The following is a 72,089-nucleotide window of genomic DNA, read 5'->3' as shown; positions in this document are numbered from 1 at the left end:
TTCAAAAATAAATTCCAGATATTTAACACAGAATAATATTACTTTTAGGTGTAGAATTTAGTGATTTATCACTTACATAGAATACTCAGTGCTCAACAAAACTAGTAACTTCCTGATACCTATCACCTATTTAATGCATCTCCTTGAATAACTTCCTTCCAGTATTCTGAAGTTTGATCTCTGTAGTTGAGTCTGTTTCCTGGTTTACCTCTCTCTTTCCACTTCCCTATATTTATCCATTTTTCTTCTTAAATACCATACAAGTGATTCGTTATGATTCCATACCATATACGTGAAATCATATGGTATTTGTCTTTCTCTGGCTGACTTTTTTAGTATAATAGACCCTCAATCCACCCATGTTGTTGCACATGTAGTAAAAAGATCAGACACTTGCATTCCAATGTTCATAGCAGCAATGTCAACAATATCCCAGCTTTGGAGGGAGCCAAGATGTCTTTCATCAGATGAATGGATAAAGAAGATGGGGTTCATATATATAATGGAATATTACTCAGCCTTCAGAAATGATAAGTACATACCATTTTTATCAACACAGATGGAACTGGAAGGGATTATGTGAAATGCAGTAAGTCAAGCATAGAAAGACAATATAATGTCGTGTAACTCATATATGTAATCTAAGAAATACCACAGAATACCATAAAGAATAGAGGGTACACTGAAGAGGGACAAATCAGAGAAGAAGAAAACCCATGAAGAGACTCTGGACTCCAGGAAACTTGTTGAAGGTTATAGAAGGGAGAAGGTGGAGGGATGAGGTAACCATGAGATAAGTATTAAAAAAGCGAAAATAAACTTCTGGGACTCCATCAAAATCAAAACCTTCTGCACAGCAAAGGAAACAGTCAAAAAGACAAAGAGGCAACACAAGGAATTGGAGAAGATATTTGCAAATGACAGTACAGACAAAAGGTTGATATCCAGTATCTATAATGAACTCCTCAAACTCAACCCACACGAAACAGGCAAACACATCAAAAAATGGGCAGAAGATATGAACAGACACTTCTCCAATCAAGACATACAAATGGCTATCAGACACATGAAAAAATGCTCATCATCATTAGCCCTCAGGGAGATTCAAATTAAAACCACATTGAGATATCACCTTACACCAGTTAGAATGGCCAAAATTAACAAAACAGGAAACAACATGTGTTGGAGAGGATGTGGAGAAAGGGGAACCCTCTTCCACTGTTGGTGAGAATGCAAGTTGGTGCAGGCTCTTTGGAGAACAGTGTGGAGATTCCTCATGAAATTAAATATAGAACTTCACTATGACCCTGCAATTGCACTCCTGGGTATTTACCCCAAAGACACAGATGTCGTGAAAAGAAGGGCCATCTGTACCCCAATGTTTATAGCAGCAATGGCCACAGTCGCCAAACTATGGAAAGAACCAAGATGCCCTTCAACGGATGAATGGATAAGGAAGATGTGGTCCATATACACTATGAAGTATTATGCCTCCATCAGAAAGGATGAATACCCAACTTTTCTAGCAACATGGACGGGACTGGAAGAGATTATGCTGAGTGAAATAAGTCAAGCAGAGAGAGTCAATTATCATATGGTTTCACTTATTTGTGGAGCATAACAAATAGCATGGAGGACAAGGGGCGTTAGAGAGGAGAAGGGAATTTGGGTAAATTGGAAGGGGAGGTGATCCATGAGAGACTATGGACTCTGAAAAACAGTTTGAGGGGTTTGAAGTGGCGGGGGGGTGGGAGGTTGGGGTACCAGGTGGTGGGTATTATAGAGGGCACGGCTTGCATGGAGCACTGGGTGTGGTGAAAAAATAATGAATAATGTTTTTCTGAAAATAAATAAATTGAAAAAAAAAGAAAAAGCAAAAAAAAGGGTATGTTGTGATGAACACTGCGTGTTACAAGCAAGTAATGAATTGTTAAACACTACATCAAAAACTACCTACTGTATGTTGGCTAATTGAACATAATAAAAATCCATTAATTAATTAAAGGTAAGAAACCAGTCAAATATAAATAAAAAGGATCTGAAATAATATTTGAAAAAATTTAATATGAAAAAATATAAAACACCTTTTTAATTTTATGGTTTAATTTGTAAAACTTTTAATTTTAAGTTTTTTTTAATTTTAAGGTTTTAATTTATAACATAGTGTTATATTAATTTTAGTTATAAAATAAGTAATGAACTACTTCTACACTTCATCCTGTGCTAATTACCTTAAGTGCAGTACTTAAACTCCATCACCTATGTAACCCATCCCCCCCACCCTACCCCAGTAATCATCATTTTGCTCTCTATAATTAGAAGTCTGTTTCATGATTTTTCTTTCTCTCTCTGGTTTTCTTTGCTTCAAAACAAGAATACTAAAATAGCATATAAACATAAAAAAGGGTTTCACAATCAATTGACATTCATCAAATAAATATATATTGCAATTTTTATGAGGTCCTATCATTTGTTAATGTAATAAAAAATAAAAAGCAAAAAAATCACATTATATATTTATTTGCTATGTTGTAAATGTACATGATTCATCAGCTTGATAAGAAAATAAGTAAAATGAAAAATAATCATTTCCTTGGACCTGTTATTTTCCTTCTGAAATTATATCAATAAAAACATTTCATAGAAATGGGGAACCCTACACATAAAAACATGTATATAGGTATAAATAAATAAATAATCAAACATATATATTTATATATATATATTTATATATTTTATTGGAGACTTGTATAACAGTTAAGATGTATATTTTTTAACAGAACTAAAACTTAATATAGCGTTTATTTTTTATCATGGTACTCAAGTACAGAATTTGAACTTCAAATATGTCTAAAAGGGTTATAGTAAAAATAACAATAATTTTGCTCCAAACTATCCTTTCACCGTCTTGCTGCACAAGTCCAATTACTTAAAATTCTTTTAGATATTTTGTCTGTATTGATGACACATGTCTAAATTAATGCTAGTGCTGTTATTTCTTGTTTTCCCAACTTAGATATTATCATTTGAGATTATCAACCAGTCAGTCTCCTAAATGAGGCCGCCACTCATAAGATATTAGTCTGCATCTCATATTGTTAAATCACTTCTTCAGGGAATTTCATAACATATTGATGTTTTTGGTTCACATATCTGTAAAATATTTTCACTTTATATTTGATTTCTAGTTTGTCTTGGAGGAGAATTCAAAGTTAATAACCAGTTTCCTTCTGATTTCGAAAAGCATTTCTTCTTTGCCTTCTCACATTTACCATGTTTTGAAACATCAGATGCCCTTCAGATAGTAGCTCTTCTTCTTTTCCTTTCTGAAAGATTCTATTATCATTATTTATTATTATTAATTATGTTCTGTTAGTAAACCATACGGTGTATCATTAGTTTTTAATGTAGTGTTCCAAGATTTATTGTTTATGTATAATTAAATGATAATTAAAAGTATTTTATTTGAGAACTACATAATGGAGTATATATGTAGGTATAACATCCAATGTGTATTTTTGCATTTATGTATAACATCCAGTGTGTATTTTTGAATATGTGTGATTCCATACATTAATATCATATTTCCTGAAACTTTTTCAATCAGAAGTATATATGTATCATTGTCATTTTGTACATTTATGTGGTGAATACATATATTTCATTAATGTTTCCCTGAAAATTCTAATTCCAAAATGATACACATTTTTTTCTGCATATGGAAAAAGAAGAAGAGATATCTAATATTTTTAGAAGTTAAACTTGATCTGGAATGATGCATTTGGGTAAGATTGGTTACTGGGTGAAATAGGTCACAGGATAAGGTTAGTTAGAATTAGGTCACAAGGTGAGATTAATTTGATTTAGTGTTTATTTTAGCATGAGACAAAGATTTTTCTAATGTAAATTTTTGTAAAATATCAAGCTAGTGTTAGTATTTATTGATAATTTTCTATGTGCCAGACAGAGTTCTAGGTGCTTTACTTATATATTAAATCCTATAATGTCCCTATAAGTAAGGCATTGTTCATAATACTGCTTCAGTGTCTGTGCTCATACCAATGTTTTATAGCCATGTAACTTTAATATTACTGAAGGTTTAGTATTTTTAATTCTAACTATACAAACAATAAATTGTTAAAATCTTAAGGTATTAAGAATCAACATTTTATAGGGATTTTAGCACATTCTTAATTCATTACAATCATATAATTAAAAAGTAGCTGAAAATCAAAAACAGTCCATCTTCTATTTACAACTGAGATCATTGTACAAGAGTTACTGAATTAGTCAAGATGGCAGAGGAATAGAGAACCCTATTTCAACTAGTTCCCTGAATTTAGTTGCATATCTACCAACAATTCTGAACAGCAAAATCTGTGGAGGTCTTGAGGCCTGAAGAGCATAGTGATGATTTTGTGGGCTTATATCAGAAGACAAACAGAAGGGGGAAGGAATTGCTAAAAGATGGCACTGAAAAAGTGATATAACACTGGAGTGCAAAAACATCCACACTGGAGACTGGGGACAAACTCATAGAGCAGTAGCAGAAGGGAAAAGTCTTCAGAGAAGCTCTCAGACAGAATCCAGGAACTTTAGGTGTGCACATGTGAACACAGCACAGCTTTCACTTTAAGAAGGACAAAGGGCAGAGCATGCCCCAGCCCTGGGATAGAAATCTGGGAGAGTTTCTGTGGGAAAGTACCACAAAAGGTGGCTGCAGTCATTGGCAGTGCACACAAAAATGGAGACTGTGTGTCCTGGAAGTCTCAGTGAAGATAGACTACAATTTCTCTGGCCCAAGACAGGGGTTTGTGTGTGTCCATTTTTGTTCTGACTTTTGGAAGAGACAAATAAAACTGCCAGAGAACAAAAGCTCAAGAAATGGGTTTCCACAGAGCCAACCCCACCGGCAGGGGACAGGGCAACTAAGCCCAAGAAACATTGCATAAATAAAGTGCAGAAGACACCTAACCCAGAAGACAGACAGGAAGAACAAGAGGAAAACAACTCTGAGGTCCCCATAAAATGGGTGCATCATGCTTGTGTAGTGGTTAGTACTTTAGAATCTGTACATTCCTTCAACTAGTCCTCAACCAAAGAACTAAGAGGAGTAAACCCCAACAACAACAAAAAAAAGAACCAGGGAACTTATGCCACTAACCTAAGTGATATGGATATAAGCAAGATGTCAGAGATAGTATTCAGGACAGTCAATGGCTAGATTTGAGAAAAACATTAACTACAATATAGATTCTCTAAGGACAGAAGTGATATCTAATCAGGCTGAAATTAAAATGTTGTGAATGAGATACATTCTAAACAGGGTATCCTGAGAGCCAGGATAAATGAGACAGAAGAATGAATTAGTGAGCTAGAAGATAAGATGAAAGAAAGGAAGGTTGCTAAGGACTACTGGGATAAACTGCTAAAAGCCCATGAGATCAGGCTTAGAGAGATCAGGGATAATCATAAAATGTTTCAATGTCAGAGTAATTGGGATCCCTGAGCAGGTGGAGACAGAGAGAAAAAGAGGGTTAGAAGGAATATTTGAGAAAATTGTAGCCTAGAACTTACCTAATTTGGGGAAGGAAATAATCATTCGTCTCTGAGAAACAGAGGGGACTCCTCACAAAAATCATCATGAACAGAACAATGGCCCCACCAATAGTAGTAAAACTTGCAAATCTTAGAACCAAGAAAGCTATCCTGAGGGCACTAAGGGGAAGAGATTTCTTACATGTGGGTGGAAGAACGTAAGAATAAAGCCAGACCTGTCCACAGAAACTTGGCAAGCCAGAAAGCCTGGCAAGACATATTCAGTGTATTAAGTGAGAATAAAATACAGCCAAGGATACTTTATCCAGGAAGGATGTAATTCTGAATGGAAAAAGATATGAGGAGCTTCCAGACTGGAAGAAATTGAAACCAAATGTGACTACCAGGATGGCCCTGCAAGATATATTAAGGGGACCTGTATAAAAGAAGAGAGACCCTGGAGTCATGTAGATAAGAAATTTACAGATACAATCTATATAGACAGGGACTTCACAGGAAATATGATGGCACAGAATATATATCTTTCAAAAGTCACTCACAATGTGAATGACCTAAATACTCTCATGAAACAGCACAGAGTTGCAGATTGGATAAAAAGAAAGGGTCCATCCATATGCTGTCTACAAGAGATTAAATTTTTGTAACTAAAGATACCTCCAGATTGAAAGTGAGGGGATGGAGAACCATCTTTCATGCCAATATACTTCAAAAGAATTCTTGTAGCAATTCTCATATCAGACAAATTAGATTCTAATTTAAAGACTGTAGCAAGATATACAGAGTGACACTGTATCATACTAAGAGGTCTATCCAACAAGAAAATCTAACAATTGTAAATATATATGCCCCCGACATGGAAGCAGCCAACTACATAAGCCAACTGATAACAAAAATAATCATATTGATAGTACTGCATTAATAGAAGACCTTCACACTCCCTCCAAAGTAATGGACAGATCATCTAAGTAGAAGTTTAACAAATAAGAGCTTTGAATGACACATTGGAAGAAATGGACTTTATAGATATATACAGAACACTCCATCCTAAAACAACAGAATACACATTTCCAAAGGCACATGGAACTTTCTTCAGAATAGACCACATACTGGGTCACAAATGGGGTCTAAACAGATACCCAAATATTGAGATTACTCCCTACATATTTTTAGAATACAAAGCCTTGAAACTAGAACTCAATGACAAGAAAAAAAAAGGAATAAATTCAAACATTTGGAAGTTATAGAGCATTCTGCTAAAGAATGATTGGGTCAACATGGAATTTAAAAAAATTAAACAATTCATGGAAATTAATGATAATGAAAACATATTTTTCCAAAACATATAGGATACTATAAAGAAAGTCAAAGAGGAAATAGATGAGATGTCCAGTACATCAAATTCCATAATAACCTTCTAACCTGAACTTTTTGATACATACACCTGTGTTTTCCTTTTGCATTTCTACTTTTTAAATTTCTTTTATTTTAAATTTTAGTTTAGTTTAGTCTGGTTTATTCCTTTTTTAATTTTTACTTTCTAATATTCATATAGAGTTAAAATTCAAGGTAATCCCCTTTCCCCAATCAATGCCACCCCTAGAGGTAAACCAATTCCTAATCCCACTTTATCTTAGGAAAGTTCAGTCTTTAACAAAGATATCAAGATACATCCAGGAAGAATCAAAAGAACCTTCTTCACCCTCACTGAGAATTTACAACCACTCTCCCAACTTTTTCTTTCACCAGTATTTCTGTGTTTTTGTGTTTGTTTTGATTGTATATAAATCTTATACTCAGGGTACCTTTGGAAGAGTTTCTTCCTTTATTTGCATATATATGGAAATATATATGTATATATACATATATTATTGTTTTTCTGTTCTCACATACTTTTTTTTTCAATTTATTTATTTTCAGAAAAACATTATTCATTATTTTTTCACCACACCCAGTGCTCCATGCAAGCCGTGCCCTCTATAATACCCACCACCTGGTACCCCAACCTCCCACCCCCCCGCCACTTCAAACCCCTCAGATTGTTTTTCAGAGTCCATAGTCTCTCATGGTTCACTTCCCCTTCCAATTTACCCAAATTCCCTACTCCTCTCTAACGCCCCTTGTCCTCCATGCTATTGGTTATGCTCCACAAATGAGTGAAACCATATGATAATTGACTCTCTCTGCTTGACTTATTTCACTCAGCATAATATCTTCCAGTCCCGTCCATGTTGCTACAAACTTTTATCAGTCTTTTTGTTTGTCTGTTTTTGCTTGTTCACATCATAAATCTTACCTTGGGACCAATTTGGACTGAACCTTCTCCTTTATCTCAACTTTCCTTCCTTTCTCTCTCCCTCTCTCTTTTTTTCTTTTCCTTTTCTTTTTCCTCTCATTTGGATGGGGAACCTTGATTGCTCAGAATCCAGGGTGCACCTTGACTGCACCACACTCAATACATCCAGCTACACCCGCTCAGCCATCTCTCACCAAAATGACTAGGAGGAGGAATTCCCAACAAAAGAAAAATATAGAGGATGGACCTTCTGCAACAGAGCTAATGGCTATCAACATAGACAATATGTCGGAAAGAGAATTCAGGTTAGCAATTATCCAAGCAATAGCTAGGTTGGAGAAAGCCATGGGTGACCAATAGGAATTGATTAGGGCTGAACTGAAAAATACCAGAGATCATGTTTTCAATAAGGGAAGAGCGGAAAGCTACCAGGGATGAGCTTCACAATGCTCTCAATGAGTTCCAATCTAACCTAAATTCTCTCAACAATAGAGTAACTGAGACAGAAGATAGAATCAGTGATCTGGAGGACAAACAGATAGAGAGAAAGGATCAGGAGGAAGCCTGGAAAAGAAAATCTTAGAAACCACGAAAACAGAATCAGGGAAATAAATGATGCCACGAAACCTCCCAACGTCACAATTATTGGAATTCCTGAAGGGGAGGAGTAAGAAAGAGGTCTACAAGATGTAGTGAAACAAGATCTTCATGAAAATTTTCCGAATCTTGTGAATTGGAACCAGCGATCATGTACTAGAGGCCGAAAGTTTTCCCCCCATGATTACAGATTCTTGAAAGTCCCCGAGACACCTAATAGTAAGAATTAAGAATTATAATTGTAGGAAGAACCTCTTGAAAGCCGCTAGGACAAGGAAGATCCTTACTTACAGGGGAAAGCCCAACAGAATAACGTCAGACCTGTCCACAGAGACCTGGCAAGCCACAAAGGGCTGGCAAGATATATTCAGGGCACTGAATGAGAAGAACATGGATCCAAGAATACTTTATCCAGCAAGACTGACATTCAAAATGGATGGAGAGATAAAGAGTTTCCAGGACCGGCAAGGCTTAAGACTATGCAACCACCAAGCTGGTACTGCAGGAAATATTAAGGGGGCTTCTTTAAAGGAGGAAAAAGCCCAAGAATAGCATTGAACAGAAATATAGAGACAATCTAAAGAAAGAAAGACTTCAAAGGTAGCATGATGTCAATAAAAACGTATCTATCAATAATCACCCTCAATGTGAATGGCCTAAATATGCCCATTAAATGGCACAGGGTTGCAGACTGGGTAAAATGATAGGACCCATGCATATTTTGTCTACAATAGACCCATTTTGAACCTAAATATACACCCAGACTGAAAGTGAAGGGATGGAGAAGCATCTTTCATGCCAGTGGGCCTCAATAGAAGGCAGGGGTAGCGATTCTCATATCAGACAAATTATATTTTAATCTAAAGACTGTAGTCAGAGATAATGAAGGACACTACATCATCCTTACAGGGACTATCCACAAAGATAATCTAACAATTGTAAATATCTAGGCCCCCAATATGGGAGCAGTCAATACATAAGAAAACTGTTAATCAAGATAAAGAGTCATACTGATATGAATTCACTAATTGTTGGAGATCTTAACATGCCTCTCTAAGAAATAGACAGATCATCGTGCAGAAAATAAATAAAGAAACAAGAGCATTGAATTACACATTGGAACAGATGACCTCAGGGAAATATACAGAAGATTCCACCCTAAAACATCAGAATACTCATTATTCTCAAGTGAACATAGATCATTTTCCAGAATAGACCACATACTGAATCACAAAACAGGACTCAACCGATACCAAAAGACTGAGATGATTCCCTGCACATTCTCAGAACACAATTCTTTGAAACTGGAGCTCAAATCCCAAGGAAAAGTTCAGAGGGAACTCAAACACCTGGAAGCTAAAGACCAACTAGCTTAACAATGCTTGGATCAACCAGGAGATCAAAGAAGAACTGAAACAATTCATGAAAACTAATGAAAATGAAGATACTTAGGTCCAAAACCTATGGGATACAGCAAAGGTGGTCTTAAGGGGGAAATACATAGCCGTCCAAGCCTCCCTCAAAAAAAAATTTGAAAAATCCAGAACACAGCAGCTGTCTCTACCCCTTAAAGAACTGGAGAATCAACAACAAATCAAACCAACTCCACACATAAGAAGGGAAATAATCAAGATTAGAGCTGAGATCGATGAGGTAGAAAGCTGAGATACAGTAGAATGTATCAATGACCAGAAGCTGGTTTTTTGAAAGAATCAATAAGATCAATAAACATTGCCCACACTAATCCAAAAGAGAAGAGGGAAAGCCCAAATTCATAAAATTATGAATGAAAAGGGAGAGATCACAACGAACACCAAGGAAGTAGAAACAATAATCAGAAGTTATTATCAACAGTATTTGTCAATAAGCTAAGCAACTTAGATGAAATTGATGCAATCCTGGAAAATTTTAATTCCTAAAATTGAACCAGGAAGAAATTGACAACCTGAATGGACCAATACCTAGGAACAAGATTGAAGCGGTGTTCAAAAACCTCCCAAAAAGCAAAATCCCAGGACCTGACAGATTCCCTGGGGAAGTCTACAAACTTTCAAAGAAGAAATAACACCTATTCTCCTGGAGCTGTTTCAAAAAACTGAAGCAGAAGGAAAACTCCCTGACTCTTTCTATGAAGCCAGCATTACCCTTATCCCCAAATCAGGCAAAGGCCCTACCAAAAAGGAGAATTTCAGACCAATATCACTGATGAATATGGATGCTAAGATTCTCAACAAGATCCTGGCAGGCAGGATCCAACAGCACATTAAAAAGATTATCCACCATGACCAGTAGGGATTCATGCTTGGGCCACAAGGATGGTTCAACATTCACAAAACAGTCAATGTGATAGAACAAATTAATAAGAGAAGAGGGAAGAACCACATGGTCCTCTCAATTGATTCAGAAAAAGCATCTGACAAAACCCAGCATCTGATCCTGATTAAAACGCTTCAAGGTATAGAGATAGAGGAAACATTCCTGAACTTCATCAAATCTATCTATGAAAGACCCAGAGCAAATATAATCCTCAATGGGAAAAAGGTTGTAGCCTTCCTGTTGAGATCAGGAATGCGACAAGGATGCCCACTCTCACCACGCTTGTGAAACCTAGTATTAGAAGTCATAGCAACTGCAATCAGACAACAAAGAGAAAGAAAAGGGATCCAAATTGGCAATGAAGAAGTCAAACTCTCTCTCTTCGCAGAAGACGTGATTCTGGGACGCCTGGGTGGCTCAGTTGGTTAAGCAGCTGCCTTCGGCTCAGGTCATGATCCCAGCGTCCTGGGATCGAGTCCCACATCGGGCTCCTTGCTTGGTGGGGAGCCTGCTTCTCCCTCTGCCTCTGCCTGCCATTCTGTCTGCCTGTGCTCGCTCTCTCTCCCTCTCTCTCTCTGACAAATAAATAAAATATTAAAAAAAAAGAAGACGTGATTCTTTATATGGAAAACCCAAATGACCCCATCCCTAAACTACTAGAACTCATACAACAATTCAGCAACGTGGCAGGATACAAAGTCAATGTACAGAAATCAGTGGCTTTCTTACACTAACAATGAAAATACAGAAACGGAAATTAGAGAATCGATTCCATTTACTATAGCACAAAGAACCATAAGATACCTGGGAATAAACCTAACCAAAGAGATAAAGGATCTGTATTTGAAGAACTACAGAACACTCATGAAAGAAATTGAAGAAGACACAAAAAGATGGAAGACAATTCCATGCTCTTGGATCGGAAGAATAAACATTATTAAAATATCTATACTGCCTAGAGCAATTTATACTTTTAATTCTATTCTGATAAAAATTCCACTGGTATTCTTCAAAGAGCTGGAGCAAATAATCCAAAAATTTGCATGGAATCAGAAGAGACCCTGAATCGCTAAGAAAATGTTAAAGAACAAAAATAAAATGGGGGGGCATCACATTACCTGATTTCAAGCTTTACTACAAAACTGGGATCACCAAGACAGCATGGTACTAGCATAAAAACCGACACATAGACCAGTGGAACAAAGTAGAGACCCCAGATATGGACCCTCAACTCTATGGTCAATTAATCTTTGACAAAACAGAAAAAAATATTCAGTGGAAATAAGACATTCTATTCAAGAAATGGTGCTGGGAAAACTGGACAGCTATAAGTAGAAGAATGAAACTCGACCATTCTCTTACACCGTACACAAAGATAAACTCAAAATGGATAAAAGACCTCAACATGAGACAGGAATCCATCAGAATCCTAGGGGAGAACATGGGCAGTAATCTCTTTGATATCAGTCACAGCAACTTCTATCAAGATATGTCTCCAAATGCAAAGGAAACAAAAGTGAAAATAAACTTTTGGGACTTCATCAAAATTAAAAGCTTCTGCACAGCAAAGGAAAGAGTCAAGAAAACAAAGAGGCAACCCACGGAATAAGAGAAGATATTTGCAAATGACAGTACAGACAAAAGGTTGATATCCAGGATCTATAATGAACTCCTCAAACTCAACACACACAAAAGAGGCAATCATATCAAAAAATGGGCAGATGATATGAACAGACACTTCACCAATGAAGACATAGAAATGGCTATCATACACATGAAAAAAAGGTTAATCTTCCCTAGCCCTCAGGACGATTCAAATTAAAATCACATTGAGATATCACCTTATACCAGTTAGAGCGGCCAAAATTAACAAGACAGGAAACAACATATGTTGGAGGGGATGTGGAGAAAGGGGAACCCTCTTCCACTGTTGGTGGGAATGCAAGTTGGTGCAGCCTCTTTGGAGAACAGTGTGGAGATTCCTCAAGAAATTAAACATAGAACTTCACTATGACCCTGCAATTGCACTACTGGGTATTTACCCCAAAGATGCAGATGTCGTGAAAAGAAGGGCCATCTGTACCCCAATGTATATAGCAGCAATGGCCATGGTCGCCAAACTGGAAATAACCAAGATTCCCCTCAACAGACGAATGGATAAGGAAGACGTGGTCCATATACACTATGGAGTATTATGCTTCCATCAGAAAGGACGAATACCCAACTTTTGTAGCAACGTGGAAGGGACTGGAAGAGATTATGCTGGATGAAATAAGTCAAGCAGAGGGAATCTATTATCATATGGTTTCACTTATTTGTGGAGCATAACAAATAGTATGGTTCACATGGGGTGTTAGGAGAAGGGAGTTAGGGGAAATTGGAAAGGAAGGTGAACCAAGAGAGACTCTGGAGTCTGAAAAACAATCTGAGTGTTTTTAAGTGGTAGGGGATGGGATGTTGGGGTACCTGGTGGGGGGTATTATAAAGGGCATTGATTGCATGGAGCCCTGGATGTAGTACAAAAACAATGAATACTGTTACGCTGAAAATAAATAAAAATAAATTAAAAAATATATTTCTCCATAGGCAAAGGAAACAAAAGCCAAAACGACCTTTTGGGACATCATCAAGATCAAAACCTTCTGCACAGCTAAGTAAACAGTCAACAAAAGAAAGTGGAAACCCACGGGATGGTAGACTATATTTGCAAAAGACAGTACAGAAAAAAGGTTGATATCCAGGATCTATAAAGAACTCCTGAAACTCAACACACACAGAAGAGACAATCATTTAAAAAAATGTGCAGAGTATATAAACAGACGCTTCTCCAATGAAGACATACAAATGGCTCTCAGACACATGAAAAAATATCACCATCACTAGCCATCAGGGAGATTCAAATTGAAACCACATTGAGATACCACCTTACATCAGATAGAATGGCCAAAATTAACAAGACATGAAACAACATGTGTTGGAGGGGATGTGGAGAAAGGGGAACCCTCTTACACTGCTGGTGGGAATGCAAGTTGGTGCAGCCTCTTTGGAGAACAGTGTGGAGATTCCTCAGGAAATTAAAAATAGAACTTCCCTATGACCCTGCAGTTGCTCTACTGGGTATTTACCCAAAGATACACATGTTGTGAAAAGAAGGACCATCTGTACCCCAGTTTTTATAGCAGCCATTGCCATGGTCGCCAAACTGTGGAAAAAACCAAGATATCTTTCAACGGACGAATGGTTAAGGAAAATGTGGTCCATATACAATATGGAGTGTTATACCTCCTTCAGAAAGGATTAATACGCAATTTTTTTAAAGATTTTATTTATTTATTTGACAGACAGAGACCACAAGTAGGCAGAGAGGCAGGCAGAGAGAGAGGGGGAAGCAGGCTCCTGGCTGAGCAGAGAGCCTGACGCGGGACTCGATCCCAGGACCCCATGATCATGACCTGAGCTGAAGGCAGCGGCTTAACCCACTGAGCCACCCAGGCGCCCCAATACCCAACTTTTGTATCAACATGGATGGGACTAGAATAAATTATGCTGAGTGAAATAAGTCAAGCAGAAAGAATCAATTAAATGGTTTCACTTATTTGTGGAGCATATCAAATAATATGGAGGACAAGGGGAGATGGAGAGGAGTAGGGAATTGAGGGAAATTGGAAGGGAATTGAACCATGAGAGACTATGGACATGAAAATAAATCTGAGTGTTATGAAATGGTGGGGTGGTGGGAGGTTGTATGAACCAGGTAGTAGGTATTAGAGAGGGCATGAATTTCATGGAGCACTGTGTGTGGTGCAAAAAGAATAAATACTCCTATGCTGAAAATAAATTAAAAAAATAGTAGGGTGTGGAGAAGGAACAGAAAGCAAAATAACAAAGATTGTAACATTGAGCAAGTTACTGTTCAAGACTGGATCTTAATCCTCCTGGGAAATCTGAGAAAGAGAGTAGACCATGTATTTGAGAGACATATCACACCTAGGGTGTGAGGGACCTGAGGTATTTGTCCACCAGCTCTCATCAGTCATCGATTAAGTTCTGGTTGCTGCAGCAAAGTAAACTGTCAAAAAAACAAAGATGCAACACATGGGATGGGAGAATATATTTGCAAATGACAGTACAGACAAAAGGTTGATATCCAGGATCTATAATGAACTCCTCAAACTGAACATACACAAAACAGGCAATCATATCAAAAATTGGGCAGATGATTTGAAAAGACACTTCTCCAATCAAGACATACAAATGGCTATCAGAGACATGAAAATATGTTCATCATCACTAGCCCTCAGGGAGATTCAAATTAAAATCACATTGAGATACCACCTTACACCAGTTAGAATGGCCAAAATTAACAAGACAGGAAACAATATGTGTTGGAGGGGATGTGGAGAAAGGGGAACCCTCTTACACTGTTGGTGGGAATGCAAGTTGGTGCAACCTCTTTGGAGAACTGTGTGGAGATTCCTCAAGAAATTAAAAAAAAGAGCTTCCCTATGACCCTGCAATTGCACTCCTGGGTATTTACCCCAAGGACACAGATGTCATGAAAAGAAGGGTCCTCTGTACCCCAATGTTTATAGCAGCAATGGGCATGGTCGCCAAACTATGGAAAGAACCAAGATGCCCTTCAACGGATGAATGGATAAGGAAGATGTGGTCCATATACACTATGGAGTATTATGCTTCCATCAGAAAGGATGAATACCCAACTTTTGTAGCAACATGGACGGGACTGGAAGAGATTATGCTGAGTGAAATCAGTCAAGCAGAGAGAGCCAATTATCATATGGTTTCACTTATTTGTAGAGCATAACAAATATCATGGAGGACAAGGGGTGTTAGAGAGGAGAAGGGAGTTGGGGTAAATTGGAAGGGGAGGTGAATCATGAGAGACTATGGACTCTGAAAACAATCTGAGGGGTTTGAAGTGGTGGGGGATGGGAGGTTGGGGTACCAGGTGGTGGGTATTATAGAGGGCACAGATTTCATGGAGCACTGGGTGTGGTGAAAAAATAATGAATACTGTTATGCTGAAAATAAATAAAAAATAAATTTTTAAAAAAGTATATGACAAGAGGAAAAAATATATATATACATATATTGGGCACCAAGCATGGTGTAGAACTATATATATATATATATATATATATATATATATATATATATATATATATTGAGGTTTGATGAGGTTCTTCCGTATATATATATACTATCAAGAGAAACACAAACACAGAAACACTGGTGGTAGAGAAAGATGGGAGAGTGGATATAAATTCTCAGTGTGAACAAGGAAGGTTGTTTTGATTCTTCATGGATGTATCTTGATATATTTGTTAAAGGATTCAAATTTCCTAAGATAAAGGAGAGTTCTCTTACCTCTAGAAAATGTTTACACTAATCAGGAATATACCTGTCGTGCTGGCACAGGTGTATTCAGGTCCTCTGGCTTCCTGCCCTGACTAGAGGACAGGAAGGGGGACTTCAGCTAGTGCAACTGTGTACAGTTCCTCTTGTGCGGATTGAACTGGTTAACCTCCCTCAGGTACTGGGGAAATCTCTCTTCCCCTTGAGCACTTCCTCTGCTCAGGTTTGGACACTGGACAGATCTAGTTGGCTGGACCAGTGAGAAACGTTGGGTGGAGTGATGAGTTTGCTCCTGGATATCTGCCGTAGACCTATCCTGCCACACAAGATGGTTGTCCCCATGGGAAGAAGTACACAGATGGGCATATCAGCGTGTTCCCTGATATGAAACAAAAGGTAAATGTCCACCCCAAGCCTGTCTGGTGTCCTGAGGTTCATTAGGGACCCCTGGAAATCCACACCTAACCCCTGACCTGTACCTGGGCTGACTGGACTACTCTCAGAAGGGCACTTGAGGAGGCAACAGGATGGGCAGCAAAAGCATAGGGAGCCTTGTGCACCATGAGGAAAGATAAAGAAGGAAGGGGTGATGACTCCTTTCCTTCCAACCCCTTGCCCTAAGGGCCCGCTATGTCTATGTGCAAATCTCTTCACCAGCAGTGCCTGGCAATCCCTGGCATCAGCTGTGGATGCTCACTCCAGTCCTTTCAACTCCTCAGTCAGGTTGTCCTGTTCACACTAGCCAAGACTCTCCATTCCATAGGTGTAACTTTGCGGGTCCTGGTCTGTCTAGTTCAGAGACCCATTCAAGGGAGGCCCTGGCCCTGTTCCCTGCTGGAGGATCTCAAGGTACCTGGGTGGTGGATTCTCAGGAGCCTCCCTGGATGAACCAGGGCTCATGTTCCTGTAGCACCTGCTGTTCTCCTCCAGCACCAGATCTCATGCTCAGCTGGGTCCCATTGTGCTCCATCCCAACAGGGTTGGTGGTCTTGCTTGTGGGAGGGACGTGGCTGTAGCTCTATTTCTAAGTGCATCTCTCTCTTTATTTGTCCCATGGGAAGGAATTCCAGGAGTCTTGGCTGCTTCCTGCCAGACCCTTCCCTACTCCCTCAGTGCTGCCCCAGCAAAGGGGTCACTTTCCAACTGTTCTTTTCTCTGTGAAATTCTCTGTCCTGCTTCTCCTTCTGGTTCTGTGACCTTCCCTGTAGTGCCATTTTCTGGTTCTTGACTTTGTTTCTTGTACATTATTGGCAACCAGTTCAAGATAAAGAAAATATATAAAATACATACATACAATATGTGCTATCTCTCCCAGTGGAGAGAAACAGTATCTACTGACCTGCTCTACTTGTTAGAGACTGAGCAGGAAGCAGGGGCTACTGATCTTCTGCCCTCATGGAAATCCCAGTCTTCCTGGTTCAAGTCATACTTTCACAAAGCTTTGTTCCCACATTACAAACACACTTGCTAAGTCACTTAGTTTGAGTTATAATTAAAAATAGCTGGTAATTGATGATAATGCTTTGCGAATTTTTCATTATTTTAATTTCTTGGAGGTGTCTTATGCATAAAATCAGTCCTTTAAATAACACTTGGAAGGTATAAAATATCAAGTTTTTGCTTCCAGCATGAAATTCAATGATTAATTATGATTAGCAATTGTCATTTCCAAAATGATCTTTTGGTTTGCTGTTGACTAACATAAACCAGGAAAGGAATCAATTTTGTTTATCAGGTTAGACTGTTTCTTTGATAAAAGCTTATTTTGATGCTGCTACTGGAATAATAGAAAACACTCTCTTAAAGCAGATTTTCAGCTTGCAGACATGATCATAGAAACCCATAAAACCAACACACACACAATCTTTTCAGATGCTCCAATCAGTATTGGAGTATTATGGGGCAAAGAGAAAAAGAAAGGGAAAGAAGCCGTGTTCCCACAGTGAGATATTTAAACATGTCTAAGGAAAAAGTGTGCATTGTTTCATCTCCATTTCACATGTTTATTCCCAAGTCTTTACAGCCTTATGGTGTGTTTCTGTGACAGGAACAACTTCAGGGGACCCCGTGGCATAACTTTTCCTTGAGGGTATGAAGCTTGAGTGGTATCCAGTGCGTGGATGAGAACTCCCCTCCCTGTACTTCCCTGAGCACAGAGAGCATTTCTGGTGAAGGACAAGTGCCTCAGTTACTGCCCTGGCATGCTAGTCCTGCCCACTGGTGCTGCTTTTGAAAGGCAATCTCTGGATTCTAAACTTCAAGGTGTTCCCAATGCAGAAAAAGTGAAGTGCATTTCTGGTTTCACCAGGTCCCTTTAATAGGAATCTAACTCAGATAATTCTGTATGGAAGCCAAATAGAGAAATTTATATAACCATGTCACCACCCCCCTTTTTTTAATATACTGGGCTTCCATCTATGAAAACATGAACACAGTTTTCCTGCACTAGGTTTAAAAAAAGGAGGGGATGTACCCAATAAAACAGGTGACCTGGCTGGGGAACTTCATCCTGGATTACTTAAATGGAGATCTGTGAGTTCCTAGTGCTGACACAATGCTGACATCTCTTTTAAATGGCACAGTTTTTTCAATTATATATGAGAATTAAACATCTTTATGCTTTTTACTCCTTATTATATATTTTAATTTTTAGGGTGGTAAGTGGAGGGGCAGAGTGAGAGGCAATGAGAACCTTAAGCAGCTTCCACACCATGCTTGGTGCCCAATATTGGGGTTACATCTCACGAGACCTGAGGTGAAATCAAGTGTTAGGTGCTTAACCCACTGAGTCACCCAGGGAATCCAATCACTGATAGATTTATTTTTTTAAAAATGTTGGAAATGCTCTTGTACTAAATCCATTTTATGTAAATTGCTGCAGATTACAATGACCTAGCCACATTAGTGAGTATTACAAGGTGACAAGTGGTACATTAAGAAAAATGTGCTATAGAACACAGATGGTTAATAGGTATTTACTATTTATAATTCTACTGAATCTGATAAGCTCTGAGCAGCAAAGTTGATGTTGTCCAGACCAAAAAAGGGTGGTTATTATTATGATACGAACTTCTGGTTGGATGAAGAACAGAGAAGTGCGCCTTTATGAAAGTCTTCAAAATTTCACAGAACCACCATGGCTCTGTAACATTTCTGTCTACTGTAGGTGGAAATTCAATCTCACAAAACGCTAGCTATGATTGGGATTTGCTTTAATCCAGGAACACTCCACTTTTAAGTGTGCTAAATTAATCTCTTTCAATATGATTCAGTGTTTTCAATTTTATGCTTATATGTTATACATATATGTATGTGTGTGTTATTTTATGTATTTATTTATTTATATATAATATATATGTATATATATTCACTTTTCCAAGGATAATTATGTTATATCACTTTATTAATTGATCAGTACTACAATTGGTCATTGATGCAGAATATTTTTAAAACTCCTATTTCCAGGAATAAACACTGAGAACCATTTGCAGCAGTTAAATGCAAAGTGAATTCCATTAAACACTTCAGTGTTATTGAAGGGAATTATTTTAAAAGCATTCCATGCTTTACTGGCATAAAAACAGACACATAGAACAGTGGAACAGAGTAGAGAGCCTAGATATGGACCCTCAACTCTATGGGCAAATAATCTTCAACAAAGCAGGAAAAGATATACAGTGGAAAAAAGACATTCTCTTCAATAAACGGTGCTGGGAAAACTGGACAGCTATATGGAGAAGAATGAAACTCGACCATTCTCTTACACCATACACAAAGATAAACTCAAAATGGATAAGACCTCAACGTGAGACAGGAATCCATCAGAATCCTAGAGGAGAATATAGGCAGTAATCTCTTTGATATCAGCCACAGTAACTTCTTTCAAGATATATCTCCAAAGGCAAAGGAAACAAAAGCGAAAATAAACTTTTGGGACTTCATCAAAATCAAAAGCGTCTGCACAGCAAATGTAACAGTCAAAAAAAGAAAGAGGCATTCCCACCAACAGTGTAGGAGGGTTCCCCTTTCTCCGCATCCTCGCCAGCATCTGTCATTTCCTGACTTGTTGATTTTAGCCATTCTGACTGGTGTGAAGTGATATCTCATTGTGCTTTTGATTTGTATTTCCCTGATGCCGAGTGATATGGAGCACTTTTTCATGTGTCTGTTGGCCATCTGGATGTCTTCTTTGCAGAAACGTCTGTTCATGTCCTCTGCCCATTTCTTGATTGGATTATTTGTTCTTTGGGTGTTGAGTTTTTTAAGTTCTTTATAGATTTTGGACACTAGTCCTTTATCTGATATGTCGTTTGCAAATATCTTCTCCCATTCTGTCAGTTGACTTTTTTTTTTTAAGATTTTATTTATTTATTTGACAGAGAGAGATGACAAGCAGGCAGAGAGGCAGGCAGAGAGAGAGGAGAAAGCAGGCTCCCTGCTGAGCAAAGAGCCCGATGCGGGGCTCGATCCCAGGACCCTGAGATCATGACCTGAGCCGAAGGCAGCGGCTTAAACCACTGAGCCACCCAGGAGCCCCTGTCTTTTGGTTTTGTTAACTGTTTCCTTTGCTGTGCAAAAGCTTTTGATTTTGATGAAATCCCAAAAGTTCATTTTTGCCCTTGCTTCCCTTGCCTTTGGCGATGTTCCTAGGAAGATGTTGCTGCGGCTGAGGTCGAAGAGGTTGCTTCCTGTGTTCTCCTCAAGGATTTTGATGCATTCCTTTCTCACATTGAGGTCCTTAATCCATTTTGAGTCTATTTTTGTGTGTGGTGTAAGGAAATGGTCCAATTTCATTTTTCTGCACGTGGCTGTCCAATTTTCCCAGCACCATTTATTAAAGAGGCTGGTGCAACCACTCTGGAAAACAGCATGGAGGTTCCTCAAAATGTTGAAAATAGAACTTCCCTATGACCGAGCAATTGCACTACTGGGAATTTACCCTAAAGATACAAACGTAGTGATCCAAAGGGGCACGTGCACCCGAATGTTTATAGCAGCAATGTCCACAATAGCCAAACTATGGAAAGAACCTAGATGTCCATCAACAGATGAATGGATCAAGAAGATGTGGTATATATACACAATAGAATACTATGCAGCCATCAAAAGAAACGAAATCTTGCCATTTGCGACAACATGGATGGAACTAGAGCGTATCATGCTTAGCGAAATAGGTCAAGTGGAGAAAGACAACTATCATATGATCTCCCTGATATGAGGAAGTGGTGATGCAACATGGGGCTTAAGTGGGTAGGAGAAGAATCCATGAAACAAGATGGGATAGGGAGAGAGACAAACCATAAGTGACTCTTAATCTCATGAAACAAACTGTGGGTTGCTGAGGAGAGGGGGGTTGGGAGAAGGGGGTAGGGTTATGGACATTGGGGAGGGTATGTGCTTTTGGGTAAATTGGAAGGGGAGGTGAACCATGAGAGACTTTGGACTCTGAAAAACAATCTGAGGGGTTTGAAGTGGCGGGGGGGTGGGAGGTTGGGGTACCAGGTGGTGGGTATTATAGAGGGCACAGCTTGCATGGAGCACTGGGTGTGGTGAAAAAATAATGAATACTGTTTTTCTGAAAATAAATAAATTGGAAAAAAAAAGTAATATGCAAAAAAAAAAAAAAAAAAGAGGCAACCCACTGAATGGGAGAAGATATTTGCAAATGACATTACAGACAAAAGGTTGATATCCAGGATCTATAATGAACTCCTCAAACTCAACACACACAAAACAGGCAAACATATCAAAAAATGGGAAGAAGATATGAACAGACACTTCTCCAATCAAGATATACAAATGGCTATCAGACACATGAAAAAATGTTCATCATCACTAGCCCTCAGGGAGATTCAAATTAAAACCACAATGATATATCACCTTACACCAGTTAGAATGGCCACAATTAACAAACCAGAAAACAACATGTGTTGGAGAGGATGTGGAGAAAGGGGAACCCTCTTACACTGTTGGTGGGAATGCAAGTTGGTGCAGCCTCTTTGGAGAACAGTGTGGAGATTCCTCAAGAAATTAAAAATAGAACTTCCCTATGACCCTGCAATTGCACTCCTGGGTATTTACCCCAAAGATACAGATGTCGTGAAAAGAAGGGCCATCTGTACCCCAATGTTTATAGCAGCAATGGCCACGGTCGCCAAACTATGGAAAGAGCCAAGATACCCTTCAACGGACGAATGGATAAGGAAGATGTGGCCCATATACACTATGGAGTATTATGCCTCCATCAGAAAGGATGAATACCCAACTTTTGTAGCAACATGGACGGGACTGGAAGAGATTATGCTGAGTGAAATCAGTCAAGCAGAGAGAGTCAATTATCATATGGTTTCAATTATTTGTGGAGCATAACAAATAGCAAAGGGAGTTAGATAGGAGAAGGGTGTTAGGGGAAATTGGAAGGGGATGTGAAGCATGAGAGACTATGGACTCTAAAATCAATCTGAGGGGTTTGAATTGGTGGCTGAGTGGGAGCTTGGGGTACCAGGTGGTGTGTATTATAGAGGGCATGTATTGCATGGATCACTGGGTGTGGTGAAAAAATAATGAATACTGTTATGTTGAAAATAAATACAAAATAAATTTTAAGAAAAAGAATAATTTTTTTCTGAAAATAAATAAATTGAAAAAAAAATTCAATTTTTGCTACACAAATTGTCCATTGTAGATATAGTGCTATCATTGGTCACCGCTTAAGATTTTATTTTAATTCCAGTTAGATGATATGTAGAACAATATTAGTTGTATGTTTATAGTATGGTGATTCATCACTTCCATACAACACCTGGTACTCATTACATGTGTATTCCTTAATCCCTGTTCCCAATTTAACCCATTCCAATGATCCTACCTTAAGTGACTTTCTGCTCTTTCCTTACAGTTACAGATATGTTTATTGGTTTGCCTTTCTCTCTTTTTTCCCGCTTTGCCCCTTTCTTTCCTGAATTCACATATGAGTGAAAACTTAATGATGTCTTTCTCTGACTTATTTTGCTTGGTGTAATACTCTGTAGTATTCGTGTCACTGCAAATCATAAGAATTAATTCTGTTTTTATGGCTTAGTAATATTATATTATATACTTACATATCTGATATCTAATATGTATTACATATATATGTATAAATATCTATAGATATAACATATGTTATCAATCTATGGATTATATCTAGGTATCTATAGAAACATACATATGTATAGATATAATTTATATATAGATCTATACATATATACACATACATATAGATTTTGGAATGGTATATATATATATCATATCTTATTTAGTCATTCATCTGTCCATGGACAACTGGACTCCTTCCATATTTTGGCTACTGTGGTCTAATTTACTGTATTGCTTAGGTTCCCAAACTATTGAGAATATCTGTGGCTTTTAGACTTCAGCCCCACATTTAGTAAATTATTTGAAACAATAAAAAAAAATAAAAACGAAAAATTACCACAAAAATAGAGTGATTGGTAACATATACTTATTTTTTCAAATATTTATTATTTATTTTCTGGATTAATGAAATCTTCATCTTAAATCCTGGAATGGCATTATTCTTCAAGAGTCTACAAGGAAAAAATAATGGACTGCGAAACAACAGGGCTAGTGACAACTTTGTTACATCTTTACAGAGAAAATTCTCTGAATTATTCTTCTCAGGGTCCCCATCACCTTGTTTCTCAGGCTAAAAATGATCCAGTTGAACACTAGGGTCAGGATGGTGTAGAAGACAGCAAGGACCTTTTCCTCTGTGGGAGAATGGAAGGATCTAGTGCATAAATAAGTGTGAATAAAGGGTGCAGAGTAGAAAGTCATCACAGTGAGATGGGTGCTGCAGGTCAAGGAAACACAAGGAAGAGAGTGATGCTTACAAAAACTGTGTATTCATAGACCCAAGTGTCCATGCAGGCCAGAGTCAACATGGCTGGGACATCATAAAATAAATTGTTGACGGCTCTGGATCTATAAAAAGGGAAACAGAAATCATATGCAGTGTGGGCACAGGAGTTGGTTGAAGCCATCGTCCAATATCCTCCTATGATCACAACACACTCTTTTGATCATAAAAGTAGCAGAGTGAAGAGGAAAGCAAATTTATGCATAGGCCACAGAGGTCAATAGTAATCATTCTGCATCAAATAAATCAATGAAGAAGAAACTCTGAATTGCACACCCAATGAAAGAAATACACTTATTTCCAGACTGATAACCAGAAACCATCTTGGTAACAATACTGAAGATGTAGTTCAGGTCCATGAGGGACATGACTAAGTAGGAAATACATGGGTGTGCGTGAATGGGTGTTCAGGAGGATCAGGATGAACATGGACAGGTTAACAAACAGAGCCATTAGGAAAATAAGAAAACTGAGAGTGAAGAAACACAGGCCAGTACTTGATGGTGGGAATAACCCCAATAAGAAGAATCAGTTGTTGTTTGGTTAATATTTTCCAAGGGGACAGTAACTTAATTTTCCATAAATAGAGATACATAGTAAGTACAGAAAAATAATCTCTCATTAATTAATTATTTTAGTTCCACTGTAATTTGTTCAGGACACATTGCAGCTCTTAAAATAATTAACACCTATTTTGAAAAAAAAAGTCCTCATAGTTAAAATATTGATGCCATGTAAATGTCCATCTGAAAATACTTCATGGAAATGTGTAAATTTGTAAGGATAATATTTTAGGGGACTTTTTTAAGATACACATATTTTATTTTCCTGTGTCAGTTTAGTTATTAATAACATGAGGTTTTATAATTGTTATGTATGCATTATAAGGCAATGTAAATGCATAAATTATACATGCATACTTGAATATATTTTATTATACTTTGGCAGTGATTTTTTTTTTCATTTATAATTAAACCCAAAGATTTCTGAAAGTATAGTAATCTTCTCAGGTCACTCTGTATATATATATATATATTTTTTTTTGTTTGTTTGTTTGTTTGTTTGATCATTTGGTTGTTTTGGTACCAAGACTTAGTATCTGCTTCTTTTTCCCCAAGAAATCTAATGAAGTGTTATTGACAACAATAAATTATAGGAAGTAGATTTAGTCCTCCTCACTCAATATTCAAATGCTTTAAAAAAACCCATTCCTGACAATTTTCTCTAACATTTTATTGTAGCTCCTTGACTCAGCTTACACTGTCTGAAAACATCTGTATTGTTCTTCTGCTCCTCAATAATTATATGACTTTATGCATTGCTTTATGGCATTTTTCCTTTTTTCTGCTTGACCTCTTGCTTTTGTGTACTTGAAACTCTTTCTATTTTTTGATACATGTAAGTTTAGCTCCTATATGTATCATATTCTGTCATAAAACTCAACAAAAATAATAATAAAGCATGAGAGACTATGGACTCTTAAAAACAATCTGAGTGGTTTAAAGGGGCGGGGGTCGGAGGTTGGGAGAACCAGGTGGTGGGTATTAGAGAGGGCACGGATTGCATGGAGAACTGGGTGTGGTGCAAAAACAATGAATACTGTTGCGCTGAAAAATAAAAAATAATAATAAAGCAGTAGATCTGCATAAGTTAAAATAGAGTGGGAAAGAGAATAGAGGGTGGAATTGGAGATAAGAACATTTTGGGTGAACACATTTTAAAAAACAGACACTTAAAAGGAGTTGGAAAATGACATTTTGAGAATATTCTAAGAAGGAGTGGAGGGTATCTTCTCCAGAAGGAATACCATTTGGGATGAAAGACCAACATATTATGCATACAAAGGACTATATGCTTCAGTCTCATACTTTTCTAGGACCAAAGCCATCAGAATATTGAGGAATTCTTTATATGAAAGATAGATACACTCACACATATGTATGCTGAATTAAAAATTATTTACATAAATTCCTGGCTGTGGGTATTAAGGAGGGCATGTATTGAATGGAGCCTTGGGTATTGTGTATAAACATTAAATCTTGGAACACTGTAAAGATAAAATTAAATTTAGAAAAGGATAAATGTAAGAAACTTTAAAAAAATCTGATTTTTTCAGAGAGATGTGAGAATTTATTAAATACAAAGTAAAAATGTCATGTGTTTTACAGAATAAAGTGTCCAGTGACAATAAAAACCTTTTCTAAATAAATGCAAATAATTACAATAATAAATTTAACAAAAGTGTCAAAAGATAAATTGATGAGAATCAACCAGAAAGCAACAGTGAAATGCAAAATCTGACACTTAGGGCAGATAAGAGAATGAGAGGAATAATATAAGATGACCCAACATATACTTATGGGCTTTTCTGTAAATGCATATGACATCACTTTTTTTTGGCAAAACGTTTATTTATTCTTAAGTTAATATTATAAAAAGAGCTTTTCTCTAAACCAATATATGAACTACACTAATGAAAGATGAGGTAAAGAACACAAAAAAATAACATAATTAATCTATTGAATAGTAAGTTCTTGAAAATACTAAATATTATTTTGAAAACAATTTCTTAATAATCCCCAAAATGAGGTAGACTGATATCCTAAATTCTCCTTGAGGGAAATTATGGTAATATAAGATAAAATATATGTAGTCATGCATATAAAATAACACATTTCACAATACTGCTGTATATTTTATATGTGGACAATACATTCTAGAAGATGAAGCAAAGCTCTGGATGCATATCCTAGGACATATTGTGGTGTGTGACTATGTTGAGAGATTGGGGAGGGAAGGGGAAAACGTTGATGTTGTAGGAAGGGGCTGACTCTATCCACACTGGCCTGAGTTACAAATCATGGGCTGGCATTTCAGATTTAGGAATCAAGCATTACAGATGAGCATATTGTTTAAAATATTGATGAAGTACTAGGCAAAATTGTAAACGAATTTGAAGTATTTGCCCTGGTGTTAAGAGGCATAAGTTATGGAATCGTCATTCTATCCTGTGGTTTTTTGATGCCATGTACATCCATTCTTGGGGTAATATACTAAAGTGATTTTAAAAAGTTGTTTTAGTTAGTAATTTACATGTACTCAAATTATTGCAGATGTACATCTCCTTATCTTCTGTGAAATACCTTCATCAGGGTGCTGAGTCTATATGAAGAAATTGATTTTCAATTTTTGGGTGGTCACTGCCAATTTCAAGAGAAAAAACTGGGAAGCTGTTTGTATTTATAAAGTAAAGACGTACTGCATCTGACATGGAAACCACTTGAGATATTGAATATCTGGTTACAAACTCTAATGTAAAGTGTTATATTTTATGTAAAAAATAATTAGATTATTTCCACCTTATTTTAATTTTACCCAATGACATAATGAAAACTAGTCTATTTGGTTTGCAAAAGATTTGTACCTGCTTCAGTCTTTTAAACTTCACTAGAACTTTTGGGTCTGGCATCAGCATTACTGACAATAGGCAGTGAAGTAAAAGGGAAAGTGATGGTTTCTTAGTGAATAGGAGAACTAAGGCTTGAACCTGAACAAGTTCCACACATGGCAGAGAAGATAGAACTATACACTTTCTTTGACCACGTCCACAGGGTGGAACCTACCATACATCAAGATTTATGTCAGGAATTATTTGTATTTAATTCTGACCAAAGTCTCTTGTTGTTGATACAACCATCAATATGACTACAGATAGCTGATGATAAATCATGTTTCAGAGAATTAAGGGAATTCTTTGGATTTCCTGTCTTAACAGAGTTAGTAAGTAGATGCATATATTTATATATTAAACTTGTATATAAAAAGAATCCTATCTTAGCACAAAATATTTTGGGAAACAATTATGAAGGAAAATTGGTTAACAGCTCAGAACTAAATAGAAATTAAAATAAAAATATAAAATCTTAATTAAAAATACACTATAGATGAAATGGAGTCAAGAATGTATACAAGTTACTTATTTATAAATAAATTGGTTTAGTGCTTCTACATAGTCAGGTAAAGATATTTCTTGTTTCCTCTCATCTGCAGTCTTAACCATATTTTCTCTTGTTCCCTGCAAAAATACAACTTTATTCAATAGTGTAGAGAATACACATATCACTTCCAGATTCTCTCAGTGAACTGTAATTCATGTCCTGCCCTTTACAAAAGTTGTCCTAGGTGATTTTTCTAACAAAGAGTCATTCTCTTTTAATATCTCCTCTGTAATTTGCATGGTGAATGTATATATTCATTTTATTCCTACATCATAATGAAGTAGTTCCTCTAAATAATGTCATTTATAAATAATTTGCATCTTACTAGTTTTAATTTAGTTTAAGAACATTTAACAAGGATTATCAGTATTACAGATATTCTTTTTTCTATGTTTCTCATGTTCCTATTCAATTGGAAATAAAACTTGAAAAACATCTCCCTTTATTGATTCACATATTTACAGAATAAAGAGATTTTTTCAAATATAGGATCATTATTATAAATAGTGATCCAGTGGAATATCTATAAATGTGTCCTCTAGATACCAGATAATGTATAATTTTCTTCTGAAGCAAATTAATGTCAAAAAATATCATTCAGATCACTAAATGAGTCTGGTCACAATCAATTTTGTTTTGTTACTGCATAGCTGCAACAAGAATATGCATTGAACATGGGGTGCCTGGGTGGCTCAGTGGGTTAATACCTCTGTTTTCAGCCAGGTCATGATCCCAGGGCCCTGAGATGGAGCCCCACATCAGTCTCTCTGCTCAGCAGGGAGCCTGCTTCCCCCTCTCTTTCTCCTTGACTCTATGCCTACTTGTGATCTCTCTCTGTCAAATAAATAAAACCTTTTTAAAAAAGAATATACATTGAATGAAGAATTTTCTATCATTTTGCCTAAAACTTCAGAAGAATCTCAGACTAAAAAAAAATGGCACCAGTTTTCATATAAATTTGGGTTGCCTTCTCTTTTAAAGAACTCTTGTCATACTGTTGTATGAGCTTTGCAAAATAAGCTTCTTTACTCACCGAAAGGGGAAGAGTTTCCTAAAGAACCTGTCAGACCTCTTTCTCAACTTCCTTGAACCTACTGGCTGCACAGAGTCTACCACAGTTCATTGAAAAATGTGTCCATACCTGTATCTGTAATGTCCATAGATAATTATTTTACATTGCTTTCACTTATATAGGTTTTAAAGTATTGTGAAATAACTTTCCTAGAATGAATCAGATTACAGAGAGGAGAATACTCTGGAGTCTTGCCAAAGACAGTTCCCTACAATATATCTGCAATGAGTCAGACATGGAATTTTTGGTACCTTCTAATGTCTCTGTAATGGTTTCTGTTAAAAAGAATATGCAGTACAGAGTTAAGAATGCTTTAGTGACTTAGGACTTAATGTTCTTTTTAAATACTTAAGCAATATATATTTTTATTTGTTTAGATGGTCATAGAGCTTGTGCTCCTAAGGATTTTATAATACACAGAGATATAAAATTCACAGTATTAATATGTGCATGTTACCGTTGCTTCCATATATAACTTCATGAACTATCACAATGGTGAATTAGAACTGATAAATACATAGTTTGGTAGACAGATATATGAAGAGATACCCGATTTATCAGGATACACTTTGAGTTTGTATTCAGATTGAAGTGAAGTTTATTTTGCTTTATTGAAAAGCATGCTGCAGATTTTTGGAGCCAATGCTAGATCTAATGCTAGCAGTCTCTTACTAGAAATGTGAACTTGGGTTAGTGAATTAACTCTCTGAGCCCCTACCTCACAAGTAGAGCAGATCAAAATCTTGAGATATGATCCCACACTTTTAGAATGAATATTACCCCAAATTGAAAAAAAGATATTGAGACTTAGAGAGAATGTGGAGAAAACACATCACTTGAGCACTATTGATGGGGCTGAAAATCAGTACAGCCATTATGGAAAATAGTATAAAAGTTCTTCAGAAATGTAAAAGTAAAACAATTCCAAACAGCACTCAACTGGGCTTTTTGTGGAGGGCTGTGGAGGCTGAGGAGGCTGACCACTTCCCTCTTCCATGACCACCAATCCCTCCTGCCCCCAGATTCAGGAAAGAACTAGGAAATGCTTATTTTCTAACATTACTATTGAAGATTTCACTCTCTCAAGCTTTATTCTCTGAGTTTCATGTAAGCCCATGGAAATTCTACCTAATATGACTCAACACTATCCTTACAAAGACCCTAATTTATTTCTCTTCCAAAGAGCAAATTTATGAACTAGCCCCTAAACTATTTTCTAAAGTAAACAATATAACTCTGCTTAATTAGACCCCAGTTAAAATCTTCTGTTTCCAAGCTTGATCAACTCTTCCATAGATGACATGACTCATTTCCTAAACTGACAACCTGAAAATGGGAATGATTTCTGTCCAGTCAATAATCCACAATGCCTGGGCACCAGGGTGACTCAGTTGGTTGAGCGACTGCCTTCATCTCAGGTCATGATCCTGAAGTCCCAAAATCAAGTGATGCATCAGGATCCGAGCTCCAAAAGGGGAATCTGCTTCTCCTTCTGACCTTCGCCCCTCTCATGCTCTCTCTCTCTCTCACTCTTAAATAAATAAATAAAATCTTTTAAAATCCACAATGCCAAAGAGTTTACCCAACAGGACCAACAGCTCTGTGATCATGTCCTACAGGTTCATGAATTCAGTTGTACTTCTCTAAAAGAAAATTAGGCTACCTAGGCCATATTAAGCATTCTATTTTAATAGATCTTTATTTATTTATTTGACACACAGAGAGATCACAAGTAGGCAGATCAGTAGGCAGAGAGAGAGGGGAAGCAGGCTCCCCACTGAGCAGAGAGCCCGATGTGATGTGGGGCTTGATCCCAGGACCCAGAGACCATGAGCTGAGCTGAAGGCAGAGGCTTAAACTCTTGACCCACCTAGGTAGCCCTAATGTATTCTTTATTGTGTTGAAATCTCCTGCCTCTTCAGAGGGTCCATGACAGGCTCTGAACTCAAAATACATTTCCTTTCTCAGTGCATATTATGTCTGTTTCAAATTAAATTACTGTTCTAAAAGTCTCTTGTGTTGAAATCCTCACGTTTGCATGTCCATTTGCATTCATATATTTACTATATATTTTGTCAGAGAGAATATTTTTGTATTATACTTATCATATTTATATGGATATATTACCATTTAGTGTAGATTTACTTTAATTTACCATAAACTGAGATGAGTATATTGATGTTTGTAGATATCAGCCATTAATTCAAATATCAATTCTACCATATTTACTATCATTTCACAATAAATTATAAGGTACAGCAGCAATACTTTCAAGATGTCTATAATGTTTTTTTCCCAATTTATTTATTTTCAGAAAAACAGTATTCATTATTTTTTCACCACACCCAGTGCTCCATGCAAGCTGTGCCCTCTATAATACCCACCACCAGGTACCCCAACCTCCAACCCCCCGCCACTTCAAACCCCTCAGATTGTTTTTCAGAGTCCATAGTCTCTCATGGTTCACCTCCCCTTCCAATTTACCCAAATTCCCTACTCCTCTCTAAGGCCCCTTCTCCTCCATGCTATTGGTTATGCTCCACAAATGAGTGAAACCATATGATAATTGACTCTCTCTGCTTGACTGATTTCACTCAGCATAATCTCTTCCAGTCCCGTCCATGTTGCTACAAAAGTTGGATATTCGTCCTTTCTGATGGAGGCATAATACTCCATAGTGTATATGGACCACATCTTCCTTATCCATTCATCCGTTGAAGGACATCTTGGTTCTTTCCATAGTTTGGCGACTGTGACCATTGCTGCTATAATCATTGGGGTACAGATGGCCCTTCTTTTCACGACATCTGTATCTTTGGGGTAAATACCCAGGAGTGCAATTGCAGGGTCGTAGGGAAGCTCTATTTTTAATTTCTTGAGGAATCTCCACACTGTTCTCCAAAGAGGCTGCACCAACTTGCATTCCCACCAACAGTGTAAGAGGGTTCCCCTTTCTCCACATCCTCTCCAACACATGTTGTTTCCTGTTTTGTTAATTTTGGCCATTCTAAATGGTGTAAGGTGATATATCATTGTGGTTTTAATTTGAATCTCCCTGAGGACTAATGATGATGAGCATTTTTTCATGTGTCTGATAGCCATTTGTATTTCTTGATTGGAGAAGTGTCTGTTCATATCTTCTGCCCATTTTTTGATGTGTTTGTCAGTTTCGTGTGGGTTGAGTTTGAGGAGTTCATTATAGATCCTGGATATCAACCTTTTGTCTGTACTGTCATTTGCAAATATCTTCTCCCATTCCGTGGGTTGCCTCTTTGTTTTTTTTTTTTTTTTGACTGTTTCCTTTGCTGTGCAGAAGCTTTTGATTTTGATGAAGTCCCAGAAGTTTATTTTCGCTTTTCTTTCCTTGGCCTTTGGAGACATATCTTGAAAGAAGTTGCTGTGGCTGATATCAAAGAGATTACTGCCTATGTTCTCCTCTAAGATTCTGATAGATTCCTGTCTCACGTTGAGGTCTTTTATCCATTTTGAGTTGATCTTTGTGTACGGTGTAAGAGAATGGTCGAGTTTCATTCTTCTACATATAGCTGTCCAGTTTTCCCAGCACCATTTATTGAAGAGACTGTCTTTTTTCCACTGTATATTTTTCCTGTTTTGTCGAAGATTAATTGACCATAGAGTTGAGGGTCCATATCAGGGCTCTCTACTCTGTTCCACTGGTCTATGTGTCTGTTTTTATGCCAGTACCATGCTGTCTTGGTGATCACAGCTTTGTAATAAAGCTTGAAATCACGTAAGGTGATGCCGCCAGCTTTATTTTTGTTTTTCAACATTTCCTTAGCGATTCGGGGTCTCTTCTCATTCCATACAAATTTTAGGATTATTTGCTCCAGCTCTTTGAAGAATGCCGGTGGAATTTTGATCGGAATGGCATTGAAAGTATAGATTTCTCTAGGCAGTATAGACATTTTAACAATGTTTATTCTTCCGATCCAAGAGCATGGAATGGTCTTCCATCTTTTTGTGTCTTCTTCAATTTCTTTCATGAGTGTTCTATAGTTCCTCAAGTATAGATCCTTTACCTCTTTAGTTAGGTTTATTCCCAGGTATCTTATGGTTCTTGGTGCTATAGTAAATAGAATCGATTCTCTAATTTCCCTTTCTGTATTTTCATTGTTAGTGTATAAGAAAGCCACTGATTTCTGCACATTGACTTTGTCTCCTGCCACGCTGCTGAATTGCTGTATGAGTTCTAGTAGTTTGGGGGTGGAGTCTTCTGGGTTTTCCATATAAAGAATCATGTCATCTGTGAAGAGAGAGACTTTGACTTCTTCATTACCAATTTGGATACCTTTTATTTCTCTCTGTTGTCTGATTGCTGTTGCTAGGACTTCTAATACTATGTTGAACAAGAGTGGTGAAAGTGGGCATCCTTGTCTTGTTCCTGATCTCAGTGGGAAGGCTGCAAGCTTTTTCCCATTGAGGATGATATTTGCTGTGGGTATTTCATAGATAGATTTGATGAGATTCAGGAATGTTCCCTCTATCCCTATACTTTGAAGCGTTTTAATCAGGAACGGATGTTGGATTTTGTCAAATGCTTTTTCCGCATCAATTGAGAGGACCATGTGGTTCTTTTCTCTTCTCATATTAATTTGTTGTATCACATTGATTGATTTGCGAATGTTGAACCATCCTTGTAGCCCAGGGATGAATCCCACCTGATCATGGTGGATAATCTTTTTAATGTGTTGTTGGATCCTGTTGGCTAGGATCTTGTTGAGAAAATTAGCATCCATATTCATCAGTGATATTGGTCTGAAATTCTCCTTTTTGGTATGGTCCTTGCCTGGTTTGGGGATCAGGGTAATGCTGGCTTCATAGAAAGAGTCTGGAAGTTTTCCTTCTGCTTCAATTTTTTGATACAGCTTCAGGAGAATAGGTGTTATTTCTTCTTGGAAGGTTTGGTAGATTTCCCCAGGGAATCCGTCAGGTCCTGGGCTCTTGTAATTTGGGAGATTTTTGGTCACTGCTTCAATCTCGTTATTAGATATCGGTCTATTCAGGTTGTCGATTTCTTCCTGGTTCAATTTTGTTAGTTTATATTTTTCCAGGAATGCATCCATTTCATCTAGGTTGCTAAGCTTATTGGCATATAACTGTTCGTAATAACTTCTGATGATTGTTTCTACTTCCTTGGTGTTCGTTGTGATCTCTCCCTTTTCATTCATAATTTTATGAATTTGGGATTTCTCTCTTTTCTTTCGGATTAGTGTAGCCAGTGGCTTATCGATCTTATTGATTCTTTCAAAAAACCAGCTTCTAGTTTCATTGATACGTTCTACTGTATCTCTGGTTTCTCCCTCATTGATCTCAGCTCTAATCTTGATGATTTCCCTTCTTATGTGTGGAGTTGGTTTGATTTGTTGTTGATCCTCCAGTTCTTTAAGGTGTAGAGACAGCTGGTGTGTTCTGGATTTTTCAATTTTTTTGAGCGAGGCTTGGATGGCTATATATTTTCCCCTTAGGACTGCCTTTGCTGTATCCCATAGGTTTTGGACCGAAGTGTCTTCATTCTCATTGGTTTCCATGAATTGTTTCAGTTCTTCTTTGATCGCCTGGTTGATCCAAGCATTCTTAAGCAAGGTGGTCTTTAGCTTCCAGGTGTTTGAGTTCTTCGGAACTTTTCCTTGTGATTGAGCTCCAGTTTCAAAGCATTGTGATCTGAGAATATGCAGAGAATAATCTCGGTCTTTTGGTATCGGCTGAGTCCTGATTTGTGACCCAGTATGTGGTCTATTCTGGAGAAGGTTCCGTGTGCACTTGAGAAGAATGAGTATTCTGCTGTTTTAGGGTGGAATGTTCTGTATATATCTATGAGGTCCATCTGGTCCAATGTGTCATTCAATGCTCTTCTTTATTGATTTTCTGCTTCGATGATCTGTCTAGTTCTGAAAGAGGCGTGTTAAGATCTCCTACGATTAGTGTATTCATATCAATATGACTCTTTATCTTCATTAACAGTTTTCTTAAGTAATTGGCTGCTCCCATATTGGGAGCATAGATATTTACAATTGTTAGATCATCTTGGTGGATAGTCCCTTTAAGGATTATGTAGTGTCCTTCTGTATCTCTGACTACAGTCTTTAGTTTGAAGTCTAATTTATCTGATATGAGAATCACTACCCCAGCCTTCTTTTGAGTCCCATTGGCATGAAAGATGCTTCTCCACCCCTTCACTTTCAGTCTGCGTGTATCTTTAGGTTCAAAATGGGTCTCTTGTAGACAGCATATGGATGGGTCCTGCATTTTATCCAATCTGCAACCCTGTGCCGTTTTATGGGTGCATTTAGGCCATTCACATTGAGAGTGATTATTGATAGATACGTTTTTATTGACATCGAGTTACCTTTGAAGTCTTTCTTTCTGTAGAATGTCTCTATATTTCTGTTCAATGCTATTCTTGGGATTTTTCCTCTTTTATAGAACCCCCCTTAATATTTCCTGCAGTGTCAGCTTGGTGGTTGCATAGTCTTTTAAGCCTTGCCGGTCTTGGAAACTCTTTATCTCTCCATCCATTTTGAATGTCAGTCTTGCTGGATAAAGTATTCTTGGCTGCATGTTCTTCTCATTTAGTGCCCTGAATATATCTTGCCAGCCTCTTCTGGCTTGCCAGGTCTCTGTGGACAGGTCTGACGTTATTCTGATGGGCTTCCCTCTGTAAGTAAGGAGCCTCTTTGCCCTGGCAGCTTTCAAGAGATTATACCTACAATTATAATTTCTCAATTTGACTATCAAGTGTCGTGATGTTTTTTTGGAGTGTATAATCTTGGGTGGAGACCGTTCAGCCTCTTGTACATGGACGCTGGTTTCATTCACGAGATTCGGGAAATTTTCATGAAGGACTTGTTCCACGATATCTTCTAGACTTCTTTCTTTCTCCTGCCCTTCAGGAATTCCAATAATTCTGACGTTGGAACGCTTCATGGCATCATTTATTTCCCTAATTCTGCTTTCGTGGGATCTAAGCTGTTTGTTCCAGGCTTCCTCTTGCTCCTTTCTCTCTATCTGTTTGTCTTCCAGGTCACTAATTCTATCTTCTGTCTCAGTTACCCTAGCTTTGAGAGAGTTTAGATTGGATTGGAACTCATTGAGAGCATTGTGGACCACCTCCCTGGTAGCTTTGAGCTCCTCCCTAACATTGTGAACATCCTGTCTGGTCCCTTTCAGTTCGGCCCTAATCAATTCTGTTTGGTCATCCATGGCTTTCTCCAACCTAGCTATTGCCTGGATAAGTGTTAGCCTGAATTCTCTTTCCGACATATTGTCTATATTGATAGCCGTTAGCTCTGTTGCAGAAGGTCCATCCTCTGTATTTTTCTTCTGTTGGGCATTCCTCCTCCTAGTCATTTAGGTGGGAGAAGACTGAACAGATGTAGCTGGATGTATCAACTCTGGTGCAGTCAAGGTGCACCCTGGAACACTTCCTGATCTCCTTCTCAGAGAGAAGCCTCAGTCTGGGTGCAGAAGCTGAATAAATTCCCCCTTGGACGCTGGCAGTGCAGGTTCCAAGTTATAGACCCTAGGGTCGCAGGGTCTTTTGCTCGTCCCCAAAGCCAAGGCAGTGGCGGCTGTCTGGGAGCTCTTGACCGCCAGAGAGGTTCCAAGCAGCGTTCGCACACTGAGATTTTGCCGCCGGCCCGGGCTGGGAGTGCCCGGCTTGCGCGCACCTCTTTTCAGAGGCGGCTGTGGGCCGGGCGCGCGTCTGGGGCACTGAGAACGGGGCGCTGGTCCGTAAGCCGCAGGCTGGGCTTTTGCGCGCCTCTGTCCGGGGAAGAGTTTCGTGAGCTCGCGGCTTAGACTTTGAAACAATGGTGCGGGTCAAGAAGCGCCCCCGGGCCTTAGAAACCCAGGAGAGCTGGAGGGACGTGTGCTCGCATCTCGAGCTTTGTGGTAGGGCAAGTGCGCGTTCTGCAGACCGGCACAGCTCCCATTCCCTCACAGGAGCCGTAACCCCCCCGCGCTCTCTGGGGCGCGCTGGCGGCTTAGGGACCAGGAGCCTGTTTCTCCCCTGCACTCTCTCTGCCTCCGCGCCGGGGAGGCCATCTGGGAAGGGAATTAAGCCCCTGTCCCTAGCCGCCCCGATTCCCACAATTTGCCCCCGCAATCCTTTGCTCTTTTGGAGTGCTTTCAACCAGTCTCCGAGTTACTGCTGGTCCCCAGACACAGTGCACTCTCGCTCGTATCGGGGTATTACTTTTGCACCGGTCGCCTCTGGTGGCTCCCTCCCCCTTTTGTTTATCTTCCGATATCAGTCCGCTGTTCCCATTCCGCTTTACCTGCTCACTGTCGTCTTCTACCCCTGTAGAGATCCAGGCGTGTATAATTCTGATCTCAGGCTGATTTCATGGGTGATCGGAGATCTTTGGCAGGTAATCAGCTCACTTTGGGGTACCAGCTGAAATGACGCCTCTTCCTAGTACCCCGCCATCTTGTCCACCCCCAACAATCTCAAGATGTCTATAATGTTTTGTTGTGGGTTTAAAGAGAGATTCATTTTTTTTACAGCACACAAGTATGTAATCAATCCATTTACTTTTTAAGTTTTAATTGGATATCTTAATGAAAAAGGAGATATATAAGATATATAAAAATGCATATCTTTTTTATTTGATTATTTATTTATTTATTTTCAGTATAACAGTATTCATTATTTTTGCACCACACCCAGTGCACCATGCAATCTGTGCCCTCACTAATACCCACCACATGGTTACCTCAACCTCCCACCCCCTGTCCCTTAAAAATGCTCAGGTTGTTTTTTGGAATCCATAGTCATGGTTCACCTCCCATTCCAATTTCCTTCAACTCCCTTCTCCACTTCATCTCCCCATTTCCTCCATGCTATTTGTTATGCTCCACAAATAAGTGAAACCATATGACACTTGACTCTTTCTGCTTGACTTATTTCATTCAGCATAATCTCTTCCAGTACAGTCCATGTTGCTACAAAAGTTGGGTATTAATCCTTTCTGATGGAGGCATAGTACTCCAAAGTGTATATGGACCACATCTTCCTTATCCATTCGTCCGTTGAAGGGCATCCTGGTTCTTTCACAGTTTGGTGACTGTGGACATTGCTGCTATAAACATTGGGGTACAGATGGCCCTTCTTTTCATTATAGCTGTATCTTTGGGTTAAATACCCAGTTGTGTAATTGCAACATCATAGGGAAGCTCTATTTTTAATTTCTTGAGGAATCTCCACACTGTTCTCTAAGAGGCTGCACCAACTTGCATCCCACCAACAGGGTAAGAGGGTTCCCCTTTCTCCACATCCTCTCCAACACATATTGTTTCCTGTCTTGCTAATTGTGGCCATTCTAACTGGTGTAAGGTAATATCTCAATCTGGTTTTAATTTGAATCTCCCGGATGGCTAGCGATGATCATTTTTTCATGTGTCTGACAACCATTTGTATTCTTAATTGGAGCAGTGTCTGCTCATATCTTCTGCCCATTTTTTGAGATGATTGTCTGTTTTGTGTGTTTTGCGTTTGAGGAGTTCTTGATATATCATGGATATCAACATTTTGTCTGTACTGTCCTTTGCAAATATCTTCTCCCATTCCGTGGGTTGCCTGATTGTTTTCTTGGCTGTGCAGAAGCTTTTGATTTTGATGATGTCCCAAATGTTCATCTTTGCTTTTGTTTTCTTTGCCATTGGAGACATATCTTGAAAGAAGTTGTTGTGGTTTATATCGAAGATGTAGGGAAGATAGGGAAGATGTGCTGCTCTAGGATTCTGATGGATTCCTGTCTCACATTGAGGGCTTTTAACCATTTTGAGTTGATCTTTGTGTACAGTGTAAGAAAATGGTCGAATTTCATTCTTCTACATATAGCAGTCCAGTTTTCCCAGCACCATTTATTGAATAGACTATCTTTTTTCCACCGTATATTTTTTCCTGTTTTGTCGAAGATTATTTGACCACAGAGTTGAGGGTCCATATCTGGGCTTTCTACTCTGTTCCACTGGTCTATGGGTCTATTTTTATGCCAGTACCATGCTGTCTTGGTGATCACGTTTTTGTAGTAAAGTTGAAATCAGGTAACGTGATGCACCCAGTTTTATTTTTGTTTTTCAACATTTCCTTATGATTTGGGGTCTCTTCTGATTCCATACAAATTTTAGGATTATTTGCTCCAGCTTTTTGGAAAATAGTGGTGGAATTTTGATCAGAATGACATTAAAAGTATAGATTGCTCTAGGCAGTATAGACATTTTAACAATATTTATTCTTCTGATCCAATAGCATGGAATGGTCTTCCATCTTTTGTGTCTTCTTCAATTTCTTTCATGAGTGTTCTGTAGTTCCTCGAATACAGATACTTTACCTCTTTGGTTAGGTTAATTCCCAGGTATCTTATGGTTCTTGGTTCTATAGTAAATGGAACTGATTCTCTAATTTCCCTTTCTGTATTTTCATTGTTAGAGTATAAGAAAGCCACTGATTTCTGCACATTGACTTTGTATCCTGCCACGCTGCTGAATTGCTGTATGAGTTCTAGTAGTTTGGGGGTGGAGTCTTTTGGGTTTTCCATATAAAGAATCATGTCATCTGCGAAGAGAGAGAGTTTGACTTCTTCATTGCCAATTTGGATACCTTTTATTTCTCTTTGTTTTCTGATTGCTGTTGCTAGGACTTCTAATACTATGTTGAACAAGAGTTGTCAGAGTGGACATCCTTGTCGTGTTCCTGATTTCAACGGGAAGGCTGCAAGCTTTTTCCCATTGAGGATGATATTTGCTGGGTATCTTTCACAGACAGATTTTATGAAGTTCAGAAATGTTACCACTATCCCTGTATTTTGAAGTGTTTTAATCAGGAATGGATGCTGGATTATGTCAAATGCTTTTTCTGCATCAATGGAGAGGAAGATGTGGTTCTTCTCTCTTCTCTTATTGACTTGTTCTACCACATTGATTGATTTGAGAATGTAGAACCATCCTCGTAGTCCAGGAATGAATCCCACCTGGTCATGGTGGATAATCTTTTTAATGTGCTGTTGGATCATGTATGCTAGGATCTTGTTGAGAATCTTAGCATCCATATTCATCATTGATATTGGTCTGAAAATCTCCTTTTTGGTAGGGTCTTTGCCTGGCTTGGGGATCAGGATAATGCTTGCTTTATAGAAAGAGTCTGGAAGTTTTCTTTCTGCATCCATTTTTTGAAACAGCTTCAAGAGCATAGGTGTTATTTCTTCTTTGAAAGTTTGGTAGAATTTCCCAGGGAATCCATCAAGTCCTGGGCTCTTGTTTTTTGGGAGGTTTCTGATCACTGTTTCAATCTCATTACTACATATAGGTCTATTCAGGTTGTCAGTTTCTTCCTGGTTCAATTCTGGGAGTTTATAGTTTTCCAGGAATGCATCCATTTCATCTAGGTTGATTAGCTTACTGGCATAAAACTGTTGATGATAACTTCTGATGATTGTTTATACAAGCTTGGTGTTAATTGTGATATCTCCCTTTTCATTCATAATTTTATGAATTTGGGCTTTCTCTCTTCTCTTTTGGATTAGTGTGGCCAATGGTTTATCGATTTTATTGATTCTTTCCAAAATCCAGCTTCTAGTTTAATTGATACGTTCTACTGTATCTCTGATTTCTACTACATTGATCTCTGCTCTAATCTTGATGATTTCCCTTCTTATGTGTGGAGTTGGTTTGATTTGTTGTTGATTCTCCATTTCTTTAAGGTGTAGAGACAGCTGCTGTGTTCTGGATTTTTTAATTATTTTGATCCAGGCTTGGAAGGCTATATATTTTCCCCTTAGGACCGCCTTTGCTGTATCCCATAGGTTTTGGGCCGAAGTGTCTTCATTCTCACTGGTTTCCATGAATTGTTTCAGTTCTTCTTTGATCTCCTGGTTGATCCAAGCATTCTTTAGCAAGGTGGTCATTAGCTTCCAGGTGTTTGAATTCCTTCCGAACGTTTCTTTGTGATTGAGCTCCAGTTTCAAAGCATTGTGGTCTGAGAATGTGCAGCAAATAATCTCGGTCTTTTGGTATCGGTTGAGTCCTGATTTGTGACCCAGTATGTAGTCTATTCTGGAGAAGGTTCCGTGTGCACTTGAGAAGAATGAGTATTCTGTTGTTTTAGGGTGGAATGTTCTGTACATATATATGAGGTCCATCTGGTCCAATGTGTCATTCAATGCTCTTGTTTCTTTATTGATTTTCTGCTTCGAGGATCTGTCTATTTCTGAGAGAGGCGTGTTAATATCTCCTATGATTAGTGTATTCATTTCAATATGACTCTTTATCTTGGTTAACAGTGTCCTTATGTAATTGGCTGCTCCAATATTGGGGCATAGATATTTACAATTGTTAGATCATCTTGGTGGATAGTCCCTTTAAGGATTATGTAGTGTCCTTCTCTATCTCTGACTAAAGTCTTTAGTTTAAAATCTAATTTATCTCATATGAACATCACTACCCCAGCCTTCTTTTGAAGCCCATTGGCATGAAAGATTCTTCTCCATTCCTTCATTTTCAGTTTGCGTGTATCTTTAGGATCAAAATGGGTCTCTTGTAGACAACATATGGGGATCCTGTCGTTTTATCCAATCTGCAACCCTCTGCCATTTTATGGGTGAATTTAGGCCATTCACATTGAACGTGATTATTGATAGAAACGTTTTTATTGACATCCTGTTACCTTTGAAGTCTTTCTTTCTGTACATTGTCTTTATATTTCTGTTCAATGCATTCTGCCTCGCAAAGTTTCTGCGGACAGGTCTGACGTTATTCTGATGGGTGTCCTCTGCACATAAGGAGTTTCTTTGCCCTAGCTTATTTCAAGAAGGCCTGCCTACAGGTATAGTTCCTCATTCATACAATCAGATGTCTCGAGGATTTTCAAGAATCTATAATCTTGTGAGGAGACTATTCTGCCTCTAGTACATGAGGTATTCAACAAACAAAAGGACTGATAAATGTATATGACAAGAGAAAAAATAATATATACATATATAAGCAAATAATGGAAGAACCTCATCCAAAAGAAACCCAAGTGTAAGATTTATATACTATCATGACAAACACAAAAACACAGAAACAGTGGTGGAAGAAAAAGATGGGAGAGTGGTTATAAATTCTCAGTGTTGGGAGGAAGGTTGTTTTGATTCTTCCTGGTTGTATCCTGATATCTTTCTTAAAGGATCCAACTTTCCTAAGATAAAGGAGGATTAAAAATTGGTTTACCAATAGGGATAGTATTGGTTGGGGAATGGGGATTACTTTGAAGTTTAACTCTATATGAATATTAGAAAAAAATAAAAAAGGAATAATCTAGACTAAACTAAACTAAAATTTAGAAAAAAATAATAAAAATAGAAATGCAAAAGAAAAACACAGTTGTATGTATCAAAAAGTTTAGTTTAGAAGGTTATTGTGGAATTTGATGTACTGGATAGCTCACTGTGATGGTAAATATGTTAAAAATTATCTATATAAAAAATGACCCAGAATAATGGGAACAAATTAAAAATAAATATTGTCCTATGAAGTAGTGGTGATGGTTCTCTTGTAGTTTTTTTTTTTTTTTTTCTTTCCTGGTTGGTTTTCTGAGGGAGGGGCCTGCCACCTAGATTTTCAGTCAATGATGTTCCCTGAGTTATGTCCTCCAGTCCCCCTCAAAGGGGTGGGCTCTGAGGAAATGGTTTTTTTCAGGATTTTGTTCTCTGGAGGTTTTTATGTTTGTTCACTTTTTTTTTCCTCTCACCTTGACCGCTTTTGATGGTTTTTGTAGGTTTAGAGGAAAGCAAACTGCACCCTGACCTCCCTCTCAGAGAGAAGCCTCAGTCTGGCTACATAGCCCATATAAATTTCCCCTTGGCTGCTGGTAGAGCAGGTTCCGAGTCGCGGTCCCTGGGGACACAGGATCTTCTGCTTGTACCCAAAACCATGGCAGTGGTGGCTGTTTGGGCAGCTCCAGACCTCCAGACAGGTTCCAAGCAGCAATCACACACTGAAATTTATATTCCCGCTGGCCCAGGCTGGGAGTGCCTGGTCTTTCTGGGTCTAAGAGCACCTGTCTTGCTCATATCTCTTTCAGGGGAGGCAGTGGGTCATGTGCATGACTCAGGCTCTGAGAATGGGGTGCAGGTTCGAAAGCACCAGGCTGGGCCTTCACGCACCTCTCTCAGCTGAGAGTTTGGGGCATGTGTCTTAGGCTCTGAAACAATGGCACAGGTCAAAGAGCGCCGGCTGGTCCTTTGTGTACCTCTCTCAGGGGAGCATGAGGGGCACGCGCATTTCAGGCTCTATAGCAGCGCTCGCCTGTAGGCCATCTGGTGTGGCTTCCATCTCATCACAGGAACCAGACCCCAAGCAATCTCGGGTGTGCTGGTGGCTCAGGGACCAAGACCTGGTTTCTCCCGCACTCTCTCTGGCTCAGTGCCAGGCGAGGCTGTTTTGGGTCCGGGGACTTATGCCCCTGTCCCTAGCAGCCCCGATTCCCACAATCCACCCCCATGATCCTTTGCTCTTTTGGAGTGCTTTCAACCAGTCTGCAAGTTAATGCTGGTCCCCAGACACAGGGCACTCTCGCTCGTATTGGGATATTACTTTCTAACTGGTTGCCTCTGGTGGCTCCCTCCCCCTTTTGTTTATCTTCTGATATCAGTCTGTTGTTACCACTCAGCTTTACCTGCCCTTGTAGAGATCCAGACGTGTATTATTGTGATTTCAGGCTGATTTCATGGGTGATTGGAGCTCTTTGGTAGGTAATCAGCTCACTTTAGGGTACAGGTGGAAAAGGAACCTCCTCCTACTTCCCCGCCATCTTGCCTCCCCCAAAATGCATATCTTTTAAATTGACTCTAGTCAACTAAAATTTCCCTTTCACTTTCCATAGTTAAAGAAATGCTTGAATGTATTATAAATTATAATATTTTGTTAAAATCATTTTTAATAATTCTAATCATAATTATCTTAAGCATTTGCAGAAGCATTTCAATCTTAAATAATAAATAAAAATAAAAATGCCAGAAGGCATGTACCATTTATCAGCTTGCATAGATACAAACTTACTGGTTTGGAGAGCTGACATTGGTCCTCCCATCATCAATGGGATGAAGTCATTTTTCTGAGTCGACTTTGAATATTTTTCAAAGCAGTCTGTATACTTTTCTATCATTCCTACCTTTGGGATTTGAGATAACTCCATAAAGACTAAACATGGATCATGATTTCAGGACATCTTTGCGATTAAGGATTAACATGTAGTGTTTTGTGTGTGTGTTCACTTGACAATGTCCACTGAGACACAAATAAGCTGAAAATACCAATTGCTCAACATGTCCCTAGGACAAAGTTTAGAAATGAGTTCTGATACTTTGTGTGCCTGTTTTTTGTTTTGTTTAGTTTTGTTTTTTTGTTTTAGTATTTTTTAAAATAATTTATTTATTCATTCGGCAGAGATAGACACAGCGAGAGAGGGTACACATGTAGGGTAAGTGGGAGAAGGAAAGGCAGGCTTCCAGTGGAGCAGGGAATCCTATACAGGGGATCTCATGACCTGAGGAGGAGGCAGATGCCTAATGACTGAGCCACCAGGCTCCCCATGTGTATCTGTTTTAATAGTTGAGGTCAAGGTCAATCCAGAGGGTAAACAAATACACTTATTCAGACTTTTTGAATGTTATGTCTTCATGTATAAGTTCTTTCTATATTTTAGATTAATATTAAGCCCTTATTGGATATATCATTTGAAAATATCTTCTCTCAAATGGAAGATTACCTTTTTATATTGTTGATGGTTTCTTTCACCATGCAAAAAAAAAAAAACATTCTGTAGTCACAAGGGTTCAGTATGGTTTTCTGTCTCTCTTGACAAGTCTTATCTAGAAATGTATTTCTATGACCAATGTCACGTCACTAATTTCCTTTCTGAGAAATTTTTGGTTATATCCATTTTGAGTTTATATTTGTGTATGATGTAGTAAGTGGCACAGTTTAATTGTTTGCCATTAAGCCATCCAGTTGTCACAGCACCCATTACTAAAAAGACTGTCCTTTCTCTCATTGTACATTCTTATCCACTTTTTTGTAGATTAACTGACTACATATGTGTGAGTTTTTTTTCTGAGTTACTTTGTTGTATTAACCTATATGTTTTCTCTTTTGTTAATATGTTGCATTATATATATTTACTATCATATGTTGAAGAATCCTGACATCCCAGGATTAAATCCAAGTAGGTAATAGTGTATAATACTCTTCATGTACTGATGAATTCTGAGTGCCAAGATTTTATTAAAAGCTTACATAAAGACTGATATCCAGGCCAACATCATTTATGGCATTTGTATGAGGGCACTGTTGGCCTTATAAAATGAGTTAGTATGTACTCCTATCTCTTTTGGTTTTTGAGAGTTGGAAAAGTTTGGTGTGAATTTGTTTTTGTACACTTGGGAAAATTAACCAGTGAAGTCTTTTGGCTCAAGGACTTTCTTAGTTGAATGTATTTAATTATGCATTCAATATCCTTACTAGTTGTAGATGAACTCAAAGTTTATATTTCTTCATGACACAATCTTGGTAGTATGTTGTTTCTGGTAACTAGTGTATTTGTCCAACATGTAAATTTCTATTTATTAATACTGGATTCTTAATTTTTATATCTATAAAACTTACAATAATGTCCCCACTCTCACTGCTTATATTTATATTTTGAGGTTTATTTTGTTTAATTTTTTCTTGGTTAATATAGCTAAAGTTTTGTTAATTTTCAAAGAATCCTGCTTTAGTTTTGATGTATTTCTTTGATGCTTTTTCTGTACTATTATTAGTTATCTCTGCTTTAATCTTTATTACTGTTTGCTTTTGCTTTAGATTTAACTTTTTTTTTCTTTTTCTAGTTGATTAAGTTATCAGTTTCTTGTTGATTTGGGAACTTTATTTTTTTTTATTTTAAAGATTTTTATTTATCTATTTGACAGACAGAGATCACAAGTAGGCAGAGAGGCAGGCAGAGAGAGAGAGAGAGGAGGAAGCAGGCTCCCTGATGAGCAGAGAGCCTGATGTGGGACTCGATCCCGGGACCCCGAGATCATGACCTGAGCCGAAGGCAGTGGCTTAACACACTGAGCCACCCAGGCGCCCTGGGAACTTTATTTTTTTAATTTAAAATTTTCCTGCAATTTATTCTTCTTTAGTGCTTTTTATCTGAACTTCATAAGTTTCAGTATCTTTATTTCTACTTCCATATGCTCAGGTTGTTTTTTTTTTTTTTTAATATCTATTGTAAACCCTTAACCCTCTTATTTTTTAATAGTGTATTGTTTAATTTCCGTATAATTGAGTTATAGTTTTTCTTCTGTTATTCATTGATGTTTCATTATATTTTAACAGAAAATATATTTTATGTGTTTCAATATTTTAATACTTATTACCACTTATTTCTTGGCCTAAAATATGTTCAATATTTCATGATTGAAAGAGCAACCCTGAAGTTTCCAACTATTATTTAAAATAGTCTCCAGAGTATCTGAGGGAGAGACAAGATGGTGGGGAAGTGGGAGAAGATGCCATTTCAACCTGTACCCCAAAGTGAGCTAATTACCTAACAATGAACTCTGATCACTCAGATTAGAATTATACACGTCTGGATCTCTATGGGGGCAGAAGACTCCAGTGAGCAGGTAAAGCAGAGTGGGAACGTCGGACTTATATAGGAAGATAAACAAAAGGTGGAGGGAGACACCAGACCAGAAGTGACCCATTGGAAAGTAATACCCCATACAAGAGTGCCCTGCCACTGGGGACGAGCATTAACTTGGAGTCTGGCTGAAAGCACTCAAAAAGAGCAAAGGATCATGGGGGGAAATTGTGGGAATTGGGTCAGCTAGGGTCAGGGGCTTAAGTCCCCGGACCCAGGGCAGCCACCCCTGGCGCTGACCCAGAGAGTGTGGTGAAGAAACCAGGTCTTGGTCCATGAGCCTTGAGTGCATTGGAGAATGCATGGGGTTAGGCTCCCGTGAGGGGCTGGGAGCCTCGCCAGCTGGCAGAAGCACAGCCTTTTTGCAGTCCCCACACGTACACTGTGCCATGCTATCAGAGCCTGAGTCCTGCCCCACAACCTCCCCTGAGAGAGGTGCGCACAGGTGCCAGCCTGGCGCTCTCAGAACCGAAAAGTCTAGGCACTCATAGCCCAGGTCAGGGGTAAAATCTCAGTCGGTGATCATTGCTTGGAACCTCTCTGGTAGTCTGGAGCTGCCCAGACAGCCACCACTGTCGTGGTTTTGGGTGCAAGCAGGAGTTCCTGTGTCCCCAGGGACCACGACTCAGAACCAGCTCTGCCAGTGGCCGAGGAGTAATTTATGTGCTCTGGAGAACCCAGAGGGGAACAGACTGAGGCTTCTTTCTGAGAGGGAAGTCAGGGTGGAGTTTGCTTTCCTCTAAACCTCCAAAACCCATCAAAAGCTGATAAGGTGAGAGGAAAGAAAAAATAAACAAACATAAAAGCCTGAAACAACCATTTCCTCAGAGCCCAACACCTTGAGGGGGACTGGAGGTTTTAACTCGGGAAACACTGCTTGAAAACACATGCAGCAGGCCCCGCCCCCATAAAGCCAACCTAAATAAATAAATAAATAAATACAACAAGAGAACAGTCACCACTACTTCATAGATACAACTTTTATTTTTAATTCATTCCCGCTATTCTGGTTCATTTTTTATTTTTTTATATAAATAATTTTTAACCTATTTGCCATCACACTGAGATGCCCAGTACATCAAACTCCATAATAACATATTAACCTGAAATTTTTGATACATATACCTGTGTTTTTCTTTTGCTTTTATATTTTTTGATTTTTTTAAGTTTTAGCTTAGCTTAGTTTAAGTTATTATTTTTTATTTTTATTTTTTAATATTCATGTAGAGTTAAACTTTAAGGTAATACCCTTTCCCAATGAATGCTACCTGTATAGGTAAGACAATTTTTAATCCCCCTTTATCTTGGGAAAGTTGAGTCCTTTAACAAAGATATCAAGATACATCCAGGAAGGGACGCCTGGGTGGCTCAGTTGGTTAAGCAGCTGCCTTCGGCTCAGGTCATGATCCCAGGGTCCTGGGATCGAGCCCCACATCGGGCTCCTTGCTCGGCAGGGAACCTGCTTCTCCCTCTACCTCTGCCTGCCTCTTTGTCTGCCTGTGCTCGCTTGCTCTCTCTCCCTCTGTCTCTGGCAAATAAAAAAAAAAAAAAGATACATCCAGGAAGAATAAAAATAACCTTCCTTGACCCAACTGAGAATTTATCACCACTCTCCCATATTTTTATTCCACCAGTGTTTCTATGTATTTGTGTTTGTCCTGGTAGTATATAAATCTTATACTTGGGGTTCTTTTTGATGAGGTTTTTGTTTGTTTGTTTGCTTGTTTTGTTTGTTTATTTTTTTATTTTGTTTTGTTTTGCATATATATATACATATATATTTTTTCTCTTGTCATATACTTTTATCAGAATTTTTGTTTGTCACTTTTTGATTGTATACTTCATAAATCTTACCTTGAGGCACATTTGGGCTGAGCTTTCTCTTATTTTTCTTTTATTCCCCCCCTCTCTTTTTTTCCTTTTTTCTCTATTTTTTTCTTTTTCTTTTTTTAAGATTTTATTTATTTATTTGTCAGAGAGAGAGGGAGAGAGAGCGAGCACAGGCAGACAGAGAGGCAGGCAGAGGCAGAGGGAGAAGCAGGCTCCCCGCTGAGCAAGGAGCCCGATGTGGGACTCGATCCCAGGACGCTGGGATCATGACCTGAGCCGAAGGCAGCTGCTCAACCAACTGCGCCACCCAGGCGTCCCTCTATTTTTTCTTTCAATTGGATGAGGCCTATTGATTGCTCAGAAGAGTTCCAGGGTGCACCTTGAGTGCACCATGGTCAATACATTCACCTACATCCATTACAGCCATCTCTCACCAAAATGACTAGGAGGAGGAATGCCCAGCAGAAAAAAATTCAGAGGATTGGCCTTCTGCAACAGAGCTAATGGCTATCAACATAGACAATGTGTCAGAAAGCAAATTCAGGAGAGGGACAAGATGGGGGGAAGTACAAGGAGGTGCCTTTTCAGCCTGTACCCCAAAATGAGCTGGTTACCTACCAAAGAACTCCAATCACCCATGAAATCAGCCTGAGATTAGAATTATACACATCTGGATATCTACAGGGGCAGAAGACGCCAGTAGGCAGGTAAATTGGAGTGGGAATGGCGACTGATATTGGAAGATAAACAAAAGGGGGAGGGAGCCACCAGAGGCGACCAATTGGAAAGTAATACCCCCAATACGAGCGAGAGTGCCCTGCATCTGGGGACCAGCATTAACTTGAAGACTGGTTGAAAGCACTCCAGAAGAGTAAAGGATTGCGGGGAGAAATTGTGGAAATTGGGGTGGCTAGGGACAGGGGCTTAAGTCTCCGATCCCAGGACAGCCTCCGCTGGTGCTGAGGCAGAGAGAGTGCGGTGGAGAAACCAGTTTTTAGTCCCCAAGCTGCCAGCACGCCTGAGATTGCATTGGGTCCATTTCATATCATATATCTTATGATATATATATGCATATACATATGCATCCATTAAAGCTATACCATATGTATATATGTATATATATATATGTGTGTGTGTGTGTGTGTGTGTGTATATATATATATATATATATATATATATGATGCATCCATTAAAGCTATGGTTTTACTTCATAATTCTCTAATCTGCTAGGTTGTACAAAGAGTACCAGCCTATTTTATATATTTATTTAATTATTTATTAAAAAATTATTTATTTCAGAGAATGAACCCATATAAGAGAGTGTGAGTTGGGGGGCAAGGGAAAAAGGAGAGAATCTCAATCAGAACCTCCTTTTCTCTCAGTGGTGTTACTTGTCTGTCAGTCAACAAAGGTCATAACTTTACTTGTATCCAGAACATGTAAAGCTTTATCTCCATTTGGGATTTCTGTATGGATTGAAGGTGGTCCACCCACATTAAGAAGGGCAATTTGTTTTAGTCAGTCTACAGATATCAATGTTATTCTCATCCAAACACACCTTCACAGAAATATTTAGAATATGGTCTGACCAAACAGCTGGGCACCCAAGGGCACAGTTAAGTAGACATTCATTCAGTGGGATGAATGAGGACACCAAATCATTTTCATGTTTTAAATTTGAATTTTTATCTTTTTATTATTGATTTGTACCAGGTTTTATTTTAAAGATTGTATTTATTTGACAGAAAGAGAGAGAGCCCAAGCAGCAGGAGGGGTAAGCCAAGGGAGAATTAGGCTCCCTGATGAGCAGGGAGCTTGATGAAGGCCTTCATCCCAGGACCCCAGGAACATGACCTGAGCCAAAGGCAGGTGCTCAACCAACTAAGCCATTCCAGTGGCCCTATTATCATTTTTTTAAATGTTTCTTTCTTTTTTTTAATTAAATTAATTTATTTATTTTCAGAAAAACAGTATTCATTATTTTTCACCACACCCAGTGCTCCATGCAACCTGTGCCCTCTATAATACCCACCACCTGTTACCCCAACCTCCCACGCCCCCGTGACTTCAAATCCCTCAGTTGTTTTTCAGAGTCCATAGTCTCTCATGGTTCACCTCCCCTTCCAATTTACCCCAATTCCCTTCTATTCTCTAAAGCCCCAAGTCCTCCATGCTATTTGTTATGCTCTACAAATAAGTGAAACCATATGATAATTGACTCTCTCTGCTTGACTTATTTCACTCAGCATAATCTCTTCCAGTCCCATCCAGGTTGCTACAAAAGTTGGGTATTCATCATTTCTGATGGAAGAATAATACTCCATAGTGTATATGGACCACATCTACCTTATCCATTCGTCCATTAAAGGGCATCTTGGTTCTTTCACAGTTTGGTGTCCGTGGCCATTGCTGCTATAAACATTGGGATACTGATGGCCCTTCTTTTCATGACATCTTTATCTTTGGGGTAAATACTCAGGAGTGCAATTGCAAGGTGATAGGGAAGTTCAATTTCCAATTTCCTCAGGAATCTCCACACTGTTTTCCAAAGAGGCTGCACCAAATTGCATTCCCACCAACAGTGGAAGAGGGTTCCCCTTTCTCCACATCTCCAACATACGTTGTTTCCTGTCTTGCTAATTTTGGACAGTCTAACTGATGTGAGGTGATAAATCAAGGTGGTTTTAATTTGAATCTCCCTGATAGCTAGTGATGATGATCATATTTTTATGTGTCTGATAGCCATTTGTATGTCTTGATTGGAGAAGTGTCTGTCCATATCTTCTGCCCACTTTTTGATATGATTGTCTGTTTTGTGCGTGTTGAGTTTGAGGAGTTCTTTATAGATCCTGGATATCAACCTTTTGTCTGTACTGTCATTTGCAAATATCTTCTCCCATTCCGTGGGTTGCCTCTTTGTTTTCTTGACTGTTTCCTTTGCTGTGCAGAAGCTTTTGATTTTGATGAAGTCCCAAAAGTTTATTTTCACTTTTGTTTCCTTTGCCTTTGGAGACATATCTTGAAAGAAGTTGCTGTGCCTGATATTGAAGAGATTACGGCCTATGTTCTCCTCTAGATTTCTGATGGATTCCTGTTTCACATGGAGGTCTTTTATCCATTTTGAGTTTATTTTTGTGTACGGTGTAAGAGAATGGTCGAGTTTCATTTTTCTACATATAGCTGCCCAGGTTTCCCAGCACCAATTATTAAAGAGACTGCCTTTTTTCCACTGTATATTTTTTCCTGTTTTTTCGAAGATTATTTGCCCATAGACTTGAGGTTCCATATCTGGGCTCTCCACTCTGTTCCACTGGTCTATGTGTCTGTTTTTATGCCAGTACCATGCTGTCTTGGTGATCACAGCTTTGTATTAAAGCTTGAAATCAGGTAAGGCGATGTCCCCCATTTTATTATTGTTTTTTCAACATTTCCTTAGCGATTAAGGGTCTCTTCTGATTTCATACAAATTTTTGGATTATTTGCTCCAGCCCTTTGAAGAATACTGGTGCAATTTTGATTGGCATTGCATTAAAAGTATAGTTTGCTCTAAGCAGTGTAGACATTTTAACAATATTTATTCTTCTGATCCAAGACCATAGAGTGGTCTTCCATCTTTTTGTGTCTTCTTCAATTTCTTTCATGAGTGTTCTATAGTTCCTCGAATAAAGATCCTTTACCTCTTTGGTTAGGTTTATTCCAAGTTATCTTATGGTTCTTGGTGATATGTTAAATGGAATCAATTCTCTAATTTCCCTTTCTGTATTCTCATTGTTAGTGTATAAGAAAGCCACTGACTTCTGCACATTGACTTTGTATCCTGCCACATTGCTGAATTGCTTTATGATTTCTAGTAGTTTGGGGGTGGAATCTTTTGGGTTTTCCATATAAAGAATCATATCATCTGCAAAGAGAGAGAGTTTGACTTCTTCATTGCCAATTTGGATACCTTTTATTTCTCCTTGTTGTCTGATTGCTGTTGCTAGGACTTCTAATACTATGTTGAACAAGAGTGGTGAGAGTGGGCATACTTGCCTTGCTACTGATCTCAACGGGAAGACTGCAAGCTTTTTGCCATTGAGGATGATATTTGCTGTGGGCCTTTCATCGATAGATTTGATGAGGTTCAGGAATGTTCCCTCTATCCCTATACTTTGAAGCGTTTTCATCAGGAACAGATGCTGGATTTTGTCAAATGATTTGCCTGCATCAATTGAGAGGACCATGTGGTTCTTCTCTCTTCTCATATTAATTTGATGTATCACATTGATTGATTTGCGAATGTTGAACCATCCTTGTAGCCCAGGGATGAATCCCACCTGATCATGGTGGATAATCTTTTTAATGTGCTATTGGATCTTGTTGGCTAGGATCTTGTTGAGAATCTTAGCATCTATATTCATCAGTGATATTGGTCTGAAATTCTCCTTTTTGGTAGGCTCTTTGCCTGGTTTGGGGAACAGAGTAATGCTGGCTTCATAGAAAGAGTCTGGAAGTTTTCCTTCAGCTTCAATTTTTGGAAATAGCTTCAGTAGAATAGGTGTTATTTCTTCTTTGAAAGTTTGGTAGAATTCCTGGGAATCCATCATGTCCTGGGTTCTTGATTTTTGGGAGGTTTTTGATCACCGCTTCAATCTCGTTACTAGATATCAGTCTATTCAAGTTGTCAATTTCTTCCTGGTTCAATTTTGGGAGTTTATAGTTTTCCAGGAATGCATCCATTGCATCTCGGTTGCTAAGCTTATTGGCATATAACTGTTGATAATAACTTCTGATGATTGTTTTTACTTCCTTGGTGTTGGTTGTGATCTCTCCCTTTTCATTCATAATTTCATGAATTTGGGCTTTCTCTCTTTTCTTTTGGATTAGTGTGGACAATGGTTTCTCGATATTATTGATTCTTTTAAAAAACCAGTTTCTAGTTTCATTATACGTTCTACTGTATCTCTTGTTTCTTCCTCATCGATATCAGCTCTAATCTTGATGATTTCCCTTCTTATGTGTGGAGTTGATTTGATTTGTTTTTTATTCTCCAGTTCTTTAAGGTGTAGACACAGCTGCTCTGTTCTGGATTTTTCAATTCTTTTGAGGGAGGCTTGGATGGCTATGTATTTCCCCCTTAGGACAACATTTGCTGTATCCCAGACGTTCTGGTTCGAAGTGTCTTCCTTCTCATTGGTTTCCATGAATTGTTTCAATTCTTCTTTGATCTCCTTGTTGATCCAAGCATTCTTAAGCAAGTTGGCCCTTAGCTTCGAGGTGTTTGGGTTCCTTCTGTACTTTTCCTTGTGATTGAGCTCCAGTTTCAAAGCATTGTTATCTGGGAATGTGCAGGGAATAATCTCCCATTTTTGGTATCGGTTGAGTCTTGATTTGTGACCAGTATGTGGTCTATTCTTGAAAGGTTCCATGTGCACTTGAGAAGAATATGTATTCTGTTGTTTTAGGGTAGAGTGTTCTGTATATATCTATGAGGTCCATCTGGTCCAATGTGTCATTCAATGCTCTTGTTTCTTTATTGATTTTCTGCCTTGATGATCTGTCTATTTCTGAGAGAGGCTTGTTAAGATCTCCAATGATTAGTGTATTCATATCAATATGATTCTTTATCTTGATTATCAGTTTTCTTATGTAATTGGCTTCTCCCATTTTGGGGGCATAGCTATTTACAATTGTTAGATCATCTTGGTGGATAGTCCCTTTAAGAATGATGTAGTGTTCTTATGGATTTCTGACTGAAGTCTTTAATTTAAAATCTAATTTGTCTGATATGAGAATCGCTACCCCAGTCTTCTTTTGAGGACCTTTGGCATGAAAGATGCTTCTCCATCCCTTCACTTTCAGTCTGGGTGTATTTTTAGGTTCAAAATGTGTCTCTTGTAGACAACATATGGATGGGCCCTGTCGTTTTATCCAGTCTGAAACCCTGTGCCGTTTTATGGGTACATTTAGGCCATTCACATTGAGAGTGAGTATTGATAGATAAGTTTTTATTGACATTGTATTACCTTTGAAGTTTTTCTTTCTGTTGATTGTCTCTATATTTCTGTTCAATGCTATTCTTGGGCTTTTTCCTCTTTTAACGAAGCCCTCTTAATATTTCTTGCAGTATCAGCTTGGTGGTTGCATAGTCTTTTAAGCATTGCCGGTCCTGGAAACTCTTTATCTCTCCATCCAGTTTGAGTGTCAGTCTTGCTGGATAAAATATTCTTGGTTGCATGTTCTTCTCATTCATTGCCTTGAATATATCTTTCCAGCCCTTTCTGGCTTGCCAGCTCGCTGTGGACAGGTCTGACGTTATTCTGGTGGGCTTTCCTTTGTACATAAGGGTCTTCTTTGTCCTAGCTGCTTTCAAGAGGTTCTTCCTACAATTATAATTCTTCATTCTTACTATTAGGTGTCTCGAGGACTTTCAAGAATCTCTAATCTTGGGGGGAAACCTTTTGGCCTCTAGTACATAAACGCTGGTTCCATACACGAGATTCGGAATAGTTTTATGAAGAACTTGTTCCACTATATCTTCTAGACTTATTTCTTTCTCCTCCCCTTCAGAGATTCCAAGAATTCTGCCATTGGAACATTTCATGGCATCATTTATTTCCCTGATTCTGTTTTCTTGGCTTCTAAGCTGTTTGGTCCAGGTTTCCTCCTGATATTTTCTATCTGTTTATTCTCCAGATCACTAATTCTGTCTTCTGTCTCAGTTACTCTAGTGTTGAGAGAATTTAGAATAGATTGAAACTCATTGAGATCATTGTAAAGCTCATCCCTGGTAGCTTTCAGCTCTTCCCTAATATTAAAAACATGATCTCTGGTCGTTTTCTGTTCATCCCTAATCATTTCCGTTTGGTCACCTATGGCTTCTCCAACCTAGCTATTGCTTGAATAATTGTTAGCCTGAATTCTCTTTCCGACATATTGTCTATGTTGATAGCCATTAACTCTTTTGCAGAAGGTCCATCCTCTTTATTTTTATCCTGTTGGGCATTCCTCCTCCTAGTCATTTTGGTGAGAGATGGCTGAATGGGTGTAGCTGGGTGTATCTACTGTGGTGCAGTCAAGGTGCACCCTGGAATGCTTCTGAGCAATCAGGGTTCCCCACCCAAATGAGTGGAAAAAGAAAAGGAAAAGAAAAAAAAAGATAGAGGGAGAGAGACAGGAAAGAAAGGTGAGATAAAAGAGAATATTTAGCTCAAATGGGCCCCATATATATATATATATATATATATATATATATATATATATGCAAATAAAGGAAGAATTTCGTCTAAGAGAACCCTGAGTGTAAGATACTATCAGGACAAACACAAAAACACAGAAACACTGGTGGAAGAAAAAGAGGGGAGAGTGGTTGCAAATTCTCAGTGTGGGTGAGGAAGGTTGTTTTGATTCCTCCAGAATGTATCTTGATATCTTTGCTAAAGAACTCAACTTTTCTAAGATAAAGGGGGTTTAGGAATTGGTTTACCTATAGGGTTGGCATTGTTTGGGGAAAGTGGATTACCTTGATATTTAACTCTATATGAATAATAGAAAATAAAAATTAAAAAAGGAATAAACTATACTAAACTAAACTAAAATTAAAAAAAAGAAATTTCAAACCCCTCAGACTGTTTTTCAGAGTCCATAGTCTCTCATGGTTCACCTCCCTTTCCAATTTACCCAAATTTGAAGTGGCGGGGGGGTGGGAGGTTGGGGTACCAGGTGGTGGGTATTATAGAGGGCACAGCTTGCATGGAGCACTGGGTGTGGTGAAAAAATAATGAATACTGTTTTTCTGAAAATAAATAAATTGGGAAAAAAAAAGAAATTTTAAAAATAGAAATGCAAAAGGAAAACACAGTTGTATGTATCAAAAAGTTCAGGTTAGAAGGTTATTATGGAATTTGATTTACTGGACATCTCACTGTGATGGTAAATAGGTTAAAAATTATCTATATAATAATAAAAATTGTCTATATAAAAAATGAGCCAGAATCATGGGAACAAATTAATGATAAATACTGGTCTATGAAGTAGTGGTGGTTGTTCTCTTGTCTTTTTTTCTTTCCTTTCCTGTTTGGTTTTCTGGGGGAGGGGCCTGCCACGTGGGTTTTCTTTTTTTTTTTTTTCTCCCCAATGTATTTATTTTCAGAAAAACAGTATTCATTATTTTTTCACCACACCCAGTGCTCCATGCAAGCTGTGCCCTCTATAATACCCACTACCTGGTACCCCAACCTCCCACCCCCCCCGCCACTTCAAACCCCTCAGATTATTTTTCAGAGTCCATAGTCTCTCATGGTTCACCTCGTCTTCCAATTTACCCAAATTCCCTACTCCTCTCTAATGCCCCTTGTCCTCCATGCTATTTGTTATGCTCCACAAATAAGTGAAACTATATGATAATTGACTCTCTCTGCTTGACTGATTTCACTCAGCATAATCTCTTCCAGTCCCGTCCATGTTGCTACAAAAGTTGGGTATTCATCCTTTCTGAATGGAGGCATAATACTCCATAGTGTATATGGACCACATCTTCCTTATCCATTCATCCGTTGAAGGGCATCTTGGTTCTTTCCACAGTTTGGCGAGTGTGGCCATTGCTGTTATAAACATTGGGGTACAGATGGCCCTTCTTTTCACCACATCGGTGTCTTTGGGGTAAATACCCAGGAGTGCAATTGCAGGGTCATAGGGAAGATCTATTTTTAATTTCTTGAGGAATCTCCACACTGTTCTCCAAAGAGGCTGCACCAACTTGCATTCCCACCAACAGTGGAAGAGGGTTCCCCTTTCTCCACATCCTCTCCAACACATGTTGTTTCCTGTTTTGTTAATTTATTTATTTTTCCCTGTGATATCCTCATCTAGTCTCACACCAAACTACCGGTCATGATTTCTCCAACTTTGTATAAATTATTCAATTTGGACATCATCCATTTTTCCACTTTCTTGCTTTTCAATATAATTTTGGCTATTCTAGGCTTATTTTTTCCTCTCACATAACGTTTATAATCACTTTGTCAATGTCCAGAAAATAACTTGATGTAATTTTGATTTGAATAGCATTAACTCTATACATTTAAATTAGTAAAATCAATACATTCACAACTTTAAATCTTCCTATCCATGAAACTGGATCATCTAAACATTTATTTAGTTCTAACTGCATTCCTCAGAATTTTGTGGCATATTCCTTATAGGTATGATATGTATTTTATTTTATTTTATTTGTACCTCAATTTTTTTTTCTCTTTCTTTCCCTCTTTCCTTCTCTTTCATTCTTCTTTCTTTCCTGGTGTTAAAGTAAATGATATTGTTTTTAATATTTCATATTACACTTGTTCATTGATGCTATATGGCATAGGGCAACGTTGCAGTTTGTATATTAAAATTTTGCGTTGCAAATTGGCTAAATTTCTATTTCACAAGAGCTTTTGTCTACTCTTGGCTTTCCTACCCAATAAATAGATCATTTACGAACAAAAGTGTTTTTAATTTTTCCTTTTCAATTTGTATACATTCCATTTCTTTTGATTTTCTAATTGAATTTTCTAATACTTTCTGCACAATGTTAAAAACGACTAATAAGAGAGAACATACTTATATTTCTCCCGATCTTAGTGTGAAAGTTTTTAGTTTCCCACTATTAACTATAAATTTCACAGTAGGATTCTTGTAGATATTCTTTGTCATGATGAACTGTTACCTCTATTTCTAGTATATTAAGAAGTTTAATTGTTAGTGGGTATCATATATCATACAATGCTCTTTAATTATATATTAATATGGGAGGTGATTATTTTCTTATTTATTCTTTTGATATAATGAACTGCATTAAGTGATTTTAGAATGTTTGATCAATCGCACATAATTGCAATACATCTACTTAATTGTGATATATATTTTGTACATTATTTATTTTATATTATTTTGATATTATTTGATATTATTTTGTACATTATTGTAATTAATTTGTAGCATTTTTGAGGATGTTTGTAACTATGTTCATAAGAAAAACTGATGTGTCTTTTTTTTCTTCTTTTTCTTTTTCAAAGATTTTATTTATTTGAGAGAGAGAGAGAGAAAGAGCGAGCATGAAAGGGGAAAGGGGCAAAGGGAGAAGCCCACTCCCTGATGAGCAGAGGGCCTGATGCAGGACCCGATCCTTGGACTCCAGAATCATGACCTGAACCAAAGGCAGTTGCTTAACCAACTGAGCCACCCAGGTGCCCCTGACGTATCTTTTTTATATTATTGTTGTAATTATAATAGGGTAATGATGATACCACAGAAGGAATAAGAAGTATTCCAATTGCTTTTATACCCTGAAAGTAACTTTAGGTAATTAATTTAATCTGTTCCTTCAATCATTTTTTTTTTTTTATGTAGCACACTTCCCTCGTACATTGGAAATGTTTTTTCTTTCCAATTTATTTATTTTCAGAAAAACATTATTCATTATTTTTTCACCACACCCAGTGCTCCATTAAAGCAGTGCCCTCTATAATACCCACCACCTGGTACCCCAACCTCTCACCCGCCCGCCACTTCAAACCCCTCAGACTGTTTTTCAGAGTCCATAGATTCTCATGGTTCACCTCCCCTTCCAATTTACCCAAATTCACTTCTCCTCTCTAACGCCCCTTGTCCTCCATGCTATTTGTTATGCTCCACAAATAAGTGAAACCATATGACACTTGACTCTCTCTGCTTGACTTATTTCACTCAGCGTAATCTCTTCCAGTCCCGTCCATGTTGCTACAAAAGTTGGGTATTCATCCTTTCTGATGGAGGCATAATACTCCATAGTGTATATGGACCACATCTTCCTTATCCATTCATCCGTTGAAGGGCATCTTGGTTCTTTCCACAGTTTGGCGAGTGTGGCCATTGCAGCTATAAACATTGGGGTACAGATGGCCCTTCTTTTCACGACATTGGTGTCTTTGGGGTAAATACCCAGGAGAGCAATTGCAGGGTCATAGGGAAGCTCTATTTGTAATTTCTTGAGGAATCTCCACACTGTTCTCCAAAGAGGCTGCACCAACTTGCATTCCCACCAACAGTGGAAGAGGGTTCCCCTTTCTCCACATCCTCTCCAACACATGTTGTTTCCTGTTTTGTTAATTTTGGTCATTCTAACTGGTGTAAGGTGATATCTCAATGTGGTTTTAATTTGAATCTCCCTGAGGGCTAATGATGATGAACATTTTTTTCATGTGTCTGATAGCCATTTGTATGTCTTGATTGGAGAAGTGTCTTTACATTTTTTCATGTTTCTGATAGCCTTTTGTATTTCTTGATTGGAGAAGTGTCTGTTCATATCTTCTGCCCATTTTTTGACGTGTTTTTCTGTTTCGTGTGGGTTGAGTTTGAGGAGTTCATTATAGATCCTGGATATCAACCTTTTGTCTGTACTGTCATTTGCAAATATCTTCTCCCATTCCGTGGGTTGACTCTTTGTTTTTTTTTTTTTTTTTTGACTGTTTCCTTTGCTGTGCAGAACCTTTTGATGAAGTCCCCAGAAGTTTATTTTCGCTTTTGTTTCCTTTGCCTTTGGAGACGTATCTTGAAAGAAGTTGCTGTGGCTGGTATCAAGGAGATTACTGCCTTTGTTCTCCTCTAAGATTCTGATCGATTCCTGTCTCATGTTGAGGTCTTTTATCCATTTTGAGTTTATCTTTGTGTACGGTGTAAGAGAATGGTCGAGTGTCATTCTTCTACATATAGCTGTCCAGTTTTCCCAGCACCATTTATTGAAGAGACTGTCTTTTTTCCACTGTATATTTTTTCCTGTTTTGTCAAAGATTAATTGACCATAGAGTTGAGGGTCCATATCTGGGCTCTCTACTCTGTTCCACTGGTCTACTTGTCTGTTTTTATGTCAGTACCATGCTGTCTTGGTGAACATAGCTTTGAAATGAAGATTGAAATCAGGTAACATGATGCCCGCAGCTTTATATTTGTTTTTCAACATTTCCTTAGCGATTCGGGGTCTCTTCTGATTCCATAAAAAATTTAGGATTATTTGCTCCAGCTCTTTGAAGAATACCGGTGGAATTTTGATCAGAGTGGCATTAAAAGTTTGTATTGCTCTAGGCAGTATAGACATTGTAACAATGTTTATTCTTCCGATCCAAAAGCATGGAATTGTCTTCCATCTATTTGTGTCTTCTTCAATTTCTTTCATGAGTGTTCTGTAGTTCCTCGAGTACAGATCCTTTACCTCTTTGGTTAGGTTTATTCCCAGGTATCTTATGGTTCTTTGTGCTATAGTAAAGGAATCGATTCTCTGATTTCCCTTTCTGTATTTTCATTGTTAGTGTATAAGAAAGCCACTGATTTCTGAACATTGACTTTGTATCCTGCCACGTTGCTGAATTGCTGTATGAGTTCTAGTAGTTTGGGGGTGGAGTCTTTTGGGTTTTCCATATAAAGAATCATATCATCTGCGAATAGAGAGAGTTTGACTTCTTCACTGCCAATTTGGATACCTTTTATTTCTCTTTGTTGTCTGATTGCTGTTGCTAGGACTTCTAAAACTATGTTGAAAAAGTGTGGTGAGAGTGGGCATCCTTGTCTTGTTCCTGATCTCAACTGGAAGGCTGCAAGCTTTTTGCCATTAAGGATGATATTTGCTGTGGGTCTTCCATAGATAGATTTGATGAGGTTCAGGAATGTTCCCTCTATCCCTATACTTTGAAGCACTTTAATCAGGAACAGATGCTGGATTTTCTCAGATGCTTTTTCTGCATCAATTGAGATGATCATGTAGTTCTTCTCTCTTCTCATATTAATTTGTTGTATCATATTGATTGATTGTGAATTTTGAACCATCCTTGTAGCCCAGGGATGAATCCCACCTGATCATGGTGGATAATCTTTTTAATGTGCTGTTGCATCCTGTTGGCTAGGATCTTGTTGAGAATCTCAACATCCATATACATGAGGGATATTGGTCTAAAATTCTCCTTTTTGGTAGCGTGTTTTCCTGGTTTGGAGATCTGGGTAATGCTGGCTACATAGAAAGAGTCTGGAAGTTTTCCTGCTGCTTCAATTTTTTGAAACAGCTTCAGTAGAATAGGTGTTATTTCTTCTTGGAAGGTTTGGTAGAATTCCCCAGGGAATCCGTCAGGTCCTGGGCTCTTGTTTTTTTGGGAGATTTTTGATCACTACTTCAATCTCGTTATTAGATATCGGTCTATTCAGGTTGTCGATTTCTTCCTGGTTCAATGTTGGTAATTTATATTTTCCAGGAATGCATCCATTTCATCTAGGTTGTTAAGCTTATTGGTACATAACTGTTCATAATAACTTCTGGTGATTGTTTCTACTTCCTTGGCGTTAGTTGTGATCTCTCCCTTTTCATTCATAATTTTATGAATTTGGGCATTCTCTCTTTTCTTTTGGATTAGTGTGGCAATGTTTTATCGATCTTATTGATTCTTTCAAAAAACCAGCTTCTAGTTTCATTGATACGTTCTACTGTATCTCTGGTTACTACCTCATTTATCTCATCTCTAATCTTGATGATTTCCCTTCTTATATGTGGAGTTGGTTTGATTTGTTGTTGATTCTCCAGTTTTTCAAGGTGTAGAGACAGCTGGTGTGTTCTGGATTTTTCAATTTTTTTGAGCGAGGCTTGGATGGCTATGTATTTTCCCCTTAGGACCACCTTTTCTGTATTCTATAGGTTTTGGACCGAAGTGTCTTCATTCTCATTGGTTTCCATGAATTGTTTCAGTTGTTCTTTGATCCCCTGGTTGATCCATCATTCTTAAGCATGGTGATCTTTAGCTTACATGTGTTTAAGTTCCTTCTGAACTTTTCCCTGTGATTGAGCTCCAGTTTCAAAGCATTGTGATCTGAAGATATGCAGGGAATAATCTCAGTCTTTTGGTATTGGATGAGTCCTGATTTGGGACCCAGTATGTGATCTATTCTTGAGAAGGTTCCGTGTGCACTTGAGAAGAATGACTATTCTGTTGTTTTAGGGTGGACTGTTCTGTATATATCTATGAGGTCCATCTGGTCCACTGTGTCATTCAATGCTTTTGTTTCTTTATTGATTTTCTGCTTCGATGATCTGTCTATTTCTGAGAGAGGCGTGTTAAGATCACCTACGAGCTTTCTCTTTTTCGCCGCCATCCTGCTGTGTGCTGCGCGCTGTTAATTGACCATGTCTTCTCACAAGACTTTCAGGATCAAGCGATTCCTGGCCAAGAAACAAAAGCAGAATCGTCCCATTCCCCAGTGGATTCGGATGAAAACTGGTAATAAAATCAGGTACAACTCCAAGAGGAGGCACTGGAGGAGAACCAAGCTGGGTCTCTAAGGTGTCCCACATCACGCGATGACACACCTAATTGGCACCACGTATTTAATTAAGCTACTTGAGGATCATGTGTTCTATTCCATCACCCTGTAAACACCTTTCTGCCTGGCCAATAGATACCATTTATCAGCGAAAGATTTTTCTGTTACTATAGCTCTGCACCAGCGAGTTGGTTTGGTAATAAACGTGAGGCCTTTGAGCTGTACTGCTATTGTGTTTCTGATTTGTGAAGTACTGAATTCCCCCTCTTATTAGCTCACCAATGGAACTTGCTGCAGTGATAGATATGTCCCTTGACGACCAAGTATGTAAATTGTGGCTAGGGGGCGCCTGGGTTGGCTCCGTGCCTTAATTGCCTGCCTTAGTTAGGCTCCCATCATGGTTCTGGGGAGGGGGGTGGGGGGTCTCCTTGTCCCTCTGCCCCTCCCCCCACCCCACTCATGCTCTTTCTCAAACAAAATCTTAAAAAACAAAGCATGGCCAGTTTGAATAAAGAACTGATTTTTGAATTTTTATTTAAAACAACAAAAAAAAACAAAACAAAACAAAAAAAGATCACCTACGATTAGTGTATTCATATCAATTTGACTCTTTATCTTCATTAACAGTTTTCTTAAGTAATTGGCTGCTCCCATACTGGGAGCATTGATATTTACAATTGTTAGATCATTTTGGTGGATAGTACCTTTAAGGATTATGTAGTGTCCTTCTGTATCTCTGACTACAGTCTTTAGTTTGAAATGTCAATTATCTGATATGAGAATCCCTGACCCTGCATTCTTTTGAGTCCCATTGGCATGAAAGATGCTTCACCCTCCCTTCACTTTCAGTTTGCGTGTATCTTTAGGTTCAAAATGGGTCTCCTGTAGATGACATATGGATGGGTCCTGTCGTTTTATCCAGTCTGCAACCCTGTGCCATTTTATTGATGCATTTAGGCCATTCACATTGAGATTGATTATTGATAGGTGTGTTTTTATTGACATCAAGTTACCTTTGAAGTTTTTCTTTCTGTACAGTGTCTCTATATTTCTTTTCAATGCTATTCCTTGGATTTTTCCTCTTTTATAGAACCCCCCCTTAATATTTCCTGCATTGTCGGCTTGGTGGTTGCATAATCTTTTAAGCCTTGCCGGTCGTGAAAACTCTTTATCTCTCCATCCATTTTGAATGTCAGTCTTGCTGAGATAAAGTATTCTTGGCTTCATGTTCTTCACATTATGGCCCTGAATATATCTTACCAGCCTCTTCGGGCTTGACAGGTCTCTGTGGACAGGTCTGACGTTATTCTGATGGGCTTCCCTCTGTAAGTAAGGAGACTCTTTGCCCTGGAGGCTTTCAAGAGATTATACCTACAATTATAATTACTCAATTTGACTAGCAGGTGTCGTGATTTTTTTTGGAATGTATAATCTTGGATGGAGGTGCTTCTAGTACATGAACGCTGGTTCCATTTGCGAGATTGGGAAAATTTTCATGAAGGACTTGTTCCACTGTATCTTCTAGACTTCTTTCTTTCTCCTCCCCTTCAGGGATTCCAATAATTCTGACGTTGGAACGCTTCATGGCATCATTTATTTCCCTGATTCTGTTTTCGTGATTTCTAAGCTGTTTGTTCCAGTATTCCTCCTGATCCTTTCTCTCTATCTCTTTGTCTTCCAGATCACTAATTCTATCTTCTGTCTCAGTTACCCTAGCTTTGAGAGAGTTTAGATTAGATTGGAACTCATTGAGAGCATTGTGAACCTCCTCCCTGGTAGCTTTAAGCTCCGCCCTAACATTGTGAACATCCTGTCTGGTCGGTTTCAGTTCGGCCCTAATCAATTATGTTTGGTCATCCATGGCTTTGTCCAACCTAGCTATTGCCTGGATAATTGTTAGCCTGAATTCTCTTTCTGACATATTGTCTATGTTGGTCGCCATTAGCTCTGTTGCAGAAGGTCCATCCTCTGTATTTTTCTTCTGTTGGGCATTCCTCCTCCTAGTCATTTTTGTGGGAGATGACTGAACAGATGTAGCTGGATGTATCAACTCTGGTGCAGTCAAGGTGTACCCGGGAAAACTTCTGAGCAATCAGTATTCCTCACTGAAACGAGAGACTAAAGAAAAGAAAAAGAAAAAGAAAAGAAGAAAAAAAAGAGAGAGAGAGAAAGGAGAGATGAAAGAGAAGTTTCAGCCCAGATGGGCCCCAAGGTAAGATTTATGAAGTAGACAAACAATAAGAAATAAAAAGACTGATATAAGTATATGACAAGAAAGAATATATATATATATATATATATATATATATATATATATATACACAAATAAAGAAAGAACCTCGTCAAAAAGAACCACAAGTGTAAAATTTATATGCTATCAGGGCAAAGACAAAAAACACAGAAACACTGGTGGAAGAAGATGGGAGAGTTCTTATAAATTCTTAGTGTGTGCCAGGAAGGTTGTTTTGATTCTTCCTGGATGTATCTTGATATCTTTGTTAAAGGACTCAACTTTCCTATGATAAAGGGGATTAAAAATTAGTTTACCTATAGGGGTTTTATTGATAGGGGAAAGGGGATTACTTTGAAGTTTTACTCTATATGAATATTAGAGGATAAAAATAAAAATGAATAAACTAGACTAAACTGAACTAAAATTTAAAAAAAGGAATTCAAAAAATAAAAATGCAAAAGGAAAACATACGTGTATGTATCAAAAATTTCAGGTTAGAAAGGTATTATGGAATTTGATGTACTGTACAACTCACTGTGATGGTAAATAGGTTCAAAAAATTACCTATGTTTAAAAAAAAATGAACGGGAATAGTGGGAATGAGTGAACAATATAATTTTTCTATGAAGTAGTGGTTGTTCTCTTGTAGTCCTTTTTTTTTCCTCTTTTTTTTTCTTTCTTGGTTTGTTTTCTGGGGGAGAGGCCTTCCACGTGGTTTGTCAGTCAATGATGTTTCCTGAGTTAAGTCCTCCGGCCCCCCTCAAGGGGGTGGGCTCTGAGGAAACTGTTGTTGTTTTTTTTTTTTTTTTGAGGCTTTTGTTCTCTGGTGGTTTTTATGCTTGTTCACTTTTTTCCTCTCACCTTGACCGCCTTTGATGGTTTTTGTAGTTTAGAGGAAAACAAACTGCACCCTGATCTCCCTTTCAGACAGAAGCCTCAGTCTGGGTGCAGAGCCTAAATATGTTCCCCCTTGACTGCTGGCAGAGCAGGTTCCAAGTTGCAGACCCTGGGGGCTCAGGATATTTTGCTTGTACCCAAAGCCAAGGCAGTGGCAGCTGTCTAGGAGCTCCCAACCGCCAGAGAGGTTCCAAGCAGCAATTGCACACTGAGATTTTGCCACTGGCCTGGGCTGGGAGTGCCCGGCTTATGCGCACCTCTTTCAGAGGCAGCTATGGGTCGAGCGCGAGTATCGGGCACTGAGAACTGGGCACTGGTCTGTAAGCACCAGGCTGTGCTTTTGTGCACCTCTGTCAAAGGTGAGTTTGGGGCGCGCGGCTTAGGCTTTGAAACAATGGTGCAGGCAAAGAGTGCCGGCCAGGCCTTTGTAACTCAGAGGAGCATGAGGGACCTGCGCACGTATCTCAAGCTTTGTGGTAGGTCTCGTGTGATTTGCCCACCGGCGTGGCTCCCATCCCTTCACAGGAACTAGAAACCGCGCATTCTTGGGCGCACTGGCGGCTTAGGGTCCAAGACCTGGTCTCCTCCACACTCTCTCTGCCTCACTGCCGTGGAGGATGTCCTGGGACTGGGGACTTAAGCCCCTGTCCCTAGTTGCCCCAATTCCCACATATTCCCCCAGTGATCCTTTACTCTTTTGCAGTGCTTTCAACCAGTCTCCAAGTTAATGCTGGTCCCCAGATGCAGGGCACTCTCGCTTGTATTGGGGTATTACTTTCTAACTGTTCCCATCTGGTGGCTCCCTCCCCCTTTTGTTTATCTTCCGATATCAGTCCACCGTTCCCATTCTGCTTTACCTGCCCACTGGCGTATTCTGCCCCTGTAGGGATCCAGACATGTATAATTCTGATCTCAGGCTGATTTCATGGGTGATCAGAGTTCTTTGGTAGGTAACCAGCTCACTTTGGAGTACCGGCTGAAAAGGTGCCTCCTCCTACTCCCCCACCATCTTGTCCCCCCTCTTTTTTTTATATACAGATAAATTTTTAACCTATTTACCATCACAGTGAGCTGTCCAGTACATCAAATTCCATAATAACCTCCTAACCTGAACTTTTTGATACATACACTTCTGTTTTTCTTTTAAATTTCTATTTTTTGAATTTTTTAAAATTTTAGTTTAGTTTAGTCTAGTTTATTCCTTTTTATTTTTAATTTCTAATATTCATATAGAGTTAAAATTCAAAGTAATCCCCTTTCCCCTATCAATAAAACCCCTATAGGTAAACCAATTTTTAATCCCCCTTTACTTAGGAAAGATGAGTCCTTTAACAAAGATATCAAGATACATCCAGGAAGAATCAAAACAACCTTCCACACCCACACTGAGAATTTATAACCACTCTCCCATCTTTTTCTTCCACCACTGTTTCTGTGTTTTAGTTTTTGTCCTGATTGAATACAAATCTTATACTTGAGGTTTTTTTTGATGAGGTTCTTCCTTTATTTGCATATATATATGTGTGTATATATATATATTTTTTTTTCTCTTATCATATACTTTTATCAATCTTTTTGTTTGTCTGTTTTTGTTTATGTACTTCATAAATAGTACATTGGGGCCCATTTGGGCTGAAACTTCTCTTTCTTCTTCCCTGTCCCTCTCTATCTCTCTCTTTTTTTTCTTTTTCTTTTCTTTTGTCCCTCGTTTGGATAGGGAATCCTGATTGCTCAGAAGTGTTCCAGGGTGCACCTTGACAACACCATGGTCGATACATCCAGCTACATCTGTTCAGACATCTCTCACCAAAATGACTAGGAGAAGGAATGCCCAACAGAAGAAAAATACAGAGAATGGACCTTCTGCAACAGAGCTAATGGCTATCAACCTAGACAATATGTCAGAAAGAGAATTCAGGCTAACAATTATCCAGGCAATAGCTAGGTTGGAGAAAGCCAGGGATGACTAAACGGAATAGATTACGGCTGAACTGAAAGCGACCAGACAGGATGTTCACATTGTTAGAGCTTAGCAGAAAGCTACCAGGGATGAACTTCACAAATGCTCTTAATAAGTTCCAATCTAATCTAAATTCTCTCAAGCTAGGGTAACTGAGTAAGAAAATAGATTTAGTGATCTGGAGGACAAACAGATAGAGAGAAAGGATCAGGAGGAAGCCTGGAACAAACAGCTTAGAAACCACAAAAACAGAATAAGGGAAATAAATGATGCCATGAAATGTTCCAACATCAGAATTCTTGGAATCCCAGAAGGGGAGGAGAAAGAAAGAAGTATAAAAGATATAGTGGAACAAGTTTTTCATGAAAATTTTCCCAATCTCACAAATGGAACCAGCATTCATGTACTAGAGGCCGAAAGGTCTCCACCCAATATTATAAATTCCAATAAAACAAAAAGGCACCTGATATTCAAATTGATGAATCATAATTGTAGGTATAATCTCTTGAAAACTGCTAGGAGAAAGAGGCTCCTTATTTACAAAGGAAAGCCCATCATAATAACGTCAGACCAGTCCACAGAGTCCTGGCAAGCCAGAAAGGGCTGGCAAGACATATTCAGGGCATTAAATGAGAAGAATTTGAAGCAAAATACTTTATCCAGCAAGACTGACATTCAAAATGGATGGAGAGATAAAGATTTTCCAAGACTATCAAGGCTTAAAAGACTATGCTACCAGCAAGCCGATACTGCTGGAAATTTTAAGGGGGCTTATTTAAAGGCTCAAAAAGCCCAAGAATAGCAATGAACAAAAATATAGAGACAATCTACAGAAAGAAAGACTTCAAAGGTAACACGATGTCAATAAAAGTGTATATCTCAATACTCACTCTCAGTGTGAATGGCCTAAATGCTTACATAAAATGGCACAAGGTTTCAGATTGGATAAAACGACAGGACCCATTCATATGTTGTCTACAAGAGACCCATTTTGAACCTAAAGTTACACGCAGACTGAAAGTGAAGGGATGGAGAAGCATCTTTCATGCCAATGGGCCTCAAAAGAAGGCTGGGGTAGCGATTCTCATATCACATAAATTAGATTTTAAACTAAAGACCATAGTCAGAGATACAGAAGGACACTACATAATCCTTAAAGGGACTATGCACCAAGATGATCTAACAATTGTAAATATCTATGCCCCCAATATGAAAGCAGCCAACTACATATGAAAATTGTTAATCAAGATAAAGAATCATATTGATATGAATGCATTAATAATAGGAGTTCTTAACATACCTATCTCAGAAATAGACAGATCATCGAAGCAGAAAATCAATAAAGAAACAAGAATATTGAATGACACATTGGACCAGATGGACAGCATTGACACCTACAGAACATTCCAACCTAAAACAAAACAATACACATTCTTCTCAAGTGCGCATGGAACCTTCTCAATAAGAAACCACATACTGGGTCATAAATCAAGACTCAACTGATACCAAAAGACTGAGATTATTCCCTGCATATTCTCACATCACAATGCTTTGAAACTGAATCTTAATCACAAGGAAAAGTTCCAAAGAAAGTCAATCATCTAGAAGATAAAGACCACCTTGCTTAAGAATGATGGATCAACCAGGAGATCAAAGAATAATTGAAACAATTTATGGAAACCAATGAGAATGAAGACACTTCGGTCCAAAACCTATAGAATTCAGCAAAGGCGGTCCTAAGGGGGAAATACATAGCCATCCAAGCCTCCCTCAAAAAAATTGAAAAATCCAGAATGCACCAGCTGTCTCTACACCTTAAAGAACTGGAGAATCAACAACAAATCAAACCAACTCCACATATAAGAAGGGAAATCATCAAGATTAGAGCTGAGATCAATGAGGTAGAAACCAGAGATACAGTAGAACGTATCAGTGTAATTAGAAGCTGGCTTTTTGAAGGAATCAATAAGATTGATAAGCCATGGGCCACACTAATCCAAAAGAAAAGAGAGAAAGCCCAAATTCATAAAATTATGAATGAAAAGGAGCAGATCACAACTAACACCAAGGAAGCAGAAACAATCAGCAGAAGTTATTATCAACAGTTATATGCCAATAAGCTAAGCAACCTAGATGAAATGGATGCATTCCTGGAAAACTATAAACTCCCAAAATTGAACCAGGAAGAAATTGAAAACCTGAATAGATTGATATCTAGTAATAAGATTGAAGCAGTGATTTAAACACACACACACACACACACACACACACACACAAAAAAAAAAAAAAAAAAAAAAAAAAAAAAAAAAAACAAGAGCCCAGGACCTGCTGGATTCCCTGGGGAATTCTACCAAACTTTCAAAGAAGAAATAACACCTATTCTCTTGAATCTGTTTCAAAAAAATTGAAGCAGATGGAAAACTTCCTGACTCTTTCTATGAAGCCAGCATTACCCTGATTCCCAAGCCAGGCAAAGACCCCACAAAAAAGGAAAATTTCAGACCAATATCACTGATGAATATGGATGCTAAGATTCTCAACAAGATCCTAGCAAACAGGATCCAACAGCACATTACAAAGATTATCCATAATGACCAGGTGGGATTCATCTCTGGGCTACAGGGATGGTTCAACATTCACAAATTAATCAATGTGATAGAACAAACTAATATGAGAAGAGAGAAGAACCACATGGTCTTCTCAATCGATGCAGAAATAGCATTTGGCAAAATTCAGCATCTGTTCCTGATATAAATGCTTCAAAGTCTAGGGATAGAGGGAACATTATTGAACTTCATCAAATCTATCTATGAAAGACTCACAGAAAATATCATCCTCAATGGGAAAAAGCTTGCAGCCTTCCTGTTGAGATCAGGAACATGACAAAGATGCCCACTCTCACCACTCTTGTTCAACATAGTATTAGAAGTCCTAGCAACAGCCATCAGACAGCAAAGAGAAAAAAAAGGAATTCAAGTGGCAAAGAAGAAGTCAAACTCTCTCTTCGCAGATTACATGATTCTTTACATGGAAAACCCGAAAGACTCCACCCGCAAACTACAAGAACTCATACAAAAATTAAGCCATGTGGCAGGATACAGAGTCAATGTACAGTAATCAGTAGCTTTCTTATACACTAACAATGAAAATACAGAAAGGGAAATCAGAGAATCTATTCCACTTACTATAGCACCAAGAACCATAAGATACCTGGGAATAAACCTAACCAAAGTGGTAAAAGATCTATATTTGAGGAACTACAGAACACTCATGAAAGAAATTGAAGAAGACACAAAAAGATGGAAGATCATTCCATGCTCTTGGATCAGAAGAATAAACATTGTTAAAATTTCTCCACTGCCTAGAGTAATCTATACTTTTAATGCCATTCTGATCAAAATTCCACCGGTATTGCATGAGGAAGATGGCGGCGGAGTAGAAAGAGGCGCCTTTTCAGCCATTACCCCAAAGTGAGCTGATTACCTACCAAAGAACTCCGACCACCCATGAATTCAGCTTAAGATCAGAATTATACATGTCTGGATCTCTACAGGGGCAGAAGACGCCAGTGGGCAGGTAAAGTGAAATGGGAACAGCCGACTGATATCGGAAGATAAACAAAAGGGGGAGGGAGCCACCAGAGGCTACCATTTGGAAAGTAATACCCCAATACGAAGGAGAGTGCCCTGCGTCTGGGGACCAGCATTAACTTGGAGACTGGTTGAAAGCACTCCAAAAGAGCAAAGGATTGTGGGGGGAAAGTGTGGGAATCGGGGTGGCTAGGAACAGGGGCTTAAGTCCCTGGTCCCAGACAGCCTCCCCGGCGCTGAGGCAGAGAGAGTGCGGTGGAGAAACCGCTCTTGGTCCCTAAGCCGCCAGCGCGCCCGAGAATGCATGGGCTCTAGTTCCTGTGAGGGGATGGGAGCCGCGCCGGTCTGCAGAACTCGTGCTAGCCCTACCACAAAGCTTAAGATACCTACGCACGTCCCTCATGCTCCCCTGAGTTACAAATGCCCAGCCAGCGCTCTTTGTCCCGCGCCATTGTTTCAA

At 38.5% G+C, this 72,089-nt stretch overlaps 1 protein-coding gene and 1 pseudogene across 1 annotated transcript; one reads left to right on the top strand and one right to left on the bottom strand.

Moving 5' to 3' along the window:
- Nucleotides 1-23,782: 23,782 nt before the first annotated feature.
- On the bottom strand, nucleotides 23,783-44,298 carry LOC122913352 (annotated as a pseudogene).
- An 18,450-nt stretch (nucleotides 44,299-62,748) lies between these two features.
- Nucleotides 62,749-63,173, top strand: LOC122900544 (60S ribosomal protein L39). The gene has a single exon (XM_044239303.1). It carries the CDS (start codon nucleotides 62,813-62,815, stop codon nucleotides 62,966-62,968), a length of 156 nt encoding a protein of 51 aa, XP_044095238.1. The 5' UTR covers nucleotides 62,749-62,812; the 3' UTR covers nucleotides 62,969-63,173.
- Nucleotides 63,174-72,089: the final 8,916 nt, after the last annotated feature.

Source organism: Neovison vison, chromosome 1, assembly GCF_020171115.1.
Source record: "Neovison vison isolate M4711 chromosome 1, ASM_NN_V1, whole genome shotgun sequence".
Lineage (NCBI taxonomy): Eukaryota > Metazoa > Chordata > Mammalia > Carnivora > Mustelidae > Neogale > Neogale vison.
The sequence above is the reverse complement of the archived record's forward strand: the minus strand, read 5'-3'. Positions and strand labels throughout refer to the sequence as shown.

What these genes read in the sequence shown, in the direction of transcription:
- LOC122900544 (XM_044239303.1), top strand. Translation starts at nt 62,813, where the DNA reads ATGTCTTCTCACAAGACTTTCAGGATCAAGCGATTCCTGGCCAAGAAA.